The following is a 72,089-nucleotide window of genomic DNA, read 5'->3' on the forward strand; positions in this document are numbered from 1 at the left end:
CTTTTTTGAGAGATCGCTCGATTTTTCAAAATTTTTTGGCCCATCTCTTAAGGGGGCATACCACTCATTAAATTAACATTTATGGGACATATTTCTTCACACCTATTCTTCTTTCTTTGAAATGACGCGATAAACCGCACCGTCTCAAAGAGGAGCAATGTAGTCACATAAATCTATCCATTTAATTAAATGAATATTTACTATTTATTTGATTAATAAACCCACTAGCCAAGAGTTAATTAAATTAATATTTAATTAATTCATCCTCAACAATTCTCCTATTAATTAAATAAATTATTCAATTTATTTTCAATTAATTCATTAAAACCACACCTCTAAATCAATTAAATGGATAAATCCTATTTATTTAATTTGACCCCTTTCCTCTTTTAAATAGATAATAAAATATTTATTTAAATCACTAAACTCCCCCCACTTGCATTCTCCTACAAATGCAAGTTGCAACCACAATTGAAATAAATGAATTTTATTTTATTTAAAATCCTATTTTCCCTCACCCACCAAACCCACTTGCAATCATAAATCCCCTTCTAGACCCTTGTAACCACTTTCTAATAATTCCTAATTAGCCTAATCCACTCCTAAATATTATCACATTCCTAAGCAACTTGAAGTCACTTCTCAAAGCCTCCAAAGTATTTGAAAAGCATTTAATGTTTTATGTGTTCAACAAGCTAACCCCTAAAAGTCTTCCAAACCACTAATGGCTCTTACATAACCATTTATGGTTAAATCCACTTGCCCCCATGGTTGGAGACTTTACCTCTAACTCAACCCCCATTTGATTCATGGGTCTCTTCAAGCATTTATTTCTTTGACCATGGTTATCCTCACTAACTCTTGCACAAGAGTTTATCCATTGGATAAAGACATTATTTATTAGATAATGGCTTTATTCTTTCAACTCAACATTAACCTTACCTCCCAAGTTAACCTTCAAGTCATGTCAAGCATTTAATGCTTATTCCCTCTCCTCTCAACCCATCTCTTGTTGACATTTGTCATCCTAGGATTGGATTGAAATCCCCCACATGGATCATAAACCCATCAATCCTCGCCCTTGTTGAGATTACTCAATCTCAACCATCCATTGCCCAATTTTACCTATAAATAGATCTCATTTATTCATAATCCAGATCCTGAATCTTGTCTGCATCTAATTTATAGTGAAATTTAGAGAGCATTTAGCATAATCATCTACATTTACCCATAATTACACATAAATAAGAAAATATTTTACTAATTAATACTTTATGCTCATTATACCAAAAACTAGTTACTTAATGTTATAACATGACAAATTGTTGAGTATAACTCAACACAATATTTAAATTTCATGAGCCAAGAGACTTGCAAAACATAAGAAAATTACTTTAGTTACAATAGACCATATGGTCTATTTACTATGAATATACAATACAAGGTTGAATATCATCCTAATAGGGACTCCCAGCATCTATCTTCCATGCTTACATCACAAGCGAGAACACTGCCAGAGCACTTTTCCACCCAACCACAAAACATTTGGGTATGTGCACCAAGTTGTGGTACCAAAAGGGGGTCTTAAGATGCTACTTTTTTCTGAAATCAAAAAAGTTTGAACTTCAATGACAAACTGAAGATAGTTACACTCCAAATTTGAAGATGCAACACGAACAAGAGTTAGAGTGCTTCAAGTCTACTTTCTAAACTACTAATTTGTTTTGAAAATGGTGGAGATTAAGGGCTTGAAAAAGGGGGGCCACAAAAAGTGGTCCTGTTTTTATGCAAAAACCATAACATAGTGTCTGTTGTATCCCCCCTAAAATGTTAACTATTTTTTTGAATTTTTTAAATCGCTTTGGTGAGAAATTAGCCAACACCTTGTAGTTTATGCCATATTTTTCAGCTAATTTTTTAATGAGTATATGATTTTTTACTAATTTTCGAAGTGGACACATCCTGAAAAACAGAAATTTGAGCTTGCTCCCCCCTAAAATCATTGATAACTAATCAAAAATTAATTTTTTTTTTAAAAATTGTGTAGAATGGAGTCTAGTTTCTAAAAATGTAAGTTTCTTCAAAATCCAATGAACGTGTAAAAAACTATACCCAAAATAGCGCATGTTTGTTTTTTACCAAAAATGAAGACACTAACACAAGAAATTATAGATGAAAGCCTTAACGAAATTAAAATGTGAAAATAATTACATGTTTGGATAGCTAAGAGAGAGATTGAGATCTCTATGGTATTTTTTTTAGTTTTATTGAAACACATGCAAACCTAATGGAGAGCACGACAAAAAATATAAGAAATTTTTTTAATCTTCTGTTAAAAACACGTCTCAGGCCTGAAATGATCGTCCAACCCTTTGGGTTGGATACCCAAGTACAATCCAACCCAAAGGGTCGATGGTTTTCAATGCAGACCATTTGGTGAGCACCAAATATGGCGCTCGCCCTATTTGGCACTCACCAAATGAAAAAAAAAAAGACTTTTCCCATTTGATGCGTGCCAAATGAGAAAAGTCAACTTTTTCATTTAGCAAGCGCCAATTTTGGTGCACACCAAATGTCCTGCATTGTCCAATTTTAAGTTTTTGTGATGCAAATTTTTCAACTTGGGCAAAATTTATACCCATCCTGAGAGCAGAATATATACATGAAATATAACATTTAAGTATTAAGTCACTTTAAGTTATATTTCATGTATATATTGGCAGGATGTTTGAGAGTGGTTTCAACTCTATAGGATTTATAATGTATATTCTAGTTTTTAGAGGATCATATTGAATTTCATACTTAGTCAAATTTTAGTAATCAACATGCTCCTATTAGCATTCTTTAGATCCATATCTCACTATCTTTATCTTCCCTAAACTCTACACCTATCTCTCTCCCTCTCTTGTCTCTCTCACGTATCTCTACCCTCTCTAGGTATATCCCATCCTCTCTACCTTTCATCCCTTCCTTGTACCCTTATTTATATCCTTGACTCCCTTTGTCTCTCTTCTCTCTCACTCTCATATTATTTGTCTCCCCTCCCACTCGTTTCTCTTGTTCACTATCGATCCCTTCCATCCTCTCTCTCCCCATATATAGGGCTCTCCTTCCCTCTCTATTCACCTCAATACCTCTCCCTCCCTATATTATTACCCACCTCTCTCTCCCCCTCTAGGTTTCTCACTTATCTAATTGTCCACCCTCTAGTTCCCTCCTTCCCTATCCACCTTTCTTCCCCTTTCCCTTGCCCCTATCTATTTATGAACACTCTCCCTCTCTTCTCTCTCTCCAAACCTAGATCCATCTCCTCATTCTCTAGGTCTCTCACTCCCTCTATTTCTACCTCTCCATCCATCCCCTCTTACTCATCTCTTTTTTATTCTATCTCTTCTCTTCTCTCTCCCTTCCCTCTATAGATCTCTCCCTTCCTTTCTTCCCCTCTCCATTTATATCTCCTTCCCCCACTCTCTCATTATATTTTTTCCTCTCTTATTCTCTATCTTCATTGTCTAGTTCATTAACTCTCCAACCCGCCCTCTCTCCCCTCTCTAGTTTTCTCCCTCCCTTCCTCTCCACCTATCTACCTTTGCATATAGGTCTCGCTATGCACCTCTCTTTATCCCACTCTATCTTTCTCACTCCTCTCCCTAAATATAGGTCTCTCACCTATCTATATGTCCCCTCTATAGTTCTCTTTCTCCCTCCTCCTTAACCCTATCCCTTTATGAGATCCCTCCTCTTCTCTTCCTCCCCTAACCTCTTTATCTCCTCCTTCCATAGGTCTCTCACTTCATGTCTACCTCTCCATTTGTCCCCTCTTACTCCTCTCTTTTTCTTTTATCTTTATCTTCTCCCTCTCTCCCATCTCTAGGTATCTCTCTTCCTTTCTTCCCCTCTCCCTCTCTATCTCCCCATCCATACATACCCCTATATATATCTCACTCCCCCACTTTTTTATTCTCTCTTCCTCTTGTATTCTCTCTCTACTTTCTATGTCATCAACTTTCTCTCTCCCCTCTCTAGGTTTCATACTTCCTTCTTCTCCACCTATCTACCTTTACATAAAGTCTCATTACTCACCTCTCGCACACCCCCTCTATCTATCTCAATCCTCTCTCTTGTCAATGAGGTCTCTCATCTCTCTTTCCTTGTATATTATGACCCCTAACAATATATAATGGGTCATATGAGGTCCTAAGGGGTCATAAGACACCATATGACCCCTTAGGACACCATACAACCTATAACAACACCATATGGTGTCCTAAGGGGTCATAGGACACCATATGACCCCTTAGGACACAATATGACCCCTAACGACACCTAAGGGGTCATATGGTGTCCTATGGGGTCATAGGACACCATATGACCTCTTAGGTTACCATATTACTCATAACGACACCATATGGTGTCCTAAGTGGCCAGGACACCATGTGACCCCTTAGGACACCATACGACCCATAACGACACCATATGGTGTCCTAATGGGTCATAAGATACCATATGACCCCTTAGTACACCATATGGTGTCGATATGGCTTGTATGGTATCCTATGACCCCTTAGGACACCATATGACCCCCTAGTACACCATATGGTGTCAGTATGGTCCTATGGTGTCCTATGATCCCTTAGGACACCATATGACCCCTTAGGACACCATACAACACATAATGACAACATAAGGTGCCCTAAGGGGTCATATTATGTCCTAAGGGGTCATAACACACCATATGACCTAGTAGGACACAATATGATCCCTAACAACACCTAAGGGGTGATATGGTGTTCTAAGGGGTCATAAGACACTATATGAGCTCTTAGGTTACCATACGACCCATAACAACACCATATGGTGTCCTAAGTGGTTAGGACACCATATGACCCCTTAGGACACCATACTACCCATAACTACACCATATGGTGTCCTAATGGGTCATAGGACACCATATGACCCCTTAGTACACCATATGGTGTTGGTATGGTTCGCATGGTGTCCTATGACCCCTTAGGACACCATATGACCCCCTAGTACACCATATGGTGTCAGTATGGTCCTATGGTGTCCTATGATCCCTTAGGAGACCATATGACCCCTTAGGACACCATATGACCCATAATGACAACATAAGGTGTCCTAAGGGGGCATTGTTAGGACCTGGAGGCAACTAAGAGGGGGGGGGGGGTGAATCAATTGTCTAATAATTTCAACCCAAATATAACTTAATCAAACTTGATACTTAATACCGGTAAACCAAACTTAATGCTTGTAAATAGATTAACAGTTAATATCAATACCGGTGAAACTTAATGCATGAAATGGAAAGAGAAACAATATCCACAACATATAACACAAATATTTGTACATGGAAATCCTGTAAGGAGAAAAACCATGGTGGGAAACCTTACCCACAATCAGATGATACTACTACAAATAGTATGTGTATACAAATGGGGTCTGCACATGCAAAAAGGCCAACCACCTAGAGCTCACTACTCAATCACAAAATAGGAGTCTCACTGACTACAATTGGATGATTAAATCCAATGATAATGTATTGTTCAAAGTAGCATCTCCAATGCTGGATTCAGTACTGGTTAAGCTCTGATTATCTCCTTCTCTATGGTCTACTCATATGATCTTCAATATTCACACATACCATGTTACAATACCATAACCATATACCTTCTACTTATTTTTTTAACTTCTTCCTTACATTATCTCACAAATGAGATCTTACATATATACCAAAACCTAAGACCAAATGTGTAGGTCAGCTCACTAAGAATATAACAATAAAATCAATTACAAGTAAGTCAAGATATGATGCATCATGTCGGCTCAATAATAATAACAATTAATTAAACTATCTCCATAACGTGACATGCTGATATGGAATAAATAATGTATGTCAGTCCATAACCTAAAGCAATTTTCTGGTAACAGCAAATATGTCGACCCGATTAGACCAATAACCAAATCATCAAAACCAAGTGTCCAAACCATGTCTTCGACATAACCAGGTGATCTCCAGATGATAACAAGTCATCCTTAGTGTCGATGAACAATATAACCTGCCGGTGAACCAAATACCGATGACTGTGCATAAGTCACTGAACTTGTCGGTGAACATAACCAAAGATCTCTAGAAGGATAAGTGTTGATAAGTTTTGACATCAATGACAAAACCAATGCAACATATCCATAATACCAACAATCTCCACCTTTGGCATTGATGGCAACACAAGATGGAAAAACCATCTAAGTGCCAAATCAGAAAAGCCAAACACCAAAAACAAACAATCTCCCAAATAGATCAATACCAGAAATCAAAATACAAATGCAGAGAGTAAAAATCTCTCCCCCAATGAATAATCTCTCCCCAAAGGATAATGTTTTAATGTTTTTCCATAGATATCTCTCCCCCTTTGACATCAAATGCCAAAGCAATACAAATACCAAATACAACCAATTCATAGAACCAATTACAAATACCAACTGCTGTAACCAACTACTCCCCCTGAGAAGTAGCTCTCCTCCATCAAAGGCAAAAAATGATTTCTCTATAAATTTTGTTAGTCACATCAACTATCTAAGTCTCTACCAGTGAGGGTATAACCCCAAGCTACTCTCTGAGATATTCAAAAGTTTCCTTAGGCAAATGCTTAGTAAAGATGTCTGCAATCCGCTCTTTAGTATTCACATAAACCAATCTCACTTCTTTTGCTTCAACATTCTCTTTCAAAAAATTGTATTTGATAGAAACATGTTTAGTTTTAGATTGAAATACCGGATTCTTAGATATATCAATTGTTGTTGAATTACCACAATTGATGATTATAGGTTCTTTTCATTTTACCTTTATGTCCTTCAACATTTGCTTAATCCATAATACCTAAGTACAATTAGTTGCTGCTGCAACATATTCTGATTATATTGTTGATAATGATATACAACTTTATTTCTTGCTCAACCATGAAATCAATCTGCTACCAAGAAAGAATTCCTGACTGGTGGTGCTCTTTCTATCATCTAAATCTCCTACCCAATTAGCATCGGTGTATGCACATAAATCAAAATTTTTATCTTTATGATACCATAAACCTAGATTTGTTGTGCCATGTAAATATCGGAAAATCCTTTTCACTGTTGATTTATGATTTTCTCTAGGATTACTTTGAAATATTGAAACAATACACACTGCATTCATTATATAAGGTCTTGTTTGTGTCAAATATAGTAAACCTCCAATCATATATTTGTATCTTGTCGGATTAACAGGAGCTAAATCATCCTTCAATGATAGTTTATCAGTTGTAGTCATAGGAGTACTTACCAGTTTAGAGTTTTCCATACCAAACTTTTTCAATAATTCCTTCAAGTACTTTGATTGACATAATAATATACCTTTATCAGTCTGTGAAATCTGCAATCCTAAAAATAATTTTATCTCCCCAATCATAGACATTCAAATTCTTCCTGCATCTTATTAGAAAAGTCTTTGCACAATCCATCTTCTCCTCCAAAAATTATGTCATCAACAAAAATTTCAATAGCCAAAATGTCTTCATTAGTCACTTTGAAATATAAGTTGCTATCAACATTGCCTTTAGTGTAACCAAGCTTCAAAAGATATTTGTCCAATCTAGCATACCAAGCTCTAGGAGCTTGCTTCAATCCATATAAAGCTTTCCTTAATTTACAAACCATATCTTTATCATTTGTCAATGAAAATCCATCAGGTTGTTCAATGTAAACTTCCTCTTCAAGATCACCATTCAAAAATTCACATTTAACATCCATTTGATATACATTGTAGTTCTTGTGTGCTACAAATTCCAGAAATAATCTGACTGCCTCAATTCTAGCTACTGGTGCAAAGGTTTCATTATAATCAATTCCCTCTTTCTGTGAATATCCTTTACACACTAATCTTGCTTTGTTTCTGATTACCTTACCATCTTCATTAAGTTTGTTTTTGAATACCCATTTAGTTCCAATTACTTTTTTATTTTTAGGTTGGGGAACTAATGTCCATGTATTGTTCTTTTCAATTTGTTCCAATTCATCTTCCATAGCTTTAATCCAATGTTTATCTTCACATGCCTCAATGACAGATGTTGGTTCAATTTGATAAATTAAACATGCCTCTTCATTTTCTAGTCTTCCTCTTCTCATAACTCCTTGATACTTATTCCCAATTATTTGACTTTTAGAGTGATTCTGTGGAATTCTCTGATGACGGCGGTGTGACTGGATCAATAATCTGTATCGGTGCACTTTGTATAGGTTCATTTGTGATTATCTCAATTGTCGGTTCAGAATCCATAGACCTTGAATTTCTTCTAAAATGTTCATCTATCTTCACATTTGCACTCTCAATGATTTTCTACAATCTTTTATTAAAACATCTATATGCTTTTCTCTTAGATTAATAACCAAAAAATATTCCTTCATCACTTCTAGGATCAAATTTACCAATATACTCATCTCTCCTAATCTAACATTTGCTTCCAAATATTTTGAAGTACTTAAGAGTAGGAATATTACCAAACCATAATTGATAGGGTGTCTTACTAGTTTCACCTTTGATGTGAACTCTATTGAAACTATAAACCATTGTTTTTACTGCTTCTCTCCAATACACATGAGGTAGATTTGCTTCTGATATCATGCTTCTAGCTGCATCCAGAATAGTTCTATTCTTCTTTTCCACAACTCCATTTTGTTGAGGTGTCCAGGGTGCTGATAGTTGTCTTTTAATTCCATTCACTTCACAAAATGTATTGAACTCCTTGAATGTAAATTCACCTCCTTGATCTAATCTTAAACATTTGATTTTCTTACTGGTTTCATTCTCTACAAGTGCCTTGAATAATTTGAATTTCCCAAAAGCTTCTAATTTCTCCCTGAGAAAAGTAACCCAACACATTCTAGAATAATCATCAATGATTAGCATAAAGTATCTATCTCCCTGTAGACTTCTTGTTCTTGCTAGACCATATAATTCAGTATGAATTAAATCAAGAATATAATTGGTTTTCTTAGAAATACTCTTAAAAGTTGTTCTAACTTGCTTTCCCATTTGGCATTCCTTACATACCAGACTATAATGTTTTACAATCTTAGGTAAATCCCTTATTGCCTTAGATGAGCTAATCTTTACAATGCAATCAAAATTCACATGACGGAGTCTTTTATGCCGTAACCAACTTTCATCAATATGTGCAATCAAGCATGTCTTTTCATTGTTATTCAAATGAAATATATTACCTCTAGTCTGATTACTGGTTGCAATTTCCAAACCAGTTCTATTCATGATTTTGCATTGACCATTCTTGAATTGTAGCTGAAATCCCTTTTCAACTAATTGACCAACACTCAAAAGATTATGCTTCAAACCTTCAACATAATAAACATTGTCAGTATTATGCTTACCATCAAAAGATATAGTGCCTTTTCCTCTAATCAAACAAGCTTTGTCATCACCAAATCTTACTAGACCTCCATTGTATTCCTGAAAAGATAAGAATTTACTTTTACCACCAGTCATATGATGTGAACATCTAGAATCTATAATCCATTCATCCTTTTCTTCAATTTTAATTGTCAGGGCCTGCTCTACCAGTGGAATAGTAGGTGTTGGTTGATCTTTTGTTATTGCAACAAAAGCACATCCATTGTCTGTCAGTTCTTCATCAGAATCATCAGTAACTCCTTCATCAGCATAATAACATGATTTGTCTCTATTCTTCTTAAATATGTATCTTTGATATTTAGGGTTAGGCTTATATGTTCTTTTAGCTTATTCTCTCAATCTTGCATGTCTATCAGGGCATCTAGATGCCATATGACCAATTTTATTATAGTTAAAATATTTAAAGGGTGCTTTACCTTCATACTTACTTCCAACAGGACCTTTAGGCATTTTCCTTGCAAATAGTGCTTCAAGTTCTTCTAGTTCTTCATTTTCCCTCCTGATGTCTTCAAGTTCTCTTGCATAAAGTGCTTTCCAATCATATTTATCAGTTGATGATGAAGATGTTGCAGATAATGATGTTTTGAAGGCTAAATTTGTCTTAATTGTAGCAACAATACCAAATTCCTCAAGATCAAATGCTGAAAATTTTCTAACCAAGGAATCTCTAGATACTGATGGTATTAGGCATAGTTCTTAACTCATTAATAGCAGTTAATTTCATTTTGTATGCCAATGGTAATTCTCTTAAAACTTTAGAAACAATTTCATCTTCACTTACAGAACCTCCACAACATTATATTCCCAAAACAATTTCATTAAACCTTTCCATAAAAGCAAAAATTCTTTCATCTTCTTCCATTTTCAAATTTTCATACCTGACCCGAAAGCATTCTAGTTTTGCAATTTCAATAGTGGTATAACCTTCATTCAATGTTTCCAATTTATCCCAAATAGCTTTAGTAGTAGATCGGTCTAATAATCCCATGATTTTCTGATTTGTCAAGGCACTCAAAAGTGCTTCTCTTACTTTGCAATCATTCTCTTGATCCTTACCCAATGTAGGTGGATTAGGTTGACTTGATGTAGGACCAACATAGCCATTCTATGTAACATCCCATATGTCTTTTCCAATGCAATTCAGATGTGTCTCCATTCTAATCTTCCATATACCATAATTAGTTCCATCAAGTTTCGGACTGTCCTTCCTGAAATAGTTAGTTGCCATAGAATCTCCTCAAGTTGTTAAACTTCTACAAAAAGAGGACTTAGCTCTAATACCAATTGTTAGGACCTAGAGGAAACTTAGAGGGGGGGTGTGAATCAGTTGTCTAATAATTTCAACCCAAATATAATTTAATCAAACTTGATACTTAATATCGGTAAACCAAACTTAATGTCAGTAAACAGATTAACAGATAGTATCAATACCGGTGAAACTTAATGCATGAAACACAAAAAGAAACAACATCCACAACACATAACACAAATATTTGTATGTGGAAACCCTGTAAGGGGAAAAACCACGATGGGAAACCTTACCCACAATCAGATGATACTATTGCAAATAGTATGTGTATATAAATGGGGTCTGCACATGCAGAAAGGCCAACCGTCTAGAGCTCACTACTCAATCGCAAAATAGGAGTCTCACTGACTACAATTGGATGATTAAATCCAATGATAATGTACTGTTCAAAGTAGCATCTCCAATGCTAGATTTAGTACCGGTTAAGCTCTGATTATCTCTTTCTCTATGGTCTACTCATATGATCTTCAATATTCGTACATACCATGTTACAATACCATAACCATATACCTTCTACTTATTTTTTCACTTCTTCCTTACATTATCTCACAAATGAGATCTTATATAGATACCAAAACCTAAGACCAAATGTGTAGGTCGACTCACTAAGAATATTGCAATAAAATCAATTACAAGTCAAGATGCGATGCATCATGTCGGCTCAACAATAATACCAATTAATTAAACCATCTTCATAACGTGCCATGCTGATCTGGAATAGATAACTCATGTCGACCCATAACCTAGATCAATTTGCCAGTAACAGCAAATATGTCAACCGGATTAGACCAATAAGAAAATCATCAAAACCAAGTGTCAAAACCATGTCTTCGACATAACCAAGTGATCTCCATATGATAACAAGTCATCCTCAATGTCGGTGAACAATATAACCTGTCAGTGAACCAAATACCGGTGACTGTGCATAAGTCACTGAACTTGTCAATGAACATAACCAAAGATCTCTAGAAGGATAAGTGTTGATAAGTGTTGACATCAATGATAAAACCAATGCAACATATTCATAATACCAATAGTCATATTGTGTCCTAAGGGGTCATAACACACCATATGACCCGTTAGCACACAATATGATTCCTAACAACACCTAAGGGGTCATATGGTGTCCTAAGGGGTCATAGGATACCATATGACCCCTTAGGACACTATACAACCCATAACAACACCATATTGTGTCCTAAAGGGTCATATGGTGTCCTAAGGGGTCATAAGACACCATATGACCCCTTAGGACACCATATGACCCATAACAACACCATATGGTGTCCTAAGGGGTCATAGGACACCATATGACACCTGAGGACACTGTATGACCCATATTGACACTATATGGTGTTCTAAGGGGTCATATGGTGTCCTAAGAGGACATAGGACACCATATGACCCTTTAGAACACAATATGACCCCTAATGACGCCTACGGGGTCATCTAGTTTCCTAAGGGGTCATAGGACACCATATAACCCCTTAGGACACAATATGAACCCTAACGACATGTAAGGGGTTATATGGTGTCTTAAGGGCTCATAGAATACTATATGACCCCTTAGGACACCATATAACCCATAACAACACTATATGGTGTCCTAACGGGTCACATGGTGTCTTAAGGGATCATAGGACACCATATGACCCCTTAGGACACCATACAACCCATAACGACACCATATGGTGTCCTAAGGGGTCATAGAATACCATGTGACCCATTAGTATGCAATATGATCCCTAGTGACACCTAAGGGGTCATATGGTGTCCTATGGGGCCATAGAACACCATATGACCCCTTAGAACATCATATGACTTGCCAAATGGTTTGCTTGGGAGAATACCAACCCTTTGGGTTGGATTTGCCTTGGGCATCCAACCCATAGGTTTGGACGACCTTTTCATGCCAATGACGCATTTTTATGAAAAGTTAAAAACAGGCACCTTTTTGGTACCACAACTTCGTGCACTTACCCATTTACGCTTCCTTGGAGTTCTTCCTAACATGAAGAACCATGGACCCTACATGAAAAATTCTAGTGACTTGAAACTAGCAATGGATGAAATTTGGTGCAACATGAAAATATCCAACAAGCATATCACCTATGACTGTGTAGTCTGATTTTCATGATATGGTAGGAGGTAAGAAAATAAATTAACATTTATACATCATATTGATTAAACACTTTGGCCAAATATTTATGCTGACTATCGGCAGGTAAATAAGGTGTCAAGATTTACCCTCTCCTTTCGTTCCATATTCGACACCCACCCAATACACACATGATACACAATTAACACACAACCATGCATTTAAAGGCTAAGACGAATGTACATGTGCATGGAAAAGTTACAAGAGTTCTTAAGTGCATACAATAGCATATGAAATTTTACATAAATACATACAAGAGCATATAGAGATTACAAGAGTATACAAGAACAATCAAGTGCATTCAAAACACATAAGTGTAATAATGAGCATGCCAAAATTAATATATTCAATCTCATAAGTTCCAAGAATCTTATACATAACCCCTTTAAAATATGTGGCTAATGTATTTGTCAATTGTATTTCCATGGATAATCTACACCTTATTAGGTATTCTTTAAGAAGTTAATTATGGCAAGCATCACTGACTTATAAAATATTATTAAGGTCAACACTCTATCATCTTTATGTTTAACTTATATCAATATTGATCACATTATATTACTTCTAGTTTAGGATTAGATAACACAATTAAGCATGCATAGTATTCTCAACTAGGTCTAAAGTACACAAGAACCTAATTGTTCCCTTAGTCAACCATGTACCATTTTACTCATGTAGATTCTTATGTCATTTCGAGATAGTCAAAGGTTATCCTCAACCAATAGTTATGAAACTTATATTACATTGACCCCTTATTTGTATATGGTTATAAGGTTTATAAACCTAACAAATAGTATATAGGGAATGAATAAGGTTACAACAAGAAATCTATTGATAGTTTTTGTATGAAATAGAAACTATTGATAGTTTTTGTATGAAATATATTATTCTATCAATATAGATTATCTATGAACCCCTTAGTAAGGATAAAAAAATCAAGATACTTTGTAATCAATATACTTTGTAATCAACATGAAGTTTTCCTCTCTTACACACACATACTTAGAGACCTTAGACCCTCAAGAAAAATATCTTTTGACTAAGCTAGCTTTATATATATGAGTATCTTAATTTTAACAAAATTTTATATAAATTAAGAAAATATTTCTAATAATATAACAAATTATTATAATGTTTATTGTCTATGAAAAAGCATCCACCGACTATGATTCAGTCAAATACTGCACTAATTCATATGAGTTGCACATCTATGTTATTTCTAGGTATAGTGTATCTCAAAAAACATTCTTTTATATTTTAGATTTTGCTCTTACATTGATGGTGAAAAAGAATTTCAACCTTTGTTTATTTGTGTGGGCGAGGCGATCCGCAAATCATATGCTAAGGTGAGCACAATACACTAATTATGTTTTCTTTAATAGATCTCCTTAATTTTGCTCCCCATGAAGGAAATTTTTCTCATGGAAGTAGTACTTGGTTCCTAGTCGAGAGAAAGGAAAAATGGTAACTAAAAATAGTAGAGCATTTGGGTCTTGTGGAATCGCATGCAACAAATATATGGCCTCAATTTGAAAGATGTGAGGTATTTTACATCTAAGCAAGTATAAATCATAAACATGTTATAATTTTTTTTCTGCTGTATGATTGTTTAGAATGAGTGAGTCAAGTCATTAATAGTATTTAGTTTGTTTTTAATGAATCTACATTCGTAGTTGAGTGTTAGTGATAATTTATAGGTAGAAGTTAAATTGTTATAGTATCTCAAATTGTCATTGGGTCCATATTCACAAGTCAATAATGGTCATGTTATCAAAAGTATAAAAAAAGAAAAAAAAACATTATTTCAATTATAATTGGATGCACTTTCACTTGTATGCAACATCCCCACATTATGGGGGACATTCTTAAATTAAGCTTTAGAGTAAAATAATATTTCGTTAAAAATATTAAAAAAAATAGTATATTAATAGAGAATTTTGAAGGTTCAAAATTCCATACATGGCAAATCAGATTATGGTTGACCCTTATTGAAAAGGATTTGTGGGATATAGTAAGTGGAGCAACAACAAGGCCAATTGATGTTGATGAAAGCACAAAGTGGACTTCGAAGGATTGAAGATCAATAGCTTCGATTGGTCTTGGACTTTCAAATGCATACCTTCACCACATTTACTTATCAAAGACCTCCAATGAAGTGTGGGCTAATTTTAGAGCTTTGTTTGGATCAAAAGAATAAAGTGCAAACATGGGCTTAAAGCAAAAATTATTCGAGCAGTTGAAAATGATATAAGTTGACAACATTGTTTAACATATCAGTAATTTTCACTCCCTATTTAATCAACTACTTGGGATAGATGCTAAAGTAGATGATGATGATTCAAAAACTATTTTGTTAAATAACATGCCTCCTAGTTATGGTATATTGTATTCACATTAAACAAAGTAGATGCTAGCCTAAAAGATACAATTCCACTCTAATTGATGAAGAAGCTAAGAAAATGGACCCAACTATGGATGAAACTGCAATGCTTAGTTAAACAAGCCCAACCATTCCTTCGAATCCAATTCTTATACATCAAAGGGAAGCCTTTTCTTCAAGAATAGAATTTTGTGCTACTATTGTAAGAAGAAGGGACACGTTGTAATAAATTTCACTCAGCATGCCAATGATCTCCTTGATTGCAAGTTAAATACAAATAAGGCATTGGCTATAGATGATCATGAAGAATACATTCATGGGATGGCTACTAAAAACACTCCACACAAAGATAGTGAGGAGGAATATGTTCTCTCAATCAAATATATTGGAGGATGGAGACACATGAGGTTGGAGGACATTCAATGACCTCTCATCAATCACTACCAATGGGGTCATGAAATTACATTAGTGATAAAACTATTACTGCCAAAAGGACTCAAGCCAAGATCAATTTCTAGGTGGTAACATAAACTGTCTCATATCATTTGTGATTACAAAGGCAATGATCTATAATGTTGGTAGAAGATGCAAGAACGAGGGCTTGGTGTTTAAGCTCTTTATGTAAGTGATTGGATGTGTTTGTACCCAATTATTATTGCCAGTTGTTTATATATACCTAAAATATAGTTAGATGTCAATTAAGATCAAATATCAAGCATACCAATGAAATATTATAAGTGAAGGATTTAATAAACAAAACAAGTTAAACACACAATCCCTCCAAGACATCCCATTGTTCTCTATATCATAGGATTCCTCAAGTCATGGTTGCTCTCAGATCATTGAGCAACTAACCTTTGGAATGACAACTCAAAGAATGAGTGATATGTGATTAAAATGATTTATATGAAAAGCAAATAAGATCTATATGATGATAACAAAGCTTGCCAAGATGAAGATTTATGCTATGATAATGAAGCTAAACATGATATGCTAACATGATATATGCTAAACTAATGGTTAAAATGCTTCAAAATGTTAAAGATTATGATTAAAACAAGGAGAAGCAAAGCTAAGATTTGATGACTTTGATAGACTATAAGTTGGATGCATAAGAACCTGTGATCCTTGATAATGAGGGAATGAGGCCTATTTATAGAAGAAATGGGCAATTGGATGGTCAAGATTGAATAATGTTAACAAGGATCGGGATTGCAGGATCCCCAATCCATGTTTACAATTTTCACCAATGAAATGGTGACAATTGTCAGCATGAGAAGGCTTGAGAGGAAAGAGAAGAGGCATTAAATTCCTGAGAATACATGGTGGTTACCCTAGGGGGTTTGGCTAGGGTTAAGTTAATGGATAAATTTTTTATCCAAAGGACAAACTCTTGTGCAAGGGTTAAAGGGATAACCATGGTTATAGAAATGAATGCTTGAAGAAACCTTGTGGGTTAAATGGATGGCTGAGTTAGAGAGAAAGTATCTAACCAAGGGTCAAGGTTGAGATAATCATTAATGGTTATGTAAGAGCCTTACAAGTTTTGTAAGACTTTGGAGGTTATCTTGTTGAAGAAATAAAGCTTTTAATTCTTTATGAAGACTTTGCATATTTTTGAGAAGTGACTCCTTCTTAAGGAATGTGCAAATGATTAGAAGGGGATTAGGCTAAATTGGAAGTGATTATAAGAATCTAGAAGAAAGGATTAGTGGCTAAGTGGATTTTTAGGAGAATGCAAGTGGGAGGTTTTTTAGGATTTAATTGGAATAATCAATTATTGGTTGCAACTTGCATTTGATGGATTTTTGAAAAATATTGATTTATTTAAATGGGTGAAGGGTATTTAATTAAATGTAAATTTTATTAAATGTAAAAGGGGGTCTAATTAAATAAACATGATTTATTTAATTAAAGGTTTGAATTTGGCTAGATAAATTAAATCAAATAAATTAAATAATTTATTTAATTATTAGAGGAAGGAGGTGAATTAATTAAATCTTAATTTAACCAATAGAATAATTTCTAGTGAATTAAATTAATATTAAATATTTATTTAATTTGGTGGTCATATTTATGTGTCTACATTTTGCCCCTCTTTGAAATGATGTGTGTCCACACGTTGACTCAAAGAAAAATCGCTTGATCATACTAATAAATTTTTTGATTTGCCCTAGGTACTGATTGTTGGATAAATAGTGCGAGTATGCCCCCTCGGGAGATTATTTGATAAAATTGATTATTTTTAAAATTTATTGATTTTTTTTGAATTTTTTTTAAAATTTTATTTTTTTAATTTTTTAATTTTTTCCCGAAATTGATCTTCAGATAAAAAGGATTTGATTTTTGAAAATATGATGCAAGGGTAACACGCATATGCCCCACATTTCCATCCATGTGGTATGTCCCACTTATATCACCACTTGCTATATAAACCCTTGGGGGTCACTTTCCAGCTCATTTGCACATTTGTCATTTGGTGATTAGAGCTTGGAGAGAAGAAAAGAAAAATGGTGCCACCCACCAATTTGAGAGAGTTCACCAATTCGACAGGCCAAAAAGGTATGGACCTCTGGTGAGGTGATTTCGAACCTATCTTATTTGATTTTGTGTGATTTTTGAATGATTTTTAGCGATTTTTTGCAGTTTTGTGCGCCTAGGGCTTTTTTGTAGTTTTAGAGCATTTTCATTTTTGAATTAGCACTTTTTATGTTTTTGTTAGTGCATTTGACTATTATCGTAGCGCATATGATGCATTTCTTAGCGCTTTTAATTGAAGTTCTAGCCCATTTGATTTTAGAGTTTGCCATTTCAGTGGGGTTGTTGTAGCATGTTTGAGATTTTTTGTGGCACTTTTGACATATGATGTGGGTCTTTTGAATATGTTTGTAGCGTATTTGATAATTTAAGTAGCTCCTTTGATAATTTGTTGCATCACCTGTGATAAATGTTTTGGTGCTTTTGAGACAGTGAGTGGTTTTTTATGGTTTTTTCAAATTTTGAGTGATAAAAATGTTAGTTTTCTGATTTTGTTGATGCTTGTTGTTGGTTTTGATGATTGATAGATTTGAATTGCGTATATCATCAATGTATGTCCAAAATTTAAGCCAAGGTTTGGATGATAGGATAGGTGTGATTGATAAGAGTTTATGATAGAAACTCCAAATTTGATGATTGTGTGACTACGTCACTAATAGGTTAGGTTTGATTGACCGCCTAATTGATAAGAGTTTATGATAGAAACTCCCAAGTTTATGAATTTGTGATTGCAACATTGATAGGTTAGGTTTAAATGAACCTCCTAATTGATAAGAGTTATTTATTGTAACTCCAAATTTTGATGATTGCATGACTAGGTCAATGATAAGTTAGGTTTGATTGGATGCCTGATTGATAAGAGTTTATGATAGAAACTCCCAAGTTGATGAATGCATGATTGCATCATTGATAGGTTAGGTTTATATGAACCTCCTGATTGATAAGAGTTATTGATTGTAACTCCAAATTTTGATGATTGTGTGACTATGTCACTGATAGGTGCACAAAGAGAGATTGATTAAGATCTCATGTGAGTAGATAAGATAACTTGATTGATTGATTGATGAATTTGATTAGTTGGATACAAAGTTGACATTTTATTGATATCCCCTTGCAGGAGCATGCGAGTGTATTGATGTCTTAGGAGTGATACCCAAAGACCTTCTCCATGAGAGGTGACCTTACTGATGCTAACATGGCTATTATTGATTCTTGTGGGTTATCTCATATTTTGTTCATGCCTGATTTATAGGATGAATAGGACTTCGTTAACTGCACTAGTGGAGAGGTTCCATAATGCCCACAACACCTTCCATCTACCCACAGGAGAGCTTATAGTGACTCCAAAGGATGTATATAGGATTCTTCAGATCCCAATCACAGAAGAGTTGGTACAGTATTATCGGCATGAGGCAGGAGGTACAACGGCCTTACGGTGAGTATTTGGGGGATGAGGAGATTGAGGGACCCAATATCTTCTGATAGCTCATGGTGGAGATGTATATGTCGCTCTCGTTGATATTGGAAGGTTTGGTGGGAGGCTTCCTATGTCCAAATAGGAGGTTTAATGGATTTGCAGTGGGATGGGCCCATGTGTTAGAGTGGATGGTTACATAGGGCATGCAGTATGCATGGGGGATTTGTATCCTAGCCCACTTATAGCATGATTTGCACCAGGTTGTATATGATAGAGTGGCCAATTTATCTGTGGGGGTTACATTGTTGTAGATTTGGGCCTAGGAGCACATAGAAATGTTGTGACCTATAGTAGAGAGATCACAAGCATCAAGACAACCCTACCTGTATGCATATAGGCATGCAGTTTCCCATTTGATGCTTGGGAAACCGAAGTATTGGAGATGGGCTCTTGATAATATGGACCAAGTGATATGGAGGTTGTACCTTTATTGTAAGGCCTAGTAGGAGGATGCTACAAAGGTGTCAATGCTGATAAGGATCTAATATCTAATAGGTAGGACACCCTATGTTGTGGAGAGATTCATTTTGACTCATGTGTTAAGGCAGTTTGGTCATACCTAGGGGATGCCTCAGGGTTGTGCCATATATGCTCGTACACACAAGGATAGAGAAGATTGGGTTCTGATGCTTTATTTTGAGATAGCCCAAGTTGAGTTTTATGCATTACCTCAATCAGTCTGGGATATGGTTCTTCATGTTACAAACAGGGGCATGACAACATAGTATACACAGTACAAGGCTAAGCATCCTTTCTCTCAATTAATAGGACTAGGAGAGACTATACCACCCTTAGAGGTAGTTGGTGATGACAAGGATCATCCCCAATGTTAGGTACAGAGAAAAGTAGCAGCAGGAAGTCGAGGCCGTAGGAGAGGTGCAGACAGGAATGGTAAAGGAGGTGGAGTTAGAGATGGGGGTCAGATGGGGAGAGGAGGTAGATGGAAAGATGCAAGTCAAGGAGGACCATTGCAGATTGGAGGGGATGATTCTCAATTTGAGTCTAATTCAGTGATTGGTGCTATTGGGGGTTATAGAGGGGGTGATTCAGATTCTGAGGAGACCAAGGAGGAGGATCAACCCTTAATTAGGAGGAGGCAAATAGATATGCCTCCATCATCAACTCCTCTTCAATATATCCTGGTATAGGCATTTCGGGGTCCCCAGCCATCACAATTGTTGAGAGTATAGATTATAGTTCCACCCCATCAGTAATAGGCCCAGATAGCAGCCTTATAGTCCATTGTGCAGGGGTTATAGGGGCAATTGGCTCAGGCATAGGCACAAATTTCTCATTTGACAGTTGAGCAAGATACAACAATAGAGGGATATGACCATGTCGACGTGTTGGTACAGACTCTATAGAAGACATTCGCCCAGGGACTAACTAGAGAAATGATGAGAGATCTGGTATATCAAACAGTATGGATTGATTATTATAGGGCTCTCTACTTTTAGGTTGTGCCTCTAGAGAGACGGGCAACATCTAATGCACAGAGCTCTAGGCATGGGGGATCATAGTATAGTACAAAGATTTAGGGTGTTACGAGCCCCTAGAGAGATTGAGGTGGTGGCAGTGTAGGTGTTGGTCCTTTGGGTACAGGGGGAGCTAGGCCTATAGCCTCCGGTGAAAGTCACGCATAGATATGTCTACCCCAATTTTTGTATCATTTTATACACATTGATTTATGTGGATAGTTTATATGATTTCGATAATTTGTGATGTATCTCTCATTTTGGATATGATATTTGTATACTTTTGATAGTGATTCCTTTTTTATGATTATATGAGATACACCATCGATTTTCCTTTGGATTCAGATATGGTACTCATGCTTAATGATATGGTGTTTATATGTTTTATATGTGATGAATGCATTGAATTTTTGTTTTATACGCTTATAGATGCTTTGCTTATGAATGTCATGCTTGTATAGATGGATACATTTTCTTTTATAATGATGTAACCTACATGATTTTATTGTGACATGTTGACAGGATGATTAGGTGTGTACCATGAGAATGTGTTTATTGATGCCTGTATGATTTTTTGTGATAATATGATGACAAAATGTAATGTAATTATGATGATGATAATGCGTGTGGATGTACTTATGAAATGGCTAATGATAATTCTCTATGATGAATGGTCATGATGCTATATGATTAGGTGTGTACCATGAGAATATGTTTATTGATGCCTATATGATTTTTTTGTGATGATGTGATGACAAAATGTAATGTAATTATGATGATAATGTCTGAGGTTGTACTGATAAAATGGCTAATGATAATGCTCTATGATAAATGGTCATGATACTATATGATTATGCATTGATTATGATGGGATGCATGCCTATATGATGTAAAGTATTATCTATTTGGTACTCATGTTTATGAATTTATCTAAAAATGCAACTAAATGATGTGAATATACATAAATGCTACTAGTGTTTTAAGAATGGCATGGATGAATGCACATGTGACTAATTTGTTAAAATAAAATGGATGAATATTTTGAAATGTAATCTAAAGGATATGGTAATGATGCAAATGATATGATAAGGATGTAATTGATAATCTAAATGATATGATAAAGATGTACGTGATATACTTAATGATAAGGATGTAAATGATGATCTAAATGATATGATTGTTGAGAAAATGGTGTTGTACACCTTGCATATAATAATGTTTTATTATTGTATTATTTTATTATTTTTTGAGGTGGACATGGAATTATATTGTAATATCATATGTATTGTTGCACCTAGGAGCACCTAGACGGATGTGCAACATGTAGAGATTCCCTTAAAATATTCTTATAACCACTTGATGAGTTGTATTGATACATTGATATTATTATATTGCATTTATTTAATATTGGGGAATGTAATTGTGATGAAGTACCCAATATTAAATTTGGGTCAAGGGTAGGTAATAAAAATATTATATTTTATTGTCACATGGTTTGATGCAATACCACTTGGTGGTTTTGTGGGAGCTTGTGTTTATAAAAGCAACCACAGGGGTAGTTGTTTGGGTTGGTCAGTGAGCTAGGTTAGCATTTGTGAAGGAAGCACATGGAATAGGATGTGCGGGTTCAAGCTTGGTCACATGGAGTTCTTGTTGATGGCTTCTTATGGCTGGGTTTTCAGAAACTTTCCATAGTTGTAACTTAATGGATGCATTGTTGATAATACATGGTGGATGATGCTTTTGGAGGCTAGGTTTTTCCCTCATGAGGGTTTTCTCAAGATATATCTTGTGTCACATTTTCATGGGTATGTTGTCTATTCTTTGCATGTGAACTTTGTGTTGATTTGATTAAGATCTAAATTGGGCTATGTGGAAATTGTCAAAAAAATGGCTGCAAGTTTCCTTTCAAATGGTATCGGAGCTATATGGTTTAATAGTGTTTATAAACCTAGTTGGAATCCATGAATGCATGTATGAATAAAAGATAAGACAAGATATGAGGGTTTGTTGCAAGTTGTGGGTTGCAATTTTTTGGGCATTTGTTGTAGATCTAATGTTATAAAAATTTGTTTCAAAATGGGTTTCCATTGATTTGCATTTTAGGGGGTTTTGGGGGTGGAGTTTCATATTTGACCCTGTGAGACAAAACAGACCCCATGGTTGTGTTCAGAGAGGCTAGGAGACGAATTTTGATATATAACTTGCCCTATTTTGGTTATGGAGAAATAAGTTTGAAATTTTTTCACACTATCGTACAACCTGCACAGTCGTCAAAAAATAATATTAAAAAAAATCTTGTTGTTTATTAAACCTATCAAGCCTTTTGTTTTGAAAAAGAAAAAAAAAATTTAAAAAGGAAATGAAAAAAGGCCGAAGTTTTTTTTTAAAATTATATATTCTTTAGTATGGGGTGGGGCCACCACGCCCCATCCCCATCTCTATGGATTGTACCACCATAGTGGTACCACTGTCGGCTGGTACCACTGTCGATAATGGTACTGAGTGGTTCCAATGCTAGCAAGGATACTATCGGCTGGGTACCATGTGGCCGATGGCCCCCGTGGGGTGTGGGCTAGTCCCCCCACCACGCAAGGGATATTAAAACAAAAAGTAAAATGCCAATTAACAATAAATAAATCTGCCTTCATTTTAAAAGCATTTTTAATAAATGTGTTTACAATAAATAAATTATTAAAATTTCCACATGTATCATTTGGGTTGGAAGATGAGATGTGTGAGGTCTTGGCCAGTGGGCCCCATAGAAACATTATTATAAAATTTGGAAAATATTTTTAGTTCAATCGGAGGGGTTTTTTTTTGTGTGCTTATATATTTCCCATATAGCGAAATTGGACATTTTCTTCCAACTGGGATAAGTTTCACTTGGAGAGTCCCTTTTTTGACTTCTTATACTCGTTGGAGAGCTTCTTCTGAGCACTACCATTTGGTACAGGTTCAGTTTAGTCACTTTTTTTTTTGGACATGTTTTGGGAGCCTGGAAGCCTTATATTCTCCTTGATGCAATTTTGGTCATATCTTTTGCATATGGAATTTGTTTTTCAATTTTGAATAGGCGTTGGAGAGGGTGTTCAGTGTACTTCAATTTGGTATTGTTATTGTATCAGTTTGATGGGTATAGAGAGGTGTGTACTTTTTTGATCACTTGTAGATGCCTAAGATTTAGGGTGTGATTCTGTGAGCATCTTTACGAGTCAAGGGACATAACCTTGAGAGAGTGCATGTTTTCATTGGATATTTATGATGATACATATTATCAAATTGATGCTTCCTTGATACAGGTTTACAAGTATGTTTCAGAGTTGGAATTTGATGGTTACAGGTGCATAGGCTGTTCGTGGTTTGAGTACATGATTTGACTCTGTTTGAGACTTGGAGTTTTATGTGGGTGACAGTTTGGATGCAGGTGATTATTATGGTGTCATGGGTATGTAGGTACATGTTTTGCATTCACACAACATATTCATGTTGTGGTGATTTGGTTTGATATCAAGAGGTTGTTCTTATCTCCCTTGATGCTTATTTGGTTCCTTTGACTATGGTACTAGTTTCTGGACATGTTTCGCAAATCAGATCGGATGGTGATTCGGTGTTTGAGTCATGGTTGTCTACATTGATTATTCTCTTTGATATATCAGTTTGCAGTTTACTAATGTGATGATGAGTTTGCATGTTCAGTGATTGGATCTACGACCTATGTGATTGGTAGGTTATAGCCAGTCTTCTAGTTATAGTGGGATGGCTTTGATGTAGACTGTCTATATCCACCAGGTTTGATTCATTGTGGTGCATACTTCTTAGTACTCAATTTGCATGTTTTTTATTTATCATGTTCCTTCTAACCTTTATTTGTAATTTGCATTTGCATCTTATTTATTTGTAATTTATAATTTAGTAAGTTGCATTTGCATGCTTTTTATTTGTTATGTTTACAATAATCACTCAAAGATAGTAATCATATAGAATTTATGAGAATATTACAATAGTAGTATCAAAGCATTACATTAGAACACATTGTCCTAGGTCTAATGCACACTTATTTATTCTCCTTGATCTTTGTTACAAAGTCATTTAAACTCAAGCATGAATTTCACTAAGAATGTGAGCCTCAAAATTAAGTATATTTAAATCCACCCTTACAAAGATTTAGACATCAAAAATTAAGGTGAGTGAATTATAGTAGTCAATTTCTATTAGGTCAATCACATGGCTTGCATTTTAGATTCACATGTTAGGTTTAGGTCGCACTCATGAATATCAAGCATGTAAGTTTGTAGATTTTGAAACATTTTTCTAAACAAGATTTCAGCACTATAATAAGTTGGTTCTTAACATCTTCAGCCTCATTTTTCCATCTCTAGAATTTAATAAAATAATATAATTTATTTTATTTATTAAACATTTATTTCATTTATTTGATATCATTTTGAACTTATTATCCTATTCAAATTTATTTATTACTGGAATTTTATTAATCGTCCCAAAATATTTATGGAAATAATATTATTATTTGTTTCAATGAAGATGCCAAACAAATCTGCGTTATCGCCCATTAAAATATACCTACGATGAGTATGCACATCATAATATGTGCATTTTTTTAATGATTAACAAAGCCTATGACTGGTTCAATTCATATGTTTAATAATAAGTTGCAACGTAATATGTTTAACCAATTTTCCTAATGTTGAGAGGTGCAACTCCCTAAAGAATTCATTTTCGTGGACTAAGGAAAGAGACAAAACCATATACGTTGAAACACTTCGCTCAGCAATGACGAGATTTTTTCTTTAAAAAAACCAGAGAAATAATCACAAGTTAGGGAAAGTGTCCACATGCTTAAGATTATTCCCTCCATTACAATAGCTAACTTCACTATCTCTATATCTAGCATCATCCTTTGGCATTTCACTACATAGTGATAGCTCTCACACTTGCAAGAACAAAATAACCTCAGCAACAACTGCGAATGAAAAGAAATTGGAAATAAGCAACAACTGCATATGAAAAGAAATGCTACATGATTGCAAAAATTTCTTTGCCTCCATTTTTATCAATTTTTCTCTCAAAGACTTATTACACAAATTATTATTAATACTATTCAAATAATTTAATATGGCAAAAGAATTTAAATTGATTGCTTAAATTTAAGCAGATAAAATATTGTTCATGGGGCCACTAGCTCCACAAATGCCTCCTTAAAATCTTGAACAATGGCCTCTTCATTGTATTATGTATTTTTTCCTTATTCTTATTAAGACTAAATGGTACTTCTTGCTAGCATTTAACAATTGTGTGCACCTCAAGAAAGAGGTCATGGATGGTGGATAGCTCATTGTTACTATTTGAACGGTTTATAATTATATGGTTTACTTTGGGAGACAATTCTTGAGGTATATAAACATAAAATTGATGTGAAATCGTTTAATAAATCACTTAGACTACTTGAAGCTACTTGAAGGAAAATTCAAAATATAAATATTTAACATTTGATTTATAATGATCTACTTATAAATAAATATTATGTTTAATATATATGATATTTATTGAAACTTAACCCTAATCATATATCTAATTCTTAGTCTAACCTTAACCTTAACCCTTATCTAACATTAAATCTAACCCCAACTGAATCTAGACACTAACCCTAATTAAACCCTAATGTAACATTGATCCTATTGTTGATTCATCTCTAACCCTAATCCTATTTTTAATTTCAATTCTAAACCTAACCTTAAACCTAATCTAACATTAAATCTAACCCTCATTGATTGCTAATGCTAAACCTATTTAAACCCTAACCATAATTATTCTCTAATCTTAACCCTATTTAAAACTTAACCATATATTAATCCCAACTCAAATAACCATAATTTTACCCTATCTCTAATTGAACCCTAGCCCTAACTTTTATTGAACCCTACTCTAACATTATTCCTAACCCTAACCTTACTATCCTAATATTAACCTTGGTAACATTCAACCATAATCATAATTAAACTTAATCCTGACTTATTTTAACCCTAACCCTAAGTTAAATGTTTCTCTTAGAACCCTAATTGAAGTTCTTATTTATAATTCTAATTCTAACCATAACCGTAATTGAACTATAACATCAACATTTTTTTAACACTAACTAAATCCTAACTTAATTAAACCATAGCCCTAACTCTAACGCTAATTGAACCCTAGTCATAACTAAAACCTATTGATAACCTTAATTGAATATTAATCCTAATTTAAAGAAATCCTAACTTTAACACTTATTAAGCTATAACTGAAGTTGAACATTAACCTTAATCTTAGCTCTAACCCATTGAAACCTCACTGTAATTTAACCATAATCCAAATCCTATCTCTAACTCTTATTCTAACCCTAACTTTAACCCTAGTCTAATATTGAATCTAACCCCAATTTAACCCTAATGCTAAAATTGTTTAGACCATGGCTTGACATTAATCCTGACCTCAATTTAGCCCTAACTCTAATTTTAGTTATAGCCCAAATTAAACCCCAACCATAACCCTAAATCAAACCTTATTATAAATAAAATATTTTTCCCTTATTGAATCACAATTTAACATTAACCTTAATCCTATTTGAATCCTAGCCTTAACCTTAACCTTAATCTAATATTAACCATAATGCCATTGAATCTATATTCGTAATGTAACCCTAATCCTAACCTAGCCTTAAACCTAACACTTAGCCTAGCTGTAATGGAAATCCTTATTCTATTTTTAATCTTAATTAAACTTGAACCTAAACCTTAGTGCAACCTTAATGTAAATTTTAACTTTGATAACAAAGTTTAATCTATAACTTTTTAACATTAACCATAACCCTAACCTAATGATGAAAGACATTAATTATAGCAAGTTCAACAAATGTATTGCTAAACATGGCCCTAATTTAACCCTAACTTTAACCTTAGCTCTAAATGAACTATCACACCAAACTAAAGCCTAAACTTGACTCTGACCCAAGCTTTCTCCTAGAATATTAATCCTAACCATAATAAACTATGACCCTAACCCTAATTAAACCCCAGCCATAACCACAACCACAACCTTGACCTCAAGATTTATCCTAGAACTCTAACACTAACTTGATACTAACCATAACCTTAATCAAAACCCCTAATTAAACCCTATCTCTAACTTAAACCCTAACCCTAATTTAACTCAACCTCTAATCCTAGCCCAACACATGCAAGGCTTTCAAATAACGAGGGTTGGATTTAGTGTTAGTATTGGGGATATAACACTATGATTAAGGTCATAAATAATTTTATTTATCCTAACCTAAATAATAATCCTAATTTTAATTTACTCTATGTATATTTAAGAGTATTTAGTTTTTGGATTCGATTTGTGTAATATTTTTGCATTGAATCCAGAAACCGCATACTCTTATATATAATGTATTGTGGAAATCTCTTAGAATTGATCTATGTATATTGTAATTCTAATTCTAATAGGTTAAATATGACCTAAATATTATTAACCCTAACACTAACAAGGTAGCCTTAATTAAAATCCAACCTTGATCTTAACTCTAACATTAATTAACATTAATTTATTTTGTTTTAAAAAAAAGATATTTTAATTTATAGAAAGTAGTTGAAGATAGCCATCAAACTTAAAATTAAAAATTGAATTGAAATTATATTTCATCAAATTATCTAAAACTAAAGATAATATTTCTATGCATGTGTCCCAATTTAATTAGAAAGTATAATTTTAAAGTTCAACAAAATCAGTCAGTAATCTTGTTGGTTAACATATTTGTCCTTCTTAAATACCTCCTCTAAAATTGTTTCTTTCAAACTGATTTAAAATGTTTAAATGTTTAAAATTGTTGCACATAAACGATTGAGAAAGTTTTAATTTTTCCTACAACCACTTTTTATTAAATTCACCATCGATTAACTGGACATCCTAGGGCCATGAAAATTTGTGAGTTGTTATGATATTTAAAATTACAGATGGGGTTTTAACCATTTTTTAACAACTCACCAAATTAGGGTACTTGTTTTGTAAACTAACACTGTCAGCCATATTGTTGCAATAAGAAAATATTAAAATAATACATTATGTGAGCTCATATGGTCACAAAATTAAATTTGAAAGAATTAAAGGCCAAAATATTAGGTGGATTGTCTTTAGATTTTGAAAATTTGAAACTTTTTGTTTTGTTGCATTTTTGGACTGGTAGATATATGTGCAGAATTGTACTATCAAACTAAGCCGACTAAACCTTTAAACCTTTTTATGTTGGTTCAAAGGTTCAACACAGAAAGAAAATTCATAACTTTCAATTGAAAAAACTCCATTTCCCACAAAATTTTGACAGCAGAGTGAATTGTCGAACCTTGAACCTTAAACATTTGAACCATGGGGTTCAATCAGAAAGTTCAAAATTATAGACTTATGCAAACATAAAGACTAAAGTCATGAGATTTTTCAATAACAAAGCTAAGACTTGGGGAAGTGAATGTTTTTTGAAAATTTCCAAGTTCACAAATCGGGCCATTTTCCTTTGCCTCGGCCCAACGATTATAGACCCTGAGGTAGACCCTGATAAATAGAATGTAATTCTTCAATTCTACTTTAAAGAATCTATCCATTTTCCTTTGCCTCGGCTCCAAGGTATTAAATAAAAATAAGGAGTTTTTTTCTCTATTCACCATTTGACCAGAAGCCGACTCATAATCATCTAGGGCCTTTCTCAAGTTTCTAGCTTCAGCAATAGTAGATCTTCTCATTAGGATGGTATCATCCATGAACTGTTGATGAGTACACACCAAAAATTTGAGGAAGGTTTTAGTGCCATTAAGGCTCCCCAATCAACCATTTTTTGTAAGTTTCTTCCAAGACATTCTGCTATTAGAGTAAAAGAATTAGGGAAATGCAGTCCCACTGCCTTAGCCCTCTAGAGTTCCTAAAAAAATGTGAGGCAGAACCATTCACCATGATGGAAATGGTGGTTGTAGATATAGGTTGGCCAATCAATTGGAGGACCTGATTGTTAAAGCCAAAAGACTTCATAATTTTGAGAAAAAAATCCCAATCAACTCTATCATAAGCTTTGGAAATGTCCAGTTTGAGAAGAAATCCCTCGGTCTTTGAAATCGTAAGGGAATGGACATTCTCATGGATTGTAACAATAGAGTCAAGGATATGCCTACCTAGAATGAATCTATTTTTCTAATGGGAGATGAGGGAAGGCAATAATCTCCACAACCTAGAAGTCAAGACCTTAGAAATAATTTTGTAAAAGGAGTTACATAGACTGATGGGCCTGAAAGATTCAAAATCCGTCGCTCTAGGGCATTTAGAGATAAGAACCACGAGAGTAGAATTAAGCTCCTTAAGAAGGCACCTGGACACAAAAAAATTCTTTGACAACATTCACAACTTCATCAGCAACAATTTCCCAGAAATATTGAAAAACGAACATGGGGAAGTCGTCAAGTCTGAGAGCCATATTACCTTGAAAGGAGAAAACAACTCTTTTGATTTCATCCCTTGAGGGAGTGGAGAGCATTTTTTTATCTTGTTATCTTCTTCCTTGACAAGACTGGGGATAGCCTCTATTAAAGTATCTTGAAAGTCATTGTTAATGCAACCATTTACCTTAAGGAGATTGCTAAAGAAAAGGACAACATTCTTTCTAATATCTTCCTCCTTATCAAACATATTGTCGTTGTAATCAATATAAGAAATTGTATTGGTTGCCTTGTGCTTAAGTGTTGTCATTTGAAAATACTTGCATTCTTATCTCCAGCTGAGAGCCACAGGGCTCTTGATCTTTGTTTCCAAAATTCTTCTTCCTTTGAAATTAAATCACGTATCTTACCAAGCACCTCATTTTCCTTTGATTTATAGTTAGCTATATATCTTTCCATCTAGATTTTCTCCTACATGTCATTTAATTCCATCTATAATGCTAACTTCATACCAAAAATGTTCCCAAAGGTGTCCTTGTTCTATTTGCTAACTTTGTTTTTCACCTCCCTCAACCTTTTGGCCACCCTAAACATAGTAGTTCCAAAAACTGTAATATTCCACCATTTTCTCACTTCTTCAAAGATCTCAGGGTGAGATGACCAGATTCTTTCAAATCTGAACGGAAAGTTAATTTTTTCCTAGATGGGGTTCGCCACAAAACCTATAGGGAAGTGATCAGAGCCAATCCTTGAGAGAGATTTTAAGGAACAAAAATAAGATAAGAACCATTGGTCATAAATTAAGGCTTTGTCCAACCTAAATTGAATCAACTCATTACCTATTCTCCTATTTGACCAGGTGTAGGAAACTACTTGAAGATCAATATCCATGAGTGCCTAAGAGTCAATGAAGTCTAGAAGATCCATTTTGCTTTCCAAATTTAACTGAAAGCCTCCAAATTTTTCACTGTCCTAGAGAAGACTATTACATTCACCAATCATGATCCATTTTTCATTATTGAACTTTCTACAAAAAGCCATAAGATATTTCCAAAAAAGCTTTCTTGCGCCTCTACCATTAGGATGATAGATATTGGACTAGATCGAGCAAAAAATATCTCTTATATGGAAAAATTTAGTAGCTACATGATGAACACTTTTAAAAATCAGATATCCTCTAATGAGGTTCAGGTTCCAAAAGGTGACGATTCCCCTTGATGCTCCCTCGGAGCTATTACCATGCACCCCACAAAATTTAAACATTTTGATCTTTTCAACTTTCTCTTTTGATATTTTAGACTCTTGAACCAATATGTGCATTCTATGTCACTCTCCCCCCTCTCTATATGTGCTTATATCTTTCTCTCTTTAACACTCTACCTCACCTTCTATGTTTGAATTCACATGATAACTATGGTCAGCCATTATAAAACCCTCCCCTAGCAAGGATTTAATCACACACAATACTAACGAATGCCTATACCTCAAAATAGTATTCAATCTCTTATTAGTTATTTCTTGTAAAAATTCTATTTTCCTTTTGGTTGCCAATAGTCATGTTGGAGTCTCCATTTCATCGAAAACTTCTAAGCTTTACCAAAGAGAAGAAGGCAATTTTATAATTAGTAAGACCTTCTAGATGTTTCCAAGCCCCTAGCAAGGATTTAATCACACACAATACTAACGAATGCCTATACCTCAAAATAGTATTCAATCTCTTATTAGTTATTTCTTGTAAAAATTCTATTTTCCTTTTGGTTGCCAATAGTCATGTTGGAGTCTCCATTTCATCGAAAACTTCTAAGCTTTACCAAAGAGAAGAAGGCAATTTTATAATTAGTAAGACCTTCTAGATGTTTCCAAGAATACTCTATAATACTTATAGAGTCTTCATATGTTTGTGCTCTCCAGGAGGACCCAATTCACTTTGTGCAAGCGCTTGGAAATAGTGGATTATCTATCGTTCACTTCTTCTATTTGTTAATTATTCATTTAGGATCTCTTTCATGTTGACCCAATTTTTTATTTTATCTTTATCCTCACGTGCCTTCTTCAAATTCAAAAACTTGAGGACCATAATGAGTAATTAATATGTAGCCATATGTATAATTTAAGTTCACTATTGTGAGTTCTTTTGACGTCAAACTATCAAATTCCCATGTCTCTATGTGTGTGTTTTTATGTTGTGGGTATCATGTGTCATTTGTTGCATGGTGGAATTCCATGAAAACACCTCATTGTGTTGAAGTAACACAACATCTCTTCTCCTTAAAACGGCATGCATCTAACAAATACTATTTTAAGAGGGGACTATCATATCTCTGCATTTCAACATATTTACATTAGCATCATGTTTATCTCAATATTTATTTATCTAATGATCACGTATTGTATCTTGTATTTGATGCCTTTGTGGGGACCAAGCCACTATCTCATTGATCTTTATTATCTTATTTCCTTCATCTCATACAAGAAGGAATCAAGGAAGAGTGACAAACAGAATCTTAATATTGATAAGATTTTTAATGTTTACTAATTTACTAATTTGTATTTAGTAAATTAGCTTGTTATTAAACTGAAATTTTATGTTTTAGATCTTATTTAGATCTTATGTGATAATGAAGTTTTATGTTTTTCCATTATCGATGTGTATGGTTTCAATTGTGCTATTGAAGGATCTTTCTTGTGCTTTGCTTCTCCTTGTGTTCTACATGAATTTTTTAATATAATAGAGATGGATTTCACCTCATTAACTCATGATGTTTATTTTGAGAAGAGATGGTTTTTCAATCTTTTCGCAATATAAAATTTACATCATTTAATTAGTCTTTCTTAAGGTTACGATTGGTACAATAAATATAAAAATAGGGTAAGAGGTTTTGAGAAAATAAACTAAAAATAAAATAAACATAAGAGAATAGAAAATGATAAATTTTAATTACATTCATTAGTTTTAAATGGTCAAATGAAACTAAAAGAAGTCAATATTACAACGATTAGTATTCACACATCCATCTTGAACATGAGTGCAAGAATTGGAGGAAAATCATAATGAAGATATTTTAAGTTGAATGTGATTGAACTATTATATTCCATGCATATATCTAATACATCACCCTGCAAGTACAATAAAATAGATCGCATGAAGTTTTCCCCCAACGGAAATAAAATAAAACTAAATACTACCATGGCTGAAAACACTCAAAAACATTTAGGAATAATCCTTTATTACTTTGAATATATGAGCCAATTATAATTTTTAGTATAGCTTCCGTATTTAAATTTCAATAGTTAATTGGTAATCAAAATGTCCACCATCCTTAATAAAAGTCACAAGAGGGTTATAAAGAGATAGTCTTGAGTGCCAAAATTTTGAAAGATGTAAGAAAGGTCAACCCGATTCCTATTTTGACACCAAGGTACAAAATTTAAAATCTACAACTTACATTTTATTTATCCCTACTTTTAGACCTTACACTATTTTCAATTTATTTTTAATTAAGTTATTAAATCTATGAGATAAATTATGAATAATTAAATATGAAATAGCATGAAGGAAATACCATGCTTGATCAAGAAAACAACATAGGAAAGATGTAACATAATCATTCATGTCATTTTGATTTGGTCCTTTATGATACTTGACCTTTCCCTTTTAGCAAAACACGAATTCTTGATCATACTTTATTTAATTCTCAAGAAAAAAAAGTCCTCTTACAAACTCTAGAGAATAGTCTTCTTCTTCAATAAATTTAAGAGTAATATATACTATTTATCAATATATTAAACCATTTTATCAACATAAATATTTAAAATTAACAAAAATATACTAATTTAACTATTAAAAAATATTTTCTTCTATGATATTATTATAAAATCTCTAATTTTCTACAAAATATTATATCTTCCAGAAAATCTGGTTGCATTATTTATCCTACTCAACACGGCACCGAAAGGGTCCCAAACGCACTCAAGTCTCTCAATTATACGTCTGCTTTTAAACAGAACCAATCTTTTTCTACTCAGCTTTACAACTGTCAAAGAAACTTTGGCTACTCAGCTTTACAACTGTCTTCAGCAGTTGGGAATACGGGCGTTTCTTGATAAGGAAGAGAAGGAACTTGGAAATTCTTTTCCTTCTACAATCGAGACTGCCATCCGCTCTGCTAAGGTACACATAACCATCTTTTCCAAAAGATATGCAGAGTCGCCTTGGTGCCTGGCTGAGCTAGTTCTCATGTTAGACAGCCAGGCCAAAATTATTCGTGTGTTTTACGAAGTGAAGCCTAGTGACCTCCGCCACATTGAAAACGGAGCATACGCTGATGCATTCAAGAAATATGAGGAAAAGGGCAGGTACCTGGACAAGCATAACCAGTGGAAAGAAGCTCTTCAGTCACTTTCATTAATAGCTGGGGAAGAATTTGACAGGTAACATTTCTGTGTATTGGTAATTGTAATTCGTATAAGTATTTTGTTCCTTCAAATGAGGTTAACTATTTTCTTTCGTTTTTTAAAGATTCAGTGACTGTAAGAACATAATAGTAGCAGTGCAAGAAGAGGTAAAAAGGAAAACATGTTTACATGTTGCTGAATATCCAGTGGGGCTTAACAACCTTGTGAAAGATTTTGAAAGGCGTTGCCTTGATGAACTTGTACAAGATTTTGAAAACCAGTGTAGACTGAAGACTGTGAAGAATAAGGTTGTGGTAGTTGGCATTTTTGGCATGGGTGGGTCGGGAAAGACAACTCTTGCCAAAGAATTGTTTAACCGAAAGATGTCTAATTATTCTAGAGCAAGTTTTCTGTTTGATGTGCGAGAAGAATCTGCGAGAAGCAACTTACCTTCTTTGCAACTTAAGCTTCTCATAGATCTCTTTGACACATATCATCTGAATTTTACAAGTACAGAAGAAGGAACAAGCTATTTCAAAGATAATCTACAAAGGAGCCCTGGGCATTTAAGCTTCCTAATTGTTGTAGACGATATCGATCATGTCCAACAGTTAAACTCTCTACTGGTCAGGGATATCTTAAAAAAATCTGGCATAAACAAAGCTCTGGTCATTGTGACAACCCGGGACGTCGGGTGCTTGTTACCTCAGGGATAACTGTTGGTTATAATTTAAAAGGAATGGATAAAAACCACGGGAGGAACCTCTTCTGTTGGCATGCCTTTGGCCAATCCCATCCATGTACTGGTTACGAGTCACTGGTTAATGAATTCGTAGACGTGTGTTGAGGGTTACCTCTGTCTCTCCAGGTTCTCGGCCGGCATGTTCATGGTAGAACTCACAGTTATTGGAGGTCACAATTGATTAAAGCTAGAATGATGCTGCCTCGAGATGTAAAGCAAAGATTGAGAATAAGCTTTGAGGCATTGGATGATGAACAAAAACAGGTTTTCATGGATATTGCCTGTTTTTTGTGGGCAGATCTAAGGGTACAGCCGAAAGAGTATAGGAGGCATCAGGATGGAATGCTCAACATGCACTGCAGACACTCAAAGCTAAATGCCTTGTGGAAGAAATCAACGAGATTCGGGGAGATGTAATTTTATTGAGAATGCATGACCACCTGAGGGACTTGGGAAGAGAAATGGCACTTCAGCGCAGCCCTCCCCAACGCCTGTGGCGTCCTCAAGATCTGAAATCTTCGGTATGTCTGTTATCCTCTCAAATTTCTTCTTAATACTGTAATGTTACAAATCTTAACTTGTGACTAGCTATATTAAAGGAAAATTGAGATTCTTCCTTGTCTGCAGGCTTTAATGGGTTTCAAAAATGTCCTCACCAAAACCAATATGAGGTGTTTCCACTCCATTTTTGACAATTCCATTGGTTCTCAAGTTACATTCTTTTTAGGCCAATCAGATAACTGTGTTGAGACGTCAGCTTCCTTGCTATGGCTCAAGCTCGAGGGGAATTCCACGGAACAATCAAGTATTCCTTCATGGATTCCTCTTCAAAATTTGCATCATCTAGAAATCCACTCTGGACAGCTCAAAACGTTGTGGGAGAATAACATAGAGGTATTTTGATATTCTATGTTAAAAATTAAATTCCCTTAAAACTGTATTGTGGAATTCCTTATGTTATGGTTGCCTCTGAACTATTTTTTTAAATCATTGAAATCTTTACGCAAATTTTATCTTGAATTTCAGGCACCTTCCCGCTTGAAAGAGCTGCTGATTTATGAAAACTCTTTGAAAGAGTTTCCAGATTTATCAGGAATTTCAGATAGTTTAGAAAATGGATTCTTAGAAAGTCTTGAAAAGCTAGTGATTAGCGGTGAATATTTTGTATCCAAGATATTAATTAGTGGAATTCACTATCCCAGCCTTGACTCTATCACACTTGAATACATGGGAAATCTTATGGAAGTGAATTTAAGAAGTGTAAAGACATTAAAATCACTTGCTATTGTATATTGTAATAAACTCACAAGATTGACAGGAACATCTCATCTTACAAATCTTGTCCTATTAAGGATTATTCAATGTCCAGACCTTGAGGAGCTAAGGCTTGCTCGTCCGAGCTGTCTTGAAAGGATCACAAATGGTTATTGTACAAAGTTGAAAAGTGTGTTAAGAATATCTTACTTCTGAAGCTTGTAGAACTGGATATTTATTATTGTGAGAAGCTAGAGTTTGATCACTTGAGTCTCTCTGGTATGAAATGTCTCGAGAGGATGACATTTGATAAATATGTAAAGGTGAAATATTTTGAATTGGATAGCTGTCAAAATTTGAAAACAATACAGTTTGGTTGTGAAGAGCTTGTAGGACTAAGCATTCGGACCTGTCCGGAGGTTGAGCGGCTGCCAATTTTTAGAGGCCCAAGTTGCCTGGAGAAGATTATAATTGATAGATGCGGAAAGCTCAAATGCTTCAATTGGATGGTTGTCAAATTTTGAAAACAATACAGTTTGGCTGTGAAGAGCTTGTAGAATTAAACATTCGGGCCTGTCCGGAGCTTGAAGAATTGACAATTTTTAGAGGCCCAAATTGCCAGGAGAAGATTATAATTGATGGATGCGGAAAGCTCAAATGTCTTCAAGTGGATGATTATCAAAATTTAAAAAGTGTGTTAGGAATATCTAATCTTGCAAAGCTTTTAGAATTGGAAATTTGTGGTTGTGGGAAGCAAGAGTTTGATCACTTGTGTCTCAGTGATATGAAATGTCTCGAGAGGATGACATTTGATAGATATGTAGAGGTGAAATATTTTGAATTTGACTGTTGTCAAAATTTGAAAACAATTGAGTTTGGTTATGAAGAGCTGGTAGAACTAAGCATTCAGGGCTGTCCGGAACTTGTGCGAGTGCCAGTTTTAACAGGCCCAAGTTGCCTGGAGAAGATTATAACTGATGGATGCGAAAAGCTTAAATATCTTCAATTGGATGGTTGTCAAAATTTTAAAACAATACAGTTTGGGTGTGAAGAACTTGTAGAATTAAACATTCGGGGCTGCCCGGAGCTTGAAGAATTGACAGTTTTTAGAGGCCCAAATTGTCTGGAGAGGATTATAATTGAAGGATGTGGAAATCTGAAATGTCTTCAAGTGGATGGTTATCAAAATTTAAAAAGCGTGTTAGAAATATCTAATCTTGCAAAGCTTGTAGAATTGGAGATTTGTGGTTGTAGGAAGCAAGAGTTTGATCACTTATCTCTCAGTGGTGTGAAGTTTCTCGAGAGGATGACAATTGATAGATATGTAAAGGTGAAATATGTTGAATTGGATGGTTGTCAAAATTTGAAAACAATACAGGTTGATTGCGAAGAGTTTGTAGAATTAAGTATTCGGGGCTGTCCAGAGCTTGAGGAGTTGCCTGCTTTTAGAGGCATGGATTCCCTGGAAAGGATTATAATTGAGGGATGTGGAAAGCTCAAATGTCTTCAAGTGGATGGTTATAAAAAATTGAAAACAATACAGTTTGGCTGTGAGGAGCTTGTAGAATTAATCATTCGGGGCTGTCCGGAGCTTGAAGAATTGACAGTTTTTAGAGGCCCAAATTGCCTGGAGAAGACTATAATTGATGGATGTGGAAAGCTCAAATGTCTTCAAGTGGATGGTTATCAAAATTTAAAAAGTGTGTTGGGAATATCTAATCTTGCAAAGCTTGTAGAATTGGAGATTTGTGGTTGTGGGAAGCAAGAGTTTGATCACTTGTCTCTCAGTGGTATGAAGTGTCTCGAGAGGATTAAATTTGATAGACTTGTACAGTTGAAATATTTTGAATTCGATGGTTGTCAAAATTTGAAAGCAATGCAGTTTGATTGTGAAGAGCTTGTAGAATTAAGAATTCGGGGCTGTCCGGAGCTTGAGGAATTGCCTGTTTTAAGAGGTCCAAGTTGCCTGGAGAGGATTATAATTGATAGATGTGGAAAGCTCCAATGTCTTCAAGTGAATGGTTGTCAAAATTTGAAAAGTCTGTCTGGTAACTTTGAGCTTAGACAGTTGCATGTTATAAATTGTCCTGAGCTTGAAGAGGTGATGGTCCTGATGGGTCTTGACAGATTGAGCTGCTTCGGGAGCATTAAAATTCACAACTGTGAGAAACTGCAGAACATATCAGGCATCGAAGAATGGCAGGCACTATCTTATATGAGTCTCTGTTATTGCTCCAACGCACTACTACGGAATTGCATTCGTAAGTTGGAGGTAATTATTTCAATGCTCCATTTTAACTGGCAATCTTAAATATCAATTTGAAGTGTGATTTTTAAATTGGTCTTCAGCTTTGCTTTTTCGTCTGTTCTTACAAGACAGTCTATATTAACGTAAGTATTGTCTTAAGTGATTTCAAACTGAAAAGAAATTACTATGAATAAACTTAGTATTTTGTATTTTATTTCAGAAAGTGTCGCCATATTCCCCTATTGTTTTGATTGGAAGGGTAGTGGATGGAGCAGAGTCAACTTTAAACCAATTGTCCTTTTCTGAATTTGAAGCCACGGCGCTAACTAGTGTCGACAGGACAAAATTGGGTCCATTCATTGTATGTTTTGCTATTGTGGTCGATAGATCTTTCTCCCATATATTCCAGGTGCGTCCAGGAGAATGGATAATTACAATGGTAGTTGATAATCACTTTGGTCGGATTGAAAATCTTTTGAGGAAGTATGAAATATTGAAGGGGGGGTTTTGTCTAAAGTTGAAGGAAGACGAAGAGCTCAATGTTGTGCATGTTTTACGTGCAATTGTTGATAAGCTATATCATTCATAAATGGAATCGCCTTTGTATTCATTTCCAGTGAGAATTGTCTATACAGTTTCAAAATTTCTACTAATTCTTTGGTATGGAACGGTCTACATGCACTCCTCTCAAATGTTCTCCGAACTCTTTGGAATGAATGAACCGTGAATTTTGCTCTTTGGGTGAATGTGACTGGTTCGTTGGTATGAAATGTAGGATGACTCTTTTATTAAAACAGAATGAATGTTATTTATTCGTTATTTTTAATTTTATAAAATTTAAATATATTGAATTTTATTTTTTATATTTAATGATAAAAGATGATTTATTTTGTGATGACCTATATAATTCTATTTTGAAGTTCACAATACTAATAATATTTCAATTAATTAAAAAAAAATTGACATCTTAAATATATATTTATTTATTTTTTAATTAATGATCATATTAATTGTTCAATGGACATGTTGATAGGTTATTACAATGTGCATTTCATATACATAGCTTTCAGGTTTGATTAAGTCTTTTGCATGTAAGATTTAAAAAGTGTCATAACATTTGAGTGATTGTTGGACTTGAATGAATCACTTAATCATACTTTGCTCACTTTGTCACATTTAAGAACCTGAATGATTTGGGTCAAAGAAGCCCTTTTACAACGAGGAGTGTAAGATTCATATTAATTGAAAAAGGTTATTTCTCCCCATACAAGAAACATCACCAAAAATAAAGGGCTTATTAAAGACTTAATAAAAAAACCCATTCAAATCAAATGATGATTACAATATATTTGTATCATAGAGAAAAACATTATTTCTTTCAATATACATGCATCAACCAATAAATTTAGTAAATGAATTTGTATTCTTTTGGTGAATGTGAGTGATTTTGCTAGAAAGGAGTTCTAAGAAAATAATTGTTATTTATTTATTATTGTTAATTTAAATATAATTATTATATCATTTTTAGAAATGAATTTTACTTTTTATTTAAAGATAAAAGATGATTTATTTTTTGGTTACACGTATAGTTCTATTTCGAAGTTTGTACAACAATTTTTTAAAAATTTATATTTTTTTTATCTCATAAATTTGTATTTATTTTTAAGTCTTAAAAAGAAATCACACTTATTGTGCAATGATCATGTCAATAGATAATTGTGATAAGCACATTAAATAAATAGATATGAAAAATGAACAAAACATCAAATTTGTTAAAATTTGATAATAGAAATTAAGCTTGCGTAGTTAGGAAGCATTTGGAGTGTATATATATATATATTTTTTATAGCTAGTAATAAGAGGTTTTAACTATTTTTAGATGACTCTTCCCCTCTTCTTAAGGCGCAATGATGAATTGCCACATAGCATTGAAAATCGAAGGCTAGGAACATTCCTAGAACTATAAAGTGTATTTTAGTCATAGTTTTATGTTATGTCTAGACTAAAATTACTTTTCAAGTGTAAATTAAATTCTTTTTTACATCCAAGATTTTAAAAGTATCTTAACATTTGAGTGGTTTGCACTTGAAAGAGACTTAATTTTAAATCCAATTAAGTGACTCTTTGAATACAATTTGTCTCTTTTTTTTTGTATGCTTGAAAGAAATAATAGTTTTCTAGTTGCTAATTTTTTTTTAATAGATAAAGATGGGATAGGCCCATTACCATTACATAACCGCCAAACAGACGCATAAGGGGAAACTCACAAGCCATGAGACCACCAAAAACAACAAAACCCAAAAAAGGAGAAGCCTTTTTTAAAACAAGCTTTTGATCGGAGCAACAAGCCGATAGGAACAAGTTACTGAAAAACCACAATTATCTAATTAAAAACATAGATGTTTAGGAGCACCCCGAACCATCTTCCAGACAAACTCTTGTGCAAACAACAATGCAGCCAAAGTAACAAAAAACACCTTGTGATTTTTAAAAGCTTCCCACAACCTTGTAACTAAACTCGCCATGTTTCAACAACAGAAAAGAGAAACATGTGAAAAAGAAACCAAGCCAATCAAACAAACCAACTCTAGAGAGTAGACGATAACAAACATCCCATAAGATTTTGAAAGGCCTTCCTAAACTTTTTTTTTAAAAATCCCTGCAAAGCAACACAACGCAGACCATCTCTATAGGTCTGTTATTCACAGAACAGAAAGGCACCAAATCCCTACAAAACAACACAACGTGGACCATCTCTATAGGTGAAATATATTCAATTGGATGGTTGTCAAAATTTGAAAACAATAGAGTTTGGTTATGAAGAGCTCGTAGAACAAGGCATTCAGGGCTGTCCGGAGCTTCAGCGAGTGCCAGTTTTAAGAGGCCCAAGTTACCTGGAGAAGATTATAATTGATGGATGCGGAAAGCTGAATATCTTCATTTGGATGGTTGTCAAATTTTGAAAACAATACAGTTTGACTGTGAAGAGCTTGTAGAATTAAACATTCGGGGCTGTCCGAAGCTTGAAGAATTGACAGTTTTTAGAGGCCCAAATTGCCTGGAGAGGATTATAATTGATGGCCGTGGAAAGCTCAGATGTCTTCAAGTGGATGGTTATCAAAATTTAAAAAGTGTGTTAGGAATATCTAATCTTGCAAAGCTTGTTGAATTGGAAATTTGTGGTTGTGGGAAGCAAGAGTTTGATCACTTGTCTCTCAGTGGTCTGAAGAATCTCGTGAGGATTAAATTTGATAGACTTGTACAGTTGAAATATTTTGAATTGGATGGTTGTCAAAATTTGAAAGCAATGCAGTTTGGCTGTGAAGAGCTTGTAGAATTAAGCATTCGAGGCTGTCCGGAGCTTGAAGAATTGCCAGTTTTTAGAGGTCCAAGTTGCCTGGAGAGGATTACAATTGATGAATGTGGAAAGCTCAAATTTCTTCAAGTGGATGGTTGTCGAAATCTGAAGATAACTTTGAGATAGGACAGTTGCATATTATAAATTGTCCCGAGCTTGAAGAGGTGCCGTGTCATGACAGACTGAGCTGTTTGAAGAGGATTAAAATTCACAGCTGTGAGAAGCTGCAGAACATATCTTGTTTCGAAGAATGGCATGTATCAGATTATATGAGTCTCTGTTATTGCAACAATGCATTAATACGGAGTTGCATTTGTAAGTTGAAGGTAATTATTTCAATGGTCCTTATTAATAGGCAATCGTATATATCAATTTGAAGTGTGTTTTTTAAATTATTGGTCATCAGCTTTGTTTTTCCATCTGTTCTTACAAGACTGTCTATATTTACGTAAGTAATGTTTTAAGTGGTTTGTAATTGAAAAGAAATTACTGTGGATGAACTGACAGCATTTTGTATTTTATTTCAGAACGTGCCGTCGCATTCCCCTACTGTTTTGACTGGAAGGACAGTGAATGGAGCAGAGTCAACTGTAAACCAATTCTCCTCTTCTGAATTTAAAGCCTATAGACTAACTATTGTCAAGAGGCCATTATTGGCTGCAATTGTATTCCTTGTCATAAAGGTCGATAGCTCTTCTCCGGAAGAAGATATAAATAAATTTCTCCACCGTATTATACAGGTGCGTCAAGGAGAATGGATAATTACAATGATAATTACCAGCCATGCGTATGATGAAACTCGATATTATTTAGCGCGGTATTGTGGGAGGTGGATGGAGAAAAAATCAAAACACAGAGCATACAAACTTATTGCACACTCACAATTAGAAATATAATAACACAACAGATTATACACCGAAAAAACACATGCTACAACATAGAGAAAATTAATATCTTTTTTTAATTAATCTCAGCCATAAAATGAATTACAACTGCCTCTATTAATAGAGGATCAATCAAACAATTTTGGACTCCTAACTTATAGAATTTTGTATGAAGATATGCAATCTACTTCTTTATTAATCTACGCATGCATGCTAACTATCTATTATCCTATGCATGCATAGAGGAATAAATACAAACTAACAGTCTAGTGCACTGCATGGTCGATGCATGGTCGGTGCATGAGTTTAACGGTGGCTGACTGGAATGGTAGAATTGTCGGTGGTTCATGGTGATAGAGTTTTCTTGCATGAGGGAGAAATTACACTCCAACACTCCCTCTTAATTTCAACCTCAAATTCTGTCAAATTCTTTGTCTTCAGACTTTCTCAAACTAACTCAAGATCTACCGATCTGCATATCCAATTCTTGATAATAATGCCATTCATCTGGCTTTTCCCACTGCTGCAGCAGTCTCTCAAATCTCCGATTTTCAAATCTTCAAAATACTCAATTTGGTCTTTCTCCACTTCACATTCTGTAGACGTCTTGCTACACATTCATTTTCTTTGATGATTCCTCTCATTCACACATTTTGCCAATTTGATCCATAACTCCATCAACAATCTATTTTCATACAACCTAACACATATTCATTATTTGATTCTCTATTCCAACACATCTTTTCACAATGATTTTATAATCCACATAAGGTACGAGGATGTAAATCCCAACATTTTTCTTTCATATGTCCTTTCCTATTACATTGTGAATATTGAATAAACTGTCTTCCTTGATCCGATTTGCTTGTAGTTGAAACATTGGTATCTTTCTTGCCTATACTTGCAACATACCCGAGAACATCATATTTGGGCCTCATTTTTGGTTCAATTGGATCCTTCATTCCTTGTTCATTTTATCCTAGTCTTGAACCTTTATAGCCCATTCTTTTCATAATTTTCAAACCAATATTCATTTTATTATCATTCCATTTAATAACCTCATCATTTGTCGTTTGACAATCTTTACCACAAATTTCTTCAGCAAAAACACATTCATCAAATGATAAATTCAAATCTTATGTACTATATGAAACATCACAGACTGATTTTGACTTCAAACAATGATTTTCTTCTTTCAACAAACAATTCTCCTCTTCTAGTTTCTTCATCTTTTCTTTTAAATCATCAACCAACTACATTATTTGTTCCAATTCTTCATTCCTTTTCTTAATCACGTCAAACAATTTTAACTTTTCCTCTAACTCTTTATTTTACTTTTAAACTTCCTTATTTTCCTTGAAATCTTCTTTTAAAAAAGCTACCTTGCATATTAAAATTCCATTCTCTTTCGTTACTTTCATTAATTCCCCATTTAAAAGATCTACCTTAGAAATCAAAATTTCGTTTTCTTTCTTCACCTTTTTCCCTATCTTTCCCATTGCAAGAGACAAATTTAACTCACCTTGTATACTTGATTCACCTTCTTTGATTCTACAATATTTCTCTACCCAATTCGTCCTCCTTCAAATTGCCTTCTTAAATCATAACTTTTAGCAAGTTCTTAACACATGCAATCTCACAACATTTTTTGTTCACAAGATCTATAATCTGAAAAATATACCAAACTCTAACTGGGCCAACACAGATTTTCTATGAATATCCTTTCTTTAATAATGAGAACAAGAACAAAACCCTTCATAACATTTCCAAGCTAATGCTCATATTAAAACTTTTACCTTTGTTTAAATAACACTTTGAATGATCCGAATCCCACATGCTCTGGACAATCTTTGATCTTTTATAAACACATATCTTCTATGGTTCAACACTTTACAATTTGCAACCTATCTTTTTTCCTTTCTTTTCTCCCACAATTTGCCTTTTCTCCTCCAACTTCTTCAACATAATTCTACACTAGCAAATATAAATTATAATTAAATTTTTTTAAATTCTTATAACAATTCCCTGGATCTTTAGCTGAGTTCTGATATGTCTCACACCTGAGCTCTGATACCACTTTGTGGGAGGTGGATGGAGAAAATATCAAAACATAGATCATATAGACTTATTGCACACTCACATTTAGAAATATAATAACACAAAACAGATTATACACTGAAAAAACACATGCTACTGTTGGCAATTGATACTCATTGGATTCATATGTTCTCATTGATGGGAACAAGATTTTGTAGAAGGGATATACCGGCAGATATCGGCATTGGAAGCATATACCGGCTGAAACTGGCATTAGAAGCATATACCGATTGAAACTAGCATTGGAGTAATCAAGGTCATAACCAGCACCGACATCCAGCACTTCTATGGAACTGACATCAGTCTGGGATCCAAATTTTTTTATTTAATCATTTCGTAATTATTGTATAGGACCGACATTGAATATCTTGCGTAATGTATTGCAAGCCGACATAAGGCATATTGTTTGTAAAGGGTATATAAGTCAGTTTATTAGGTCATTGTGATATAGAGGTGTGTGTAGGACAAGGAACCAAAACAATGTGATGCGAAGGATATGTATGTAGATCATTTGTATGCGAAAGTAATATCATGCAATGATCAGTAGATGGTTTGTAAAGAATTCTTGGAGAAAAGGAGATGCCGCTAAAAGGATTTAAGAACTAGTACAGAACAAAGTTATAACCGGAACTCTTTTTGGCATAGTAGATGCATTTTGTGAGTTCATTATTATTGTTTTATCTCAACAGAAGCTTGTAGTCAGTGTGACTCTTTTGTGCTGAGCAGCGTTATCTAGGCAGTGTGCCTTCCTGCATGTGCAGGCCCCCATACTATGTAATATCTTTCATATGGATAGTGAATTGATATTGTGGGTCACAAATCCCACTGTGGTTTTTCCTCTTTGAGGTTTTCCACAGATAAATTTTGTCTGTTATGGTATTCATTCATGTGGCTGGTTTACTTACTTCATGTTATATGTCTCTTCATTTACCGGTTTATATGTGTATGTTATAATAAGTTAAAATCTTGTTTTACTTGTAGAACATGGATTCACCCCCCCTCCCCCTCTTAGTGTTCTTGGATTCCTTCAATTCCAACAATTGGTATCAGAGCCTGGTTCCTCAGAGGAAGTTTAACAACTTGAGAAAGATCTTGAAACCAAAATCATTAAACATGGCTATGGAGAAGCAACTTGAGATGGTACTTGAGGATTATGATACTGAAAGGTTGAAGAACTTGAAGCTGCAAGATGAATTGAATTCTGATAATGAATTAATTCTTGTTCTGCAAGAAAGGTTACCATCAGCTCAAGCTAGGAGGAAGGAACTTTTGCAAAACAAGGATGATGAAGAGAAAAATACACTTAAAGAACAATGTCAAAAGTTGAGTCAAGCAAACATGCTCATGAAGAATGAAATGCAAGACCTGACTATGAGGATGTCAAATGATAGTGAGGACAGAAAGAAGAAGGAAGAAAATCTTGTTGTATCTCTGAAGAACAAATTTGAAGAATGTGGCAGATTGGCCCATGAGACTGATATATTGAAAACTAATTTGGTACAATCCCAAAATAATGAACAAGAGCTGGAGAGACAAATAATAACTTTGAGAAATGATCTGACTACTGCAAGTGAATATAAAGAAAAATTCAAGATTAGTGCTGCACAGTTGGATGATTTATTGAAAAGACAAAAGCAAAATGATGATTCTAGAGGACTTGGATTAGTACAAAGTGAAAGCTTTGGTACTGCAAATGAAGATCAGACAACTGGTATGCAGAACTCATCAGACCAGAGGAAACCGGTAAGACAATCTAATGCTTACAAATTCAATAGTAGATGCTTTGATTGTAATAAATCTGGGCATATGGCTAAACAATGTAGAAATAAAGCAAATCAAATCTACCATTTAGTTCCTGGTCAATGCACAAATTGTAAGAAATATGGCCATAAGTCAGAAGATTGTTGAATGAATGTTAAGTGTCATGCGTGTGGAAATTTTGGACATTTGTCTAATCAATGAAGATCAAGGAATGACACTGGATATTGCAAAGCAATTCAAAAGAACAATGTTACATGTTATGCATGCAACAAAATAGGTCATATTGCTAAGTACTGCAGAAGCAAGACTAAATCGGTTAGCAATGATAGAGTAAATGAGAAAGGAAAGAAAAAGGTAGATGAAATACAACATGATCACACCAATAGATGGGTAAGAAAGTCTTAAGAACCAAGTGGAGATTCACCTACACCCAAAATTGCACCAGTAACTCCATCGGTAGAACAGAGCATTCCTGTACCCGCAGGAAATTCAACCGGTAACTGAGGCATACACCTTAGGGGTTGGAAAATTCATTGCAAATCTTGCATATTCCCTGGAAGATAACTGGAAAGAGATCTCGAGAGTTGTATTGATCATTGATGAAGGTTTACCCAATATATAACTATGAAACCGAGATCCGATAGGGTACACCGCTAAGCATTTATGACAGTGAAGGATTATGGTTTACTCGCTGATATAAAGGGAAAATGGACTCATTTTCATTCACCCAGCACTTGAACAAACCAGAGCGAAGCAAAGGCGAATCACCGGCGATCAAGAGCAAGCAAAGGCATTTTGAAAATATTTCCAACAGTTATCTAAGAAGTAATCAAGATCTTTCAAACCGACACTCGTTATCCAGGTCTTTCTTTGAAATGACATCCGAATCTTCATCTGCTCCTACTTTCATTGTGAATCCCATTATCATCGAGGTTAAGGATAGGCTCAGACCTATTTTTAAGGAAGTTCCTCAAATAGCAAAGAAGGAAGACTCTACCGACGCATTCTCGAGGGTTCTCGATGGCGTAGTTTATGTAGAAGATGTCAGGGCCTATATTCACTGCACCTTGGAGGATTTAGGCACTGAGGAGATCAAGGCAATGTATCAATCTGTGAAACTAGGCAGCTCCGCAACAATCAAACCAGAATATCAAATCATTGAAGACCTAGGGTTAACTGGAATCCTGCATATACCGGAATTAAAAGATGAAATGATTAGATATGTTCTTAAGAGGGTCCACAATGAATTCATCTAGATGGACCGACCTCACATGATCACCAAAGAAGCAATTCAGGTGGTCATCGGCTTACCCAAAGTTGGATAGGAACCAGGGAAGAAGATCTCCAACTCTAAGGCTAAAAAGTTTAGCAGCGCAACCCATGATAGAAGGTCGATGAAGATCAGCACCATCAAAGATACAGATGTGAAATTTGCCAGCATGATCATCGGCTACAAGGTAACATAATCAAGTCAATTGAATTTTGTTGCTAGTTCTTGTATCCATATTGCATACCAAATGTTAAAGAAAAATGGAAAGTATGATTTGTGTGAATGGTTAAGAAGTGAATTAATGTTAAATCTTGGCAAGATCAAAGGTGTCAAGAAAGGAACATGTCGGTTTGGCAATCTTATTATCTGCTTGATGTTATATTTCATGAATGAGCTACCAGGTTTGGGAAAGAAACATTGGGCTCATGACATACCGGTAGACATGCAGATTAAAGATGAAATCACTGGTCTTAGCAGCAACAGGTATGAGAAGTTATGGGGCTTCTTTAAATATTTCCAAGAGAGCATGAGACTGAGGGAGAGAATCTCCAAGCACATTATGGAGAAATACTCCACTGATATCTGCTTCATGGTAAAAATAGATGAGACCCTCATGGATGCAGTGGAACCAAGAACAATATGGGTCACTAAATTGGGATATGAAGTTGATGACAACATCTTGGAACTATATGTAAAAATGCTAATTGATCCTCCTTTGGATGACAAGGCTAAACACTTTGGTACTGCAGAGGAGAAGGCTCTTGAAGTTAAAATTGATTTCAACAAGAAAAGGAGGGAAAAGAAAATAGACAAAGTGTCTGCCTTCGTTCAAAATCTAATTCATAGGATAGATACAAAACTAGGTTCTGGATCTAAATCAGTAGATCAACTGGCAATGACAGTTGCAATAACTATAGTGAGAAGTGATCCTGAGGAAAAAAGGCCAGCAAATTTCATATCTCCTATCACTTCTAATTTTGATACAGAGGATAATCAACCTCTTGCATTCAAAAGGGTACAAAGGAAGAAAGTTGACAGGCCTTCGGTAGAAGAGAAGAAGGTGGATCCAAGGAGGAAACAAGTAAGAAAGGTAACAACGACATCCACACCTCCGGCAATGAAACTTACTCAGAAGAGGAAGCCAGCTCCATCCGCTCCTGCAACCCCCAACAAGAAGAAGAAAAAGAGTGATGAAGAAACGAAATCTGGTAATATGATTTGTGCAAAGTTAATTAATGGAGTAACAAAAGATGGAATTTTAAAGAATGTGTCAAATTTATATGAACATTTAGATGAAAATGAGAAAAATGAAATAGAAGAAGCAATTTTGTTACATATAAACATATATAAGAATGCTTTGGTAGAAATTTTGAAGGAAATTCCTTTGTCTTTGTACAATAAATTAGGTGCAAGAATATTAGATGCAGTCAAGAGGGATAGGGAAATTAAAGAAGTTGAACTATTAGGCATTTGTGGTTCTATAAATAATGAGGAAATGAAAAGATGTATAGATGTTGCCAACAGAACAATTTTTAGCAGCGAACCTTAGCAAATAAGCTTAATGATGGGTAGAGTAAATGAGATTATAAATGAGACCAGAGATGGTTAGGCTAAATTCTTCCAAAAGAATCCTAATTTCCTTACTTCTCAAGAAGAATTTGCTAAGACAACAACTCCCAACATTTCGGATAGATCCAAGGGAAAAGGAATTTTGGGAATTTCAGATCAAATTTTGAATGAACTGGGAGATAAATATAAAACTAATGAGATTGTACAGATTAAATCGGTAGAGAAAATATTTGTACAATCTGAGAAAGGTAAAATAGATAATGTACAGGATACAAATAATATTGTGGATAATACTCCACCAGCATTAACAGATATTGCACCAAGTGGTGAAGCCACTGGTGCAAGAGGGGATGAGAAATGAGATGCACTGAGAGAGGATAAGGAAAAGAAGACTGACAAGACACCCATTGCCATACCGGTAGTTGATTTCCCAACAAAACTTTTGGCAATTAACACTTCTCAATTTGAGAAGAAACCAACCATAGAGATGAGTCCCATAGAGTTAATGATGATGGTTACTCAAAAGCTAATGAAGGAGGGATCTGTAGACAAAGGAATAATAGATCAGTCAATAACAGTTTTGCACTAATTGATTCTTGATTGTATGATTGAACTTGAAAGATTTACTTTGGCTAAGAGAGCCGCTTTTGATCAGATTATTGAGACTGAAAAGAGGAAGATTGGGGAGAAACTTATACTTATTGAAAATTCTTTGAAACAATGTACTAACATCTACAGGGTCTTTTGTAATATAGAAATTCTTACAACAAATGTAGATAAGAGAATAAAGGAGTTACAAGACAAGACTGCTACTATTACTAATTCTTTTGATGGACTAACTTTACTTACAACATCTATTGATGGACAAATTTTGACATCGAAGAATCAATTTTTTTCTTTTGAAAAGGAAAGAGACAAGATTATTCAGAGAGCAAGAAGTCTCAGAGGTTTGGTGAGTCCAAGATTGGATTCACTTGGTGTACATAAGAGGGAATGCATGGATATGCTTGCGAAACCCACACCCGCAAAAGTCATTGAGAAAGAAACACTTGCACATTTATTGAGTGGACTTGCATCCATATTTGAAACATTCAAAACCGGTTGGGATACCTATATACAGTTACTTGAGAAACCTTATCTGGAAAACTTGAAATTGGTCAACTCCGGTAAAGTTATCTGTAATTATTCATTCTTTTGCACAGATTCTTAACAATTCTTTCAATTCTTTCACCGGTATTTGGCATTGATGCCAAAGGGGGAGGATATGTATGTGAAAAATATGTATATAATCCTAGGGGGAGGATATCAGATAGAGAATACATTGCAAACATAGTCAATCAGCTTAGGGGTAGCATATTTTAGTTGAATCGATAGGGAATCCATTTTTTCACTTTAGTCTTGTAATCAATGCCAAAGGGGGAGATTGTTGGCAATTGACACTCATTGGATTCATATGTTGTCATTGATGGCAACAAGAATTCTATAGAAAGCATAAACTGGCATTGGAGGCATATATCGACTGACACTAGCATTGGAGTAATCAAGGTCATAACTGGTAGCGACACTTCTGTGAAGCTGACATCAGTCTAGGATCTGAAAAGTTTTATTTAATCATTTATTGTATAGGGCTGACATTGAATATATTTTGTAACGTATTGTAAGCCAACATAAGGCATATTGTTTGTAAAGGGTATATAAGTCAGTTTATTAGGTCATTGTGATATAGAGGTGTGTGTAGGACAAGGAAGAAGAACAGTATGATGTGAAGGAAATGTATGTAGATCATTTGTATGCAAAATAATATCATGCAATGATCAGTAGATGGTTTGTAAAGAATTCTTGGAGAAAAGGAGATACCACTAAAAAATATTTATGAATCGCTACATAAAAGAGCTATAATCGGAACTCTTTTTGGCATACCAGATGCATTTTGTGAGTTCATTATTATTGTTTTATCTCAGCAAAAGCTTGTAGTCAGTGAGACTCTTTTGTATTGAGCAGTGTGCTCTAGGCAATGTGCCTTCCTGCATGTGTAGGCCCCCATACTATGTAATATCTTTCGTATGGCCAGCGAATTGATATTCTGGGTCACAAATCCCACCTTGGTTTTTCCTCTTTGAGGTTTTCCACATATAAATTACATGTGTTATGGTGTCCATTCATGTGGTTGGTTTACTTACTTCATGTTATATGTTTCTTCATTTATCGGTTTATATGTGTATGTTATAATAAGTTAAAATCTTGTTTTACCTGTACAACATTGATTCACCCCCCCTCTTAGTGTTCTTGGATTCGTTCAATTGCAACAATTGGTATCAGAGCTTGGTTCCTCAGAGGAAGTTTAACAACTTGAGGAAGATCCTGAAACTGGAATCATTAAACATGGCTATGGAAAAGCAACCTGAGATAACACTTGAGGATTATGATGTTGAAAGGTTGAAGAACTGGAAGTTGCAAGATGAATTGAATTCTACTAATGAATTCATTCTTGTTCTACAAGAAAGGTTATCATTAGATCAAGCTAGGAGGAAGGAACCTTTCCAAAACTAGGATGATGAAGAGAAAAATGCACTTAAAGAACAATGTCAGAAGCTGAGTCAACCAAACATGCTCATGAAGAATGAAATGCAAGACCTGACTATGAGGATGTCAAAAGATATTGAGGACAGTAAGAAGGAAGAAAATCTTGTTGTATCTCTGAAGAACAAATTTGAAGAATGTGGTAGATTGGCCCATGAGAATGATATGTTGAAAACTAATTTGGTACAATCCCAAAATAATGAACAAGAGCTGGAGAGACAAATAATAACTCTAAGAAATGATCTGACTACTGCAAGTGAGTATAAAGAAAGATTCAGGATTAGTGTTGCACAATTGGATGATTTATTGAAAAGACAAACACAGAATGATGATTCTAGAGGACTTGGATTTGTACAAAGTGAAAGTTCTGGTATGGCAAATGAAGATCAGACAAACGGTATGCAGAACTCATCAGACTAGAGGAAACCGGTAAGGCAATCTAATGCTTACAAATTCAATAGTAGATGCTTTGCTTGTAATAAATTTGGGCATATAGCTAAACAATGTAGAAATAAAGCAAATCAAAACTACCATTTAGTTCCCGGTCAATGCACAAATTGCAAGAAATATGGTCATAAGTCAGAAGATTGTTGAATGAATGTTAAGTGTCATGCATGTGGAAAGTTTGGAAATTTGGCTAATCAATGCAGATCAAGGAATGACACTAGATATTGCAAAGCAATTCAAAAGAACAATGTTACATGCTATACATGCAACAAAATAGCTCATATTGCTAAGTACTGCAGAAGCAAGACTAAATCGGTTAGCAATGACAAAGCAAATGAGAAAGGAAAGAAAAAGGTAGATGAAATACAACATGATCACACCAAGAGATGGGTAAGAAAGTCTTACGAACCAAGTGGAGATGCACCTACACCCAAAATTGCACCAGTAACTCCATCGGTAGAACAGAGCATTCCTGCACCGGCAGGAAATTCAACCAATAACTGTTACATATGCCTTGGGGTTTGGAAAATTCATTGCAACTCTTGCATATTCCCTAGACGAGATCTGGAAAGAGATCTGGAGAGTTGTATTGATCATAGATGAAGGTTTACCTGACATAAAACTGTGAAACCGACATCTGGTAGGGTACACCGCTAAGCATTTATGATAGTGAAGGATTACGGTTTACTCATTGATAAAAAGGGAAAATGTACTCATTTTCACTCATCCAGCACTTGAGCAAACCAGAGCGAAGAAAAGGTGAATCACATGTGATCAAGAGAAACCAAAGGCATTCTGAAAAGATTTCCAACAGTTATCTGAGAAGTAATCAAGATCTTTCAAATCGGTGCTCATTATCCAAGTCTTTATTTGAAATGGCATCCGGATCTTCATCTGCTCCTACTTTCATTGCGAATCCCATTATTGTCGAGGTTAAGGATAGGCTCAGACCTATTTTTAAGGATGTTCCTCAAATATAAAAGAAGGAAAACTCTACTGGTACATTCTCGTGGGTTCCCGATGGCGTAGTTTATGTAGAAGATGTCAGGGCCTATATTCATTGCACCTTGGAGGATTTAGGCACTGAGGAGATCAAGGTAATGTATCAATCTACAATACTAGGAAGCTCCGGAACAATCAAACTGGAATATCAAATCATTAAAGACCTAGGGTTAATTGGAATCCTATATATACCAGAATTCAAGGATGAAATGATTAGATATATTCTTAGTAGGGTCAATAATGAATTCATCTAGATGGACCGACCTCACATGATCACCAAAGAAGAAATTCAAGCGGTCACCGGATTACCCAAAGTTGGATAGGAACTAGGGAAGAAGATCTCCAACACTGAGGCTGAAAAGATCATTGGTGCAACCCATGATGGAAGGTCGATGAGGATTGGCACTATCAAAAATAAAGATGTGAAATTTTCCAGCATGATCATCGGCTACAAGGTAACACAATCAAGTTGATTGAACTCTATTGCCAGTTCCTGTATCCATGTCACATACCAAATGTTAAAGAATAATGGAAAGTATGATTTGTGTGAATGGTTAAGAAGTGAATTAATGTTAAATACTGGCAAGATCAAAGGTGTCAAGAAAGGAACATTTCGGTTTGGCAATCTTATTTTCTGCTTGATGTTATATTTCATGAATGAGCTATTGAGTTTGGGAAAGAAACGTTGGGCTCATGACATACCGGTAGGCATGCAGATTAAAGTTAAAATCATCGATCTTGGCAGGAATAGGGATGAGAAGCTATGGGGCTTCTTTAAATATTTCCAAGAGAGCATGAGATTGAGGGAGAGAATCTCAAAGCACATTGTGGAGAAATACACCACTGATATATCTGCTTCATGGTAAAAATAGATGAGAACCTCATGGATGCAGTGGAACCAAGAACAATATGGGTCACTAAATTGGGATATGAAGTTGATGACAACATCTTGGAACTATATGCAAAAATGCTTATTGATGCTCCTTTGGATGACAAGGATGAACACTTTGGTACTGTAGAGGAGAAGGCTCTTGAATTTAAAATTGGTTTCAACAAGAAAAGGAGGGAAAAGAAAATAGAAAAAATGTCTTCCTTCCTTCAAAATATAATTCTCTAGATAGATACAGAACTAGGATCTAGATCTAAATCGGTAGATCAACCAGCAATGGCAGTTGCAACAACTATAGTGAAAAGTTCTCTTGAGGAAAAGAGGCTAGCAACTTTTATATCCCCTACCACTTTTGATTTTGATGCAGAGAATAATCAACCTCTTGCATTCAGAAGGGTACAGAGGAAGAAAGGTGACAAGCCTCTAGTAGAAGAGAGGAGGTGGAGCCAAGGAGGAACCTAGTAAGAAAGGTAACAACAACATGCACACCTCCGACAAGGAAACCTACTCAGAAGAGGAAGCCAACTCCATGCGGTCCTGCAACCCCCAACAAGAAGAAGAAAAAGAGTGATGAAAAAACTGAATCTAGTAATATGACTTGTACAGATTTAATTGATGGGGTAACAAAAGATGGAATTTTACATAATATGTCAAACTTATATGAACATTTAGATGAAAATGAGGAAAATGAAATAGAAGAAGCAATTTTGTAACATATAGACATATATAAGAAGGCTTTGGTAGAAATTTTGAAGGAAATTGCTTTATCTTTGTACAATAAATTAGATGCAAGAATATTAGATGCAGTCAAGAGGGATAGGGAAATTAAAGAAGTTGAACTGTTAGTCATTTGTGGTTCGATAAATAATGAGGAAATGAAAAGATGTATAGATGTTGCCAACAGAACAATTTTTAGCAGAAAACCCTGGCAAATAAGCTTAATGATGGGTAAAGTAAATGAGATGATGAATGAGACTAGAGATGGTTGGGCTAGATTCTTCCAAAAGAATCTTGATTTCCTTACTTCTTAAGAAGAATTTGCTAAGGCAACAACTCCCACGTGTTTTTTCCCTGTTTGGTTTTTGAGTTGTTTTCCCATCCTTGGTGAAGTTGTGCATTGTTTATTTTGACTTTGTTTCCCACTGGATTATGCACTAGTTTTTGAGATCCTAGGATTCTCCTTCGTCCTTTACAGTCCTTCTCCCCAGTCAGAGCCATCTGTTGATCTCGATAACAAAATTTGAGAAATTTAAGTTTTGTCTTTCTAATAAGAGTCTCCTGCATACAAATTTCAATTGTCATCCAATGTTGAATTGTCCACCCCATGAGTCCGAAAATTGAAATTTTAAGTCATTGTGAAGGTATAAATCCTGCATGAGTATCATTTTTAAATCATGATTGATGAAGGGAAAGTAGTCGAGATGTTTTGTTCAAATATACCAGTTGGTTGATTCTTCACGAATGTTTAACACTTGTTTTGAATAAAGTAAAGGTTGTTGAAATAGAGATAGGCTCTTTCCGGATACATTTAAGGTGTTTGAGTGTTCATCAATCTCGTAGTTGACAAGTTCCAAAGTGGAGAAAGGGGGCAATATGAAGTTGCAAGAAATAGCGATTTATGTCTTTTTGATCACTTAGCACCTTATTGAATTTGCAAAGTGTTGAACTTTCACCAATATGTATAGTTAGTATCCAATGTTGCATTTAATTCAAAGATCTCTTCACTCAAACTGGTAGTTGCAATAAACTTACCAATCTCCAAGATGATAATGATGAAGTTGATGTTAGTTACAAACACTCCAATTATCCCATTATCCACTTTAATCGGAAGCTTTCTTGCTGGGTCGATATGGGCAATGCAAGTTGGCGAATATAATTGATCTTATCAATAAGTTGACCAAGTTGATGAAAAGTAGCCTAGACGTTTTCTTTTGTTTCCTCCGGTAACTTATGGCTTCTCCCTAAACTATCGATGAATCAAGTGATTCAGCTAATGTGTAACTCTAAGTTCTAATCGACTCATGAAGGATAATAGCGAAATTATCAAGTCATCGGCCAGTTGGCCAAAGTAATAAAGTGACCATAACACTTTGAGTTCTATCTTTAGCAGCAACTTGGGAGATTTTTGAAAGATGACATCTTTTCTATGGTTTCATTTTAACCTCCATTTGGCATCATGAACGCACCACGTGGTCCATGACTAAAGGATAATGAATGCACGGTTACTTCTATAACTAACTCCTTATTTCAAAGTTTAGAAAGGTTGATAGTCTTGTAATTGTAGATGTATTACACAACATAGATGTGCCAGATCTTCATGCAACTGTTTCAAAGCTTTCGCTAATGCATGGATGCAAGGAAGATAACCAATTTTGATGCTGAATCTGCACGTTGCTTACAAATGAAGTCACAGTATTTTGAATGAGATTAGTTTCTTGGATCGTTAATATACATTCGAGGAAGCTGAAGATCCGTGTCCATCTTCTCCACCACATACATGCACCTCAACGTACGTGAGAGATCAACAAGATCCTCAAGCAAATGATATCATGTGTAGATAAAATTGCCTTTCATGATTTCTCGATTCATTGTTGTGCATGCAAAAGGAGCTGAAGTCCCTTGTCGACCCTTTCCTCCATGAACATGCAGAAAGTATAATCATCCAAAACACACATGAAGGATTTGACATATTTCACAAGAAAATGAGATCCTTCCAGTTTTGAAGTTGCAGTGAATGCATTTATGTCTTCTCTCGGTGCCTCGGGGTTCCACTTTTTCACAAAGCATTGTATGAAGGACTCGAATGGTACTATTCAAGCAAGAAAGTAATAGAGAAATGTTTTGGATGTGTGTTCAATTCATCTTGAGTATTATTGTTAATGTTCTTATGTCCTATCAATGATAACCATTTGCTTTCCTTTAGCACTACATGTGAGGAAGATTATCATTTCAAGTTTTGGTATCTTAACTTGAATGTGTGGAATTTAAAATTGATAAGTTTATATCTTATTTCTAGATCAGTTTTGACTAATCTTATTGTTCTTTAAATTTTAGAAAATCTATATACCCCCATCATACTGATAGGAAAGCAAGTGCGGAAATTCGCTTTCCTAATGTCAATTTGCAGAGGAGAACAGACTAGTGTATACAAAATTTCAACATTTACAGAATATGGCACAAGAAAGAGCATAAACAAATAAACATCATAGAGAGACAACACACAGAGTTAACATGGGAAAACCCTTTCGAGAGAAAAACCCACCACCAATAGATAATCAAATTTATTAATAGTATGTTAAAACAATACAATAAAATCTAATCTACAGACTTCCTTCACTCTATCATACTGTCATTCTAGATTAACCATACAACACTTGGATCACACAATAGTTACAGAATGCTCAATAGCTATCGTAACTTGTAACCCTCCATTTGGTTTACATTCAGCTTCAAATACCAAACTAGTTGACATCTGTTTGAGACGGTTGGGAAGTCGAACTATTTATGTCGGTCTGCAATCATGGAAAATCAATTATCCCACATGCAGTAGAGAATCGAGTTGGTTCATATTCATTTACACCGACGGTCTCATACTTAGTGTTCAAGTGTTTACCTTTTGGAACTCGGTCAGATCACACAGCCACAGTTGATCTTCACTCCATCGGCCATCGATATAACTCTTAACTGATACAGCCGATCGTCCAATGATACCCGATCACCGAAGGTCACTTCATTGGATCATCAGCTAGACATGTAGACTGCTACCCTGATCTCCGATACCAAAAGTGTGCACCTCATCGGGACATCAGAACATGCTCAGAACTGCTATGCCAATATGCATTGATAGCTCGATAACATAAGGTGGTCTCATCGGGACATTGGCATGACATTTAGAATGTCAACCTGATTTCTGATATGCGACCCGATCGCCGAAGGCGACCACATCGAGTTTCAGCATAAAGAAAAACATGAAATTCTGATCTCCCAATGGCTCCTAAGGCGAATCCATCCACTTTAGACCAAAACCATTGACCATCAACATAACAAGGAAATAACTACTCCGATACCTGATAGATATGAAGACATCGGTCTAAGTCACACCGATCAGAGAATGATCAACAACCAAGAGGTATCACTCTGTTGCTTCATCGGTGTAGGCTAGTCCAATCAACCCAAAACTATCAAGTGAACTAGAGGCACATTTCCAACAAACTCCCACTTGACGGGGAATTCACTGGACTGATTATCACTTCAGACGTTACTGAGAAACATGGGTATCAAGACCCATGGATTTTGAACACCACCTGAACTTTTGCATGCTCACGGGTTTCATCAAGGCATCTGCAAAATTTTCCAGAGTGTCTACCTTGTTAAGACTGAATTTTCCATCTTCCACCATGTCAGGAATGAAGTGATACTGAACATCAACATGCTTCAATCTGGCATAGAAAGTAGGATTCTTTGCCAAACATATGGTATTCTGACTATCACTCTAGATTTCAACCTGCCCTGCACCAAAACCAATATCTGAACTCAAACGGCTAAGCTATACTACTTCTTTACAAGCATGTGTGGCCGCCATGTATTCTACCTCTATAGTGGACAAAGCAACTACAGCTTGTTGCTTGCTCATCCAACTAATTGCTGCACCATTCAGGACAGAAACATATCCACTAGTGGATCTCCTGTTGTCAATATCCCCTGCCTAATCAGAATCTGTATAATCACAAATGCTGAGAGTTCTCTTTGAATCCTTCAGATTACCATGATAACACAATTCAAGATTTGAAGTACCCTTCAGATATCTAGACACTCTCTTTACAACATCTCAGTGTGGTCTCCCTAGATTCGACATAAATCTACTAAGTACTCCCACTGGTTGGGAAATGTCTGGTCTTGTATAGACCATAGCATACATCAGATTGCCTGTAGCACTTGCATAAGGTACACTTTTCATGTCTTCAATCTCTTTTGGAGATTTTGGACTGTCCAGCATAGACAACTTAGTTCCCTTCAAGATGGGAACAACTTGTGGTTTACAGTCAGACATATGAAACCTGTCAAGAACATTGGTTATATATTTTCTCTGGTTGAGCCAAAGTTTCCTCTTAGATCTATCTCTTTTGATCTCCATTCCCAGAATGTAATTTTCTAGTCCTAAATCCTTCATTTCAAATTTCATAGAAAGCTGAGATTTTAAATCTGAGATCATACCTTTTGTGTTTCCTATGAACAACATATCATCGACATACAAAGCTATGATAAGAATCCTATCACCATCAGTTTTGTAGTAAACACAATGATCAGCTTTTTATCTCACAAATCCCAAGGACAAAACAAATGTATCATACTTTTGATACCACATTCTGGGAGACTGTTTCAAACCATACAAAAACTTCTTAAGTTTGCATACTAGATGTTCTTTACCTTTTTCCACAAAATGCTCAGGCTGGGACATATAAATTTCTTCTTTAAGATCACCATGAAGAAATGTTGTCTTCACATCCATTTGCTCTATCTCCCAATCATATGCTGCTGCAAGTGACAAGAGAAATATGATAGATGTCAGCTTAGCTGCAGGAAAGAAGATTTCCCCATAGTCAATACCTTCCTTTTGCAAATACCCATTTGCAACCAGTCTTGCTTTGTACTTATCAATGCTGCCATCTAGACCATACTTCCTTTTGAACACCCACTTATAGCCTACATGCTTTCTTTCTTTAGATAGTGCCACCAAATCCCAAGTCCCATTTTTATCCAATGATGACATTTCATCATTCATGGCTTTTAACCAGGAATTTGAATCAAACAATTCAATAGCTTCTTTTACAGTCCTAGGCTCATCAGTATCTGCAAGTAAAGCATAAGCGCAATTAACATTTAACATAGAATGATTGTACTTATTAGGTGTATACCTATTAGGTTGCCGTCTCTCTCGAGTAGACCTTCTCAACTTTGGTGTTGAGGCTTCTTGAGGTTCCACAGGAGGCTCACCATCATGTTCTTCTTCAGAACTACTTGAACTGCTTGAACTCTCCTCATCTTTAGGTATCTTTGGAGATTCTTCTTTGGATGGAGGAATTTCAACCTCAGCTTCTCCTTTCTTTACTATATTATGATCTAGTGACATAAGTTTCAGCTCATGAAAAATCACACTTCTGTTGTACACAACCTTACCAGCCACTGGATTCCAAAGTTTATATCCTTTCACACCAACTCCATAGCCAATGAAGATACATTTCACCACTCTGTTATCCAACTTAGATCTATTCACATCAAGCACATGAGCATATGCCTTTGCACCAAAAACATGAAGGTGCCTTAAAGAAGGTTTCTTACCAGACCATGCTTCCATAGGCATTTTGTCAACCAATGCTAAAGTAGGAGAATGATTCAGTAGGTAACACACTATAGCAACTGCTTCAGCCCAAAATGTTTGTTCTAGCCCAACTCTGCTCAACATGCTTCTTGCTTTCTCCATTAGAGACCAATTCAACCTTTTAGCGACTCCATTCTATTGTGCATTGTAAGGTACAATCTTATGTCTCTTAATTCCATGATCAACACAGTACTTGTTGAAATTTGTACTCTAGTATTCACCACCATTGTCTGTTCTTAAACATTTAATCTTTCTCCTAGTCTAATTTTTAACAAGGTTGTTAAATTCCTTAAACTGATTGAACACTTCTGATTTACTTTTAAGAAAATACACAAATGCCCTTCTTGAATAATTGTCTACAAAAGATACATAGTACTTAAACTTAGAGAAGCTACATCCACTTGACCAAACACATCAGAGTGAACATAATCCAGAATGTCAGAAGATTTATGAGAATTGGAATAAAAATTAACATGGTCATGTTTTCCATAAATGCAATGTTCACAGAAATCAAACTCAAAACTACAATCATCCAGACCTTCAACCAGATTCCTATTCTTCAAGGCTTTTAAACCTTTTTCACCTATGTGGCCTAACCTATTATGCCAGAGCATTTTTTTCTCAGCATGAAGTTTAGATTCCAATGAATTAGCATTATGCATCCTTACAGTTGTTTTAACAGACTTTTTAGAAGTTACATTACAAAATATAGGTTCAACATTTAACTTATACAGTGTACCAATGCGATCACCCTTTGCCAATACAATGGAACCCCTAGTCATCTTGCAACCACTAGACACAAATGTAACTTGTACTCCAGCATCATTAAGTTTACTTACATAGAGAAGGTTTCTTGCTAGACCTAGTATATGAAGAAATCCATTTATACCCTTAACTCTACCATCTGGGAATTGAATTTTAATTTTTCCTCTCCCTACAATCTCCAACGTAGAATCACTAGCTAAATATACTTTCCACCAGCATACGGTTCATACTTTGAGAGGGAGGTCATGTGAAAAGATGCGCCAGAATCTACTAACCGGGTGTCATCTAATGTAGGCACTAAAAGGGCTGCAACAAATGCATCTGCATCACTCTGAGAAGATTAAATATCAAAATATTTCTTCTTCTTCTCCTCCTTGCAATCCTTTCAGATATGCCCTCTTTGCCCACAATTCCAGCAATTCACCTTTGACTTCTTGCCTGGAGATTTTAATCTCTCTTGAGACTTGGATTTCTTTCCTTTCTTCTTGTTTTTTTTCCTTTGGTCTACCTCAAACAAAGTGCATCTTTTGTCATCTCAAAAGACTTCTTTCTCATTTCTTTTGACAAAAGAGTATTTACCACAGTATCCATCTTGAACTGGGTCATAGTATTATGAATAGCCATCACTAAGTGTTCCCAAGAATCAGGCAATGAACACAACAACAACATGCAACGTTCTTCTTCCTGGATGGACACAACAACAAAAGTTAATTGTGCAAGAACCATGCTGAATGCATTTAAGTGATCTGCCAATGGTGTTCCTGCATCCATCTTCAGAGAATACAACTTCTTCCTCAAGAAAAGTTTATTGACCAGGGATTTGCCTTGATAAATATCTCCCAACTTATTCCAGAGAAGATGTGAAGTCTTCTCATCATGGACGTTTAACAGAATAGAATCAACCAAACATAGCCTAATTAGACCCCTTGCCTTCCAGATGGCTAAATCCCAATCTTCTTGCTTCATGTCTGAAGGCTTAGAAGTTGCAGTCACAGCACCCCAAAGATCTCTATCGACCAGCAAGTCTTCCATCTTGAGTTTCCAAAGTTCAAAACTAGAACCATTAAACTTCTCCATGTCTATGCACCCTGAAGTACTCACCATTTCAACCTGTAAAAAACAAGTAGACACTCTGCAAGACTCCCACTGAAACAGAATTGACATAAAAAACCAACCCAACCCAACAAGGATAACAAAATGGGCCAATCTTTGATACCACTTGATAGGAAAGCAAGTGGGGAAATTCGCTTCCCTAATGTCAATTTGTAGAGGAGAACAGACTAGTGTATACAAAATTTCAACATTTACAGAATATGGCACAAGCAAGAGCATACACAAATAAATATCACAGAGAGACAACACACAGAGTTAATGTGGGAAAACCCTTTTGGGAGAAAAACCCACCACCAACAGATAATCAACTTTATTAACAGTATGTTAAAACAATACAATTAAATCTAATCTGCAAACTTCCTTCACTCTGTCATACAGTCATTCCAGATTAACCATACAACACTTGGATCACACAACAGTTAGAGAATGCTTAATAGCTATCGTAACTTGTAACCCTCCATTTGGTTTACATTCAGCTTCAAATACCAAACTAGTCGATCGTTACATCTGTCTGAGATGGTTGGGAAGTTGAATTGTTTTTGTTGGTCTGCAATCATGGAAAATCTATTATCCCACATGCAGTAGAGAATCGGGTCAGTTCGTATTCATTTACACTGATGGTCTCATACTTAGTGTCCAAGTGTTTACCTTTTGGAAATCGATCAGATCACACACCCACAGTTGATCCTCACTCCATCGGCCATCGGTATAACTCTTAACTGATAAAGTCGATTGCCTGATGATACCCGATCAGCAAAGGCGACTTCATCGGGTCATCGGCTAGACATGTAGACTGCTACCCCGATCTCTGATACCAAGAGAGCGCACCTCATTGAGACATCAGAACACACTCAGAGCTCCTATTCCGATATGCATTGATATCCCAATAACATAATTTCAGAGAGAGATATATTACAACTTGGTACAACTCTTCAAGCCTTATCCACTCAAGAGACTTGAGTTCTTCTTACCCCCAGAGCATGGTGCAGGGGCACTTGAGCAATTTTGTTGTGTAGGTTCTAGGAGCTTGGAATCATGTGATTTTGGTTTTCAATAAGGTCAATGGGTTTTTTAATAAGTGCTTAGATGTTTGTAAGGACCCTAGGAGTTACTGATTGGCAAATTTTGGCCTATGGGCTCTTAAGGGTGCCAGATAGACCACTTGGTAGAATAAGTTGGTATTGTGTTAGAATAGGTTGGTTTGATGTTGTTTAGTGGTTTATAAGGTCATTTGGATAATTTGGAAGTGACCTAGGTTTGATTTGAGCAAATTTGCTCACTTAGGTAAAAAGTTGTAAAAAGTTGCAAAAAGTTGCAAAAAGTTGCTCATAGCAACTTTGCAACATTTGCACTTTCACACACCAACGGCTAGTTGGCTGTTTTTTTTAGATAAAGGAATTTGTAACCAACCCAAGGCTGATATAAGGCTTGGGAAAACCTATGATAATGTTGGTTGAAGTAATGAAACAAGTAGAGAAAATTTAGCCTTTCAAATTTTGTGTTTTCAGCGAGTATAGTTAAGTTTAATTGGTTTTGTATGATCTGTACAGACTTCCAAGCCAGACCAAGGCATGAATTGTTAGAGAAGAGACATATATTTCATTTGATGGTGATTTGAGGTTTTGAAGTGTTATATTTTGCAAGTTTTGTCACTTTTGTTGCAGGCAGGTCCTAAAGACCTAAAAACTAGGGTTTTGAAGACTCTATGGCCCATTCCTAGCATTCCATGGTGGAACTCCATACTGAAACCTTATGGAATGTTAGGAGGCCTTTTCAAGTATTTTTTCATTTTTTTTTAAGATAAGGGAGGCTAAACTCTAGATTTGCCACCATACCCTAGGCTTGGCACGTTGAGTTGGCAAGCATTGGGGTTTATGGATAACAGACCCTAGTTGGGTAAATCCATTGGATGGAATTGATACAAATTTAGATTGGACATCCTCATGGATGTAGAAACCTGAAACAATCAGCATCATCCTTGAGAAATTACACTGGTGAAGACATACAAGCAAAAACCTAGATTGTAGGCTTAAAAGGAGGGAATTAGGCCTAAAAAGGGTTAGGATGGTTAGAGACCAAACCCATGTCCACTTCTGAGATATTGTATGAAGCTTCCAAAAGGGTGTCTAAAAATCCAAATATTTCATAGGGGTGTTAAGGACTTGTGATAGATAACTGCAAAGTACCTCGCAGGCAGGGCTAATTGAACTAGGTCTCCTAGTAGGCCTAAAAGAGAATCGACCCTTAAGCTTGGAATCAGTAAAAAAAGAAGTCGTAAATGAATGGATAGAGTTGGAAAACTAAGGCAAATCATCCCTATGTTTTTTGGTTATGTGCGAGTGAAGATCCTATAGTAGAGGGGGTTGGCTTTTGGTGAAGGTGTGAGAAGCTGTTGGGTATGAGAGCCTCTAATAAGGAGTGTTGGACTCTCACAAAACTAGAGGTGGTCACCTTAGTCTAAGGACCTTGGGAAGGTCAGTAAGGGTGGGTCATACAACCTTTGGAAGGTTGGGATAGTGTGATCCATTGGATGGTTCAAGAGATAGCCTAGAGAGACATCAAGAATAAGCAAACCCATTGGAGAGTCCATCCTCTCTACATTAGTTTCTTGTTCACTATTGTAAGGATTTTCTAAAAACTCATATGCTAGAAAAAGGAGAAAAAATAAATTAAAACATTCAAGAATTGTGGCATTCATGTTTTCAACTACATAACCCTAATCATCTAGACCAATCAAATTCTCCAAATTCATCACTAGTTCTCTGAAGAATGAACATTTGGTCATGAATAATGAGGACTTGGTGTTGAGATAACATATTGATAAATTTTTGAAAGATGACATGTTCCATGAAGGTTCATGCAGTCTCAAAGGCATTTTGGGCTTGGTGGAAGGGTCTCAACCCCTTGACCCTGCACTATAGGAAACACCAAAGACATAGCCCCTAAACCCCACAACTAGTGCTACTCGTTGACCTCATTGGGGGAACTATTCCCAAACCCTTGCAAAGGAAATTTTCTCTAAGCCACTAGGGACTTTTCCTCTAGGCCTCTACTTAGAGCTTTATTTATATATAACTACTACCAACTTCCACCCCCATAGACATTTCAGTAATTTTATGAATGTTGATTATAATTTGTCTATGAATTATTGATTTCCACTACTGCGTTTCTTGTTGATGTGTGGATTTTTTTGGTGACATTACTATCTATTCCACCATGGCTATGATCTGATCCAAAGCTATTACTTTTCTCTATTTTTATGATCTGATCAAAAGCTATTCTTTTGGCTGCGGTGAACCTTTCTAAAGCCTATCGGTCTGCAATCTACCTCAAAGATTGAAAATTGTAAGAAATGTGTTCTGTTAGAGTCTTGAGCTTGCCGGAGGGGCTTGCTCCATCTTCAATTTGACAGTTAGGTATCAATCTATGCAACATTATAACTAATTGATCATTTATTCCTTTGTTTACAGTACCCTCCTTCAATAATTTCTGAGTTGCCATCATCATCATCAACTCAGTTGGACTCATCTCAGAGACTGATTTCTTCTCAACCTGAGAAGTGTCAATTGCCAAAATCTTTACTGGGAATCAGTTTTAATTGTCGGTATAGGCTCAGTTTCTTTTACCTTATCCTCTTCAACCTCGTTTGCACCGGTGGCTTTGCCACTTGGTGTAGTGTCAGTTACTACCGGTGGAGTATTATCCACAATATTCATAGTGTCCTATACATTGCCTTGCTCAAAAATGGTTTATGTCGGTACAGACTGTACACTTTCCTTTACTGTCAGTTGTGTCTGTATATCTATAGTTATTGTCGGTTTGGTCAAAATTGGAGTTGAACTACCCAAAATACCTTTCCCTTTTGATTTTTCAGGAATGGTGGAAGTTATTGCTTTTGCAAATTCTTCTTGAGATGTAAGAAAATCTATATTTTTCTAGAAGAATTTGGTCCAACCCTTACTGGTCTCATTTATTAGCATCCTGTCCGATATTGAGTTCATTGATGTACAAGATAAGGAAAATCCTAAGGATGTATGGGACACTTTGGAAACCATTTATGGTGATGATGAGCATGTCAAGCAAGCTAAGGAAGAGAGCCTTAGAGAGAAATTTGAAGACATGAGGATGGTTGAAGGAGAGACCATTCAGCAATATGGCATAAGGATCAAAACCGTGGTTGGAGATATCAAGAGCACTGGTGGAACAATTGATGATGCCACTGTTGTCAGTAAAGTTTTGAGATCATTGTTACAGGTCTATGCAATCAAAGTTGCTTCTATTCAAGAGATAAGGTCTATCAAAAAAACCAAGGTATCCTTAGACTCTATCATTGCAAAGTTGACTGCATATGAGTTGAATAGCTATGATGACAGTGTTCAGAAGACTGAGTCTGCCTTTAGAGCATCTGCTGCACCAACCAAAAAAGGAAAAGAAGTAAGTACCAATTATGAATCCAGACAATGTAGGGATATGGATGATGAAGAGATTATGATGGAGTTTGAAGCTCTTCTTGCCAAGAGACTTCCAAAAGGCACTGGAAAATACAGAGGTAATCTTCCTTTAAAATGATTTTCCTACAATAAGATAGGACATATAGTTGTTAACTATCCTAAAAATGACAATAAGGATAAACTGAAGAGGTAGGAGAAATTGTCTTGTTGCAGTGGATGAAGGTGTTACTGATGAAGAATTTGAGGATGAAGAGAATGAGGACATAGTGTTTGTAGTTGTAAAGGAAGAAGTGTCTGACAAGAAAGCCCTTGTCTCTCACATTGACAACTCCAATGAGTGGATTATTGATAGTGGGTGTTCTCACCACATGACTGATGAGTAAAGAAAGTTTCTATCTCTGGAAGAATATGATGGAGGTGTTGTCCAGTTTGCCAATGATGCACCATGCTTGGTGAAAGGTAAAGGATCCATCTCACTGAATGGAAAGAGCAGTGTGGATGATTTCTACTGGGTAGAAGGTCTTAAGAATAACCTTTTGAGTGTTGATCAGCTAAATGACAAAGGACTCATTCTAGAGTTCAAAGGTGGAGTTTGCAGTATAATTGGAAATAGTGGTGAACTTATTGCCACTAGTAAGTAGACCAGAGGTAACTTGTTTTAGTTGAATGCCAAGATTAGTCAGTGTCTGATGGCGAAGTTTGATGACAGTTGGATATGGCATAGGAGATCTTGAACTTGATTGATCAAGACACAATGAGTGAAGATAAATTGTCTAGCTTGATCCAAAGCAATGAATACTGAACACCTACTTAGATTGAATGTGATTGAAGATACTCTTTAAACCCTTGATTGAGTTTAAACGAATAATCAGCTTGATGAAAAGAGATGAAACTAATAACCGTTAAGCGACTGATTCAAATGAAGACAAATATCAGCTTGATATGAAGTGATGAAATTGATATGCCCCTAGTGATTGATTTGATTCAGATGGTCAAGAAATCTCAACTTGATATAATGCGATGAAGTTGAGATGCCCCTAGTGATGAGGTCTTATTTGATTTTCTTTAGTTGAAAAGATTTTTTGCTCGATTTTTGATGAAGATTTTTGAAAGAAATTCTTGACTTTGAGGTCATGAGTATGCCCCCTCGCGAGCGAAATTGAAAGATAGCAAGGGTACACAATTATAGGCAATTGCTTTAGCGATGATGATGATTTGAGCACAATTGAATAAGAGGAATTTTTGGAAATTTTGCGTTGATTGATAAGAAATTGAGCGCAAATTTGATCGTAAAGTTGATGTGTAGAATGAAATTGAATTAAGATTCAACATTGAAATTGAGTGCAATTTGAAGAAAGAATAAGCTTTTGATGAAAAGAGCACTAAGTGGTCAACGTCGTTAAATTTCGATGAGAGAATTGACATCAGATTTTGATTTCGATCCCGAAAATGGACTCAGGACAACCAATTTATGAGCTCTTGATTTGATTTCATCATACTTGTGTTGATTGGTTATGAGATGTTTTTCTATATTCTTTATTCTATATATGTATGCATTTCTTTCTAGCATGAATTTATGCAATACAAATGATCATGGATGTCTATTTTTTTTTCTTTTCATATGCAAATAAATGAATGTGAATGAGTAATGCATATTTTTCATTTTTTTATGCAATAAGATGAATTCAAATGAATGAATCTATATAATATGTTTATGTATGCAGCTAACACCTCAAAACACAAGTTGTCGATCAGAGAAATGATGAAAAGAGACCACTTAGCTTAGAAATGATGACGCTCCAACTCTCATTCATAAAATAAAGAAAGCATTGTTACCATATCGAAATCACTCTAAATGTATGAGATGCAGAATGAAATGCAAAATGAGATGCAACCTAAACCTAGTCACTGGATTTTGAAAAGCTTAATTTTCATCATTAAGCACTTTACAACCACAACAGGAAGCTAAGAGTTCCTTGCTTCTCATGTGCAATATTAATTATCTTGTTCGCAATGACCCTTTTTTCTCGTTCATATCCTTGGAAAGATTACACATGGACGTGGATTGCATAATGAAGAAATTCCCTCAAAATAGACAAAGAAATGATATGGAACCTCCCTGTAGCATTCAAATAAGTGGAGTCGAGGTATGTGAGGAGATTTCACCTTGATGTGAAGGCTCTTATTACATACACCTAGCTAATTTAGATGTTTCTAGATCATTGGAATCATTCCTACAAGCAGAAAACAAAGAAAATATTATGCCCCCAATCCTTGCTCCTCTTAGTCAAGATAGACTTCCTCAAGCTACTTAGAGGGATAATAATCGAAAACCAATATAAAAGACAACACACAAAGAAATTTTTTATGCATAGCTCACACTGTTTAGTGATTGTTTTCCATTTTGTTGTTTTGCTTGTTTACTTAGTGATAAAACTCTTTAGTAGTCAGGAGACAGGTGACTGACTTAGAGTGGATGACCAGGTTTCACTGACATAAAGATGACTTGTTTGACATTGCTTAGGATATGTAATGTGCTCTTGTCAATTACCTAAGACTAGGACATTGATCAGTTTCAAGCCATGAGGGTTCCAACGAATCAGGATATCACAAAAGTGACTGAAATATGTACAAGCAAAAGCAAATATGCAGGAACGTGGGAATGCCAACATTGCATTGATAGATGGAGTGCTTGAGTACAAGAGGTGCCTGTTTACCAGGTTTTCACCAAGGCATTTTCTCTCTTTTTTCTCTTTTTTTTCTTTTTCTTTTTGAATTTCTTGAGGACTTTTTCTGATTTTTATGATTTCTTCAGGACTTTTTCTAATTTTTAGGATTTTTTTAGGACTTTTTCGCTACATAAGCTGCTAGAGCAGAGAATATTTAAGTGAAGAATTTCTTCAGATGGATAGTGTTGATCGGTTTGCAAAGCTGTTCTCCTTCCGATGTTGAGAGTTGATAGGCACCAGAGCCAAAAGTTGTAGTAAAGATATAGGGACCCAGCCAGTTGGGTTTAAACTTCCCTTTGTTGTCTCGAAACTGTTGATTTTTAGGATTTTCTCTTAGAACTAGGTCACCAACCTGGAATTCTCGATGTTGAACTTTTTTGCTATATCCTCTGGAAATTCTCTTTTGATATACTCTGAGATGATCAAATGTCACTTGTCGACGCTCATCTAGCAATTCGAGCTCTTGCAATCTAGATATTCTATAGTCTTCATCAGTAACAAGACCTTACAAAGAAACTCTTAGAGATGGTATTTCTACTTCAATAGGTAATACTGCTTCGGACCGCTACACCAAAGAAAAAGGTGTAGCCCCAATAGGTGTTATGATACTTTTTCTATAAGCCCATAATGCAGGATTGAGTTGTAGATGCCAATCCTTCCCAGATTTGTTCATTGTTTTGTGCAAGATAGTCAGTAGGTTTTTGTTAGATGCCTTTGCTTGTCCATTACCTTGAGGGTAATATACTGATGACCAATGTTGTTTTATTTTGAATTTCTCATAGAGTTCGTCTAGATCTTTGTTCTTGAATTGTCCTCCATTGCTTGTTATAATGGATGAAGGTATACCATACTTGCAGATGATATAATTAAGAATAAAGAGAGCTACTTGTTTGCCGGTTGCCCTTATGAGCGAAACCGCTTCTACCCACTTAATGAAGTACTCAGTGGTAGTGATAATAAATTTGTGTCCGTTAGATGATGTAGGATATATTTGGCCAATTAGATCAAACACCCACTGTTGAAAGGGCTAGTGTGTCACAAAGGGTATGAGATCCCTTGCTGGAGCATGAATAAGGTGCCCATGTAGTTGACACTTTTCACAGGTTTTAGCAAATTTTATAGCATCTTTCTCCATGTCTGGCCAGTAGTAGCCAGCCCTTAGTAGTTTTTGTGCTAAAGTTAGATCATTCGAATGGGATCCACAAACACCTTCATGAACCTCAGATAATGCGCATTGGGACTCCTCAGTTTATAGACATCTAAGAAAAGTATTATCTAAACCTCACCTGAATAGGTCATTAGAAATGATGACGTACCATGACGCGTTTCAGATTAGGTTCCTTTTTTCATTTCAAGAAAGATTAGTAGGGACAACTTGGTCATGCAGGTAAGAGTAAATGTGGCTATAACGAGATGAGTCATATCCAATAATAGAACAGACCATCTAGGATTTGGGAGAATCATAGGCAGGATAATGTAACTCTTCCAACAAGAATTCAAAGCGAAAATTAGATTCTTGTAGCTATGGTATAGATGCCAAGGTGGCCATTGCATCCGCTGCTCTATTTGTTGTTCTAGGGATCTACTAAAATGATACGAAGGTAAAGTATTTCTTGAGATCATCCACCATTCTTTTATAAGGCATTATTTTCTCATCTCTTGTTTGATATAGGTCATTTATTTGGTTGATGATGGGTTGAGAATCTCCATAGATGTGTAATTCAACAATCTTCCACTCAATCGCCAACTTGATCCTATTTACCAAAGCTTCATATTCTGCAATATTATTTGTGCAAGGAAAGAGAATCTTGTAAGCTTTCGGAATTGATTATTTTTGAGGAGTAATAAAAAGTATTCTGGCACCA

General features: G+C 35.3%; 2 protein-coding genes across 2 annotated transcripts; both read left to right on the forward strand.

Annotated features, from left to right (window-relative positions):
• Positions 1 to 19,119: 19,119 nt before the first annotated feature.
• On the forward strand, positions 19,120 to 36,898 carry LOC131056284 (uncharacterized). The gene is made up of 7 exons (XM_059208160.1): positions 19,120 to 19,301; positions 34,318 to 34,722; positions 34,811 to 35,354; positions 35,555 to 35,692; positions 35,791 to 35,949; positions 36,056 to 36,322; positions 36,455 to 36,898. The coding sequence occupies exons 1-7, from the start codon at positions 19,120 to 19,122 to the stop codon at positions 36,896 to 36,898; spliced, it is 2,139 nt and encodes a 712-aa protein (XP_059064143.1).
• On the forward strand, positions 34,338 to 39,519 carry LOC131056285 (F-box/LRR-repeat protein 15-like). The gene is made up of 5 exons (XM_057990633.2): positions 34,338 to 34,722; positions 34,811 to 35,949; positions 36,056 to 36,322; positions 36,455 to 38,954; positions 39,151 to 39,519. The coding sequence occupies exons 4-5, from the start codon at positions 37,161 to 37,163 to the stop codon at positions 39,517 to 39,519; spliced, it is 2,163 nt and encodes a 720-aa protein (XP_057846616.2). The 5' UTR covers positions 34,338 to 34,722; positions 34,811 to 35,949; positions 36,056 to 36,322; positions 36,455 to 37,160.
• Positions 39,520 to 72,089: the final 32,570 nt, after the last annotated feature.

The sequence above is a fragment of the Cryptomeria japonica genome, chromosome 7 (genome assembly GCF_030272615.1).
Source record: "Cryptomeria japonica chromosome 7, Sugi_1.0, whole genome shotgun sequence".
NCBI classification, from domain to species: Eukaryota; Viridiplantae; Streptophyta; class Pinopsida; order Cupressales; family Cupressaceae; genus Cryptomeria; species Cryptomeria japonica.

What these genes read in the sequence shown, in the direction of transcription:
- LOC131056284 (XM_059208160.1), top strand. Translation starts at nt 19,120, where the DNA reads ATGAATAGGACTTCGTTAACTGCACTAGTGGAGAGGTTCCATAATGCC. An exon ending in GGAGGTACAACGGCCTTACG is followed by an intron (nt 19,302 to 34,317) that starts GTGAGTATTTGG and finishes TTTTCTACTCAG; the next exon opens with CTTTACAACTGTCAAAGAAA. An exon ending in CTCAAGATCTGAAATCTTCG is followed by an intron (nt 35,950 to 36,055) that starts GTATGTCTGTTA and finishes CCTTGTCTGCAG; the next exon opens with GCTTTAATGGGTTTCAAAAA.
- LOC131056285 (XM_057990633.2), top strand. Translation starts at nt 37,161, where the DNA reads ATGCGGAAAGCTCAAATGCTTCAATTGGATGGTTGTCAAATTTTGAAA. An exon ending in ATTGCATTCGTAAGTTGGAG is followed by an intron (nt 38,955 to 39,150) that starts GTAATTATTTCA and finishes ATTTTATTTCAG; the next exon opens with AAAGTGTCGCCATATTCCCC.